Source organism: Diadema antillarum, unplaced genomic scaffold (assembly GCF_040938485.1).
Source record: "Diadema antillarum isolate AM-2024a unplaced genomic scaffold, OU_Dant_1.0 seq00000467_RagTag, whole genome shotgun sequence".
In the NCBI taxonomy this organism is placed as follows: domain Eukaryota; kingdom Metazoa; phylum Echinodermata; class Echinoidea; order Diadematoida; family Diadematidae; genus Diadema; species Diadema antillarum.
In genome coordinates, this window is record NW_027271437.1 from 954,924 (window position 1) to 1,027,012 (window position 72,089).

At 39.6% G+C, this 72,089-nt stretch overlaps 3 protein-coding genes across 6 annotated transcripts in view; 1 reads left to right on the forward strand and 2 right to left on the reverse strand.

The window, feature by feature from the left end:
* The first annotated feature begins 1,555 nt into the window (after positions 1–1,555).
* LOC139733298 (zinc finger CCHC domain-containing protein 18-like) lies at positions 1,556–2,667 on the forward strand. The gene is given in 2 exon segments (XM_071644134.1): positions 1,556–2,414; positions 2,417–2,667. Coding segments are annotated over 2 exon segments (1,110 nt in total).
* Positions 2,668–26,772: 24,105 nt separating this feature from the next.
* On the reverse strand, positions 26,773–44,811 carry LOC139733288 (uncharacterized). 4 transcript variants are annotated; one of them, XM_071644122.1, is made up of 6 exons: positions 43,529–44,811; positions 40,754–40,885; positions 39,599–39,736; positions 36,910–37,041; positions 35,442–35,579; positions 26,773–29,524 (listed from the first exon to the last, which is right to left on the reverse strand). In XM_071644122.1, exons 1-6 carry the CDS (start codon positions 44,406–44,408, stop codon positions 28,956–28,958), a joined length of 1,989 nt encoding a protein of 662 aa, XP_071500223.1. In that variant the 5' UTR covers positions 44,409–44,811; the 3' UTR covers positions 26,773–28,955. The 4 variants fall into 4 exon arrangements, with proteins under 4 accessions (XP_071500223.1, XP_071500225.1, XP_071500224.1 ...); XM_071644124.1 differs by lacking the exon at positions 39,599–39,736; XM_071644123.1 differs by lacking the exon at positions 35,442–35,579.
* A 16,670-nt stretch (positions 44,812–61,481) lies between these two features.
* Positions 61,482–72,089, reverse strand: part of LOC139733299 (E3 ubiquitin-protein ligase TRIM50-like) — a 12,862-nt gene continuing 2,254 nt past the window's right edge. Inside the window, exon 2 of the mRNA XM_071644137.1 lies at positions 61,482–61,663. Within this exon, the coding sequence (XP_071500238.1) occupies positions 61,482–61,663 (182 nt within the window). The remainder of the gene's footprint in view (positions 61,664–72,089) is intronic.

The following is a 72,089-nucleotide window of genomic DNA, read 5'->3' on the forward strand; positions in this document are numbered from 1 at the left end:
GACTCAAGTTCATTACCAGACAGACAAAATTGGGAAGCTGACTTGGATGTTTGTTTGAATTCATGTATATTGAAATGCCCTGTAGACCCTTATACTCAGAGAAGGTGAGGCTATGCTAGTAAATATTGAGGTCAACAATGTGCAGCACCCCCCCCCCCCCCTCGTCTGGACTGACAGATTTATGTCCACTGACCGTTCGCTGTGAGTAGCAGAGGTTACCGCACTATTGAAACGTGGAATGTTAACTCTAGTGGGGAGGGCTAGCCACTAGATGTGAAGAACCTTGCAAGGAATTATGTGAGGAATAGTTGTGCGATTGTGAATATATGAAAGTTATTATATTCATGCTCTTTATAATGTATACATGTTAACTGTACATGCGTGGTAAAGTCTACAACTACTTAGTGCGATTATTGCGTGCGTGGAGCATTATTTCCACTCAAACTATGAGACTTTTGAATGAGAGTCACGAATATTTGGAGACCCCAAATGAAGCAATTATACGACCAGATCGATCAGATAGATCTACAAGCTTGGTTTTTTAGCAGTCCCCTCCATTTCCGACCTTTTCTTTGTTATGATTCAGTCACATTTTCCATGTATTTCTTCAACTAGTATGTTTATTGATTCATGTAAACAAATGAAGTGTATCTAAATTTCATTTGAAAATATAAAAGTTACATTGTATTTAATTTGTTTATATGAAATTATATGAAATGGCAGTGTTGCATATAATTAAGATAATTAAGAACGCTTAAAATGTTAAACTGAAGTTTGAGAAGCTAAACTGACCGTATAAGCACTTGTATAGAGTACGTCAAAAGGAATTTACAAACATTTGATGATTGGAGTTTGTATCTGTATTGTCTAATGCGCTCATTTAGGTTTATGAAGCAAGTATATGTAAAGACCATGTACCAGATCAGATTTTGGAGTGGACTTCCGTACTCCTGAAGAAATATCATTGATCAGAAAGACACTATATTAGGAAGGTCCTGTGTCTTGTAAACTCTTTTGACTAGATACATATTTGGACGAGAGCTTTGGCCAGCCTTTGCTTGGTTCGGCGTGACTGACGGCTACTGAGCATTGCATCAGCTACCGTGTACGACTGGTTTGGGACTGCTCTGGAATCGTCGACAGGATAGCCGGCGAGAGGGAAAGAGACAGCAACGAGTCGAATAATCGTCTTACACGGAGAAATATTTAATTGTATATGTAACAAATGTTACAGTTGAGTCTGTGAACGAATTGAAATGAATGTTGTACTTTGTTGAACGACAAACAAGCTTATAAAGTTTGTCATTGGATTATTTTGTCAAAACTTTTTAATCCCAGGTGTGATATTCTTTATGTAAGAACTCGGGAGTGTAACATTCGGGTTACATAAATTGGGGGCTTGTCCGCGAAGCTATTTTTTCTTAATTGTATAATTGCATTTGTTTGGTAACGTTTATTCCCGAAACTGAGTCTTGATTATCATTGTTACCGTTACATTCACCATTTTTGTTCTATTGTATCAAAGAGCCAACACACGTGTGCAGGAACCAAAGCGATGGCAGGTAAAAGTTTGAAGCAGATTGGACAGGAATGGTGCAAGACTGAGGAGATTAGGGTAGGGAATGCCCTCCTACTTGCAACAGGTGTAAAGACAGTGCCAACAGAAGTGTGTGTACTGGCACTGTCAGAGTTACATGTATATCCCACATTACTTGAGGAGTTAAGACGGAATGATCCCAATACAGGGGAAACATTGCACCTGTGTGAATTTGAAGATGCAGTTGCTATGTTACGAATACAGGCACAGATTGTCATCCCAGTAGATGGGGAAACTATGTGCAGAGTAGTGCGGTTGGACAGTTTAGAACCAGTCAGAAGGAATAGGGTCAATGTCAAGAACCTGACCTGAAGAAGAGAGGTTTTATTAGGGAATATGGAGAAAGCAGGACGTAGAGCTCAGGAAGTCCAGTCTCAAGACATCCCTACTACTTATAACCTTCCACCCCCTTCCCCTGGTAGCAGTGAACGATTCATTTCCTTCTCTGATAGAGACATTCCAATTTTAATAGCTTCATTAGCACGGTGTGGGCTTACCATAGGGTATCGGAAACTTCGACGCTTCTCCGGTGCAAAGACAGCAGCGCGTGATGAGGATAGCTACTCCATCTGGATAGAGCATGTTGAGGGCCAGATGGAGGAGTGGCAGACTCTGGATGATGCTGAGCGGCGCAAGCGCATTCGTGAGTCATTGCGTCCACCTGCCTCAAGTATCATTACAGACCTTAGGCGCGAGAACCCCCAGGCCTGCTCTGCAGGTTACCTCAGGGCTCTGGATCTGGCTTTTGGTGATACCGACACTGATGATGAACTGTTTGTCAGATTTCATCAGACAGTCCAGGCTGAAGGTGAGTCTCCGCTGAGTATATCTCTCGCTTACAGGAAGTTATGCGCCGTGTAGTTAGGCGAGGAGTCGTCAAACAACATGACGTCAACAAGGTGAGACTCCGACATTTCCTCAGGGGCATTCTCTACCACGAAATGCTTCTAGTGAACCTACAGCTCAGCTCGATGAGGAAGCAGGAAGAAGAGGAGAGGGTGAAGAAATCGCTGTCTGCCTGGATCACCACCCCATGTCAGCACCAAACCAAAGCAGGCTGCCCACCGTAAGGTAGAACCCTCTATTCTGCCACCCGAAACAGCCTCTCAACCCCATGTCCTTCCCCAACCAGTACCTCCACCAGTACCCAAACCCACCAAAAATGCCCCCAAATCTCAGTCGTTCCAGCAGAGTAATACTGGTGTTGTTTGCTTCAAGTGTGGAGAGGAGGGCCACATCAGTAGAAACTGTCTAAGTTCTGTCCCCTGACATACTGAGCAAAAGACTAGTCAACTACATCCTTGGCAAACAGGGAAACAAAAAAGGGCGCCTGGGAAGGGGAAACCAGGGGCCCCAAAATTAGATTCTCCCCCACTTGTTTCTAAAGTTGAGGTTTCCAATAATGATGTTCCTGATGGCTTGGTAGGAGAAGCTATCAACCCAAAATGTTGGATAGATGGAAAGGAGAAAAAATGCCTACTTGATAGTGGGTTTCAAGGTTCTCTTATACACAAGAGCCTTTTTGACACACTAGATAGGGAATTCCATGAACTGAGTGGCCTAGTCCTGTACCATGGAGGAGATGGGACTATGCCCTATCTGGGTTGGGCTTACGTCAACATGGGTTTTGAACGGTCGTTTGCCGGCACAGGGACTGAGTTTAGTACGCTGGCTCTTGTAGTACCAGACCCCCAGCGTCCCTGTGACCATAGAGTCATTATTGGCACAAATTCAGGACTTTTCAGGCACTGTTTTGAATCTCGTAGGAGGATGGCTAGAACACGCTTCTCCCAGTCGTTGCCGATTAGTGCTAAGTGCAGGGATATCTATGCCAGCACATCGAATCAAGAGAAGGTGTCCCCAGATGGAAAATTGGGCACTGCTAGGACTAAGAAAGGACATAACACGCAAATATTTCCCCACTCCAAATTGGTAATGACCGTCCAAATAAGGAACCCCCTGAAAGAAGAAACGACTGTTTTCGTAGAGTCTAATCCCCACAGCAAACTTCAAAGTGGGTTACGCCTAGCCCTGGGAGTACAGAAATTGTCAGATGAGCCATTGGAAAGGTAAGGGTGCTGGTGATCAATAGTAGCCCTGAGCCTATCACTGTCCCTGGAAACTGCCCCATAGTAGACGCCTATGTCCCCGACAAGTGTTTCCCTACCCCTAGTAGTTTCCCTACCCCTCCTCACAGCTACACGGAGGTAACCCACTCCCAAGTAAATGCAAATGTAGGTGACAACACCCCTTCCCATCAAGCTGATGTTAGTGAGTTGCCCATCAATTGGGGCCCGATTTCCCCGGAGTGAAAAAAAAAAAAGGCTGCTCAATCAGTGCAGGCAGAGGAGTGATGTGTTTTCCAGGCATGAATTTGAGTTAGGTAGTACAGCCTATGCAGAGCATCAGATTCGTGTCAGCGATGACACACCATTCCGTGAGAGGTCTCGGAGGGTGCCTCCCCCTGATCTTAGGGACTTGCAGCAACATCTCCAACAGCTGTTGGCGAACAACATCATTAAGGAGTCTAAGAGTCCCTATGTCTCCCCAATCGTGCTGGTTCGGAAAAAGAATGGTACTTTGAGAATGTGCGTTGACTACCGCACACTAAATTCTCGTACCATTCTCGACCAGTACACAGTGCCCTTGATACTGGAGGCCATTGATTCCCTGAGTGGCAGTAAATGGTTTTCTGTCATCGATTTAACTCTTTATTTGCCGTGTCAGTCGACGGCGTGCCAACTTCGCATATTCCGCTCAAATGCACTAATCCGCTTAAACTGATCGATAAATCGCCTAATCCCGCGGTACAATGAAAGCTTTTCACGCGCTTTTGTTCCTTTTACATACAGCTTGCATGCTATGTGGTGATTGACTATCAAGCTGTGTTTCCAACTTAATTTGCTAGTAAATTCAAAGTTTCTCTCACTGTTTCATGTGCAAAAGTCATGCCTTTACAGTAATGTAGCAACTGATCATTGAAAAAATAAATAAAAATAGATTTGTCATACAATCTGTATCAGAGCAAAGCTTGGCATTCCTATTCAACTTTCCTCACTATTATGTCCAGCTTAACAGAAAATTGTAAAAGTTGTATACATTGGAAAAACAAGATTCTTTCTCAAGGCATGACTACCTTCGTGTCTCAAAATAACGTAACACACAGGGGGTTTCCACCATGGCAAATAAAGAGTTAAAGTCGGGATTCTACCAAATCCCGATGCGTGAATCGGACAAGGAAAAGACTGCCTTCACTTGCCCTTTGGGGTGTTACCAGTTTGAGCGTATACCCCAAGGGCTGAAGGGAGCACCAGCAACCTTCCAAAGGCTGATAGAGAGGTGCATGTCAGGTCTGAACATGTTAGGGGTGTTGGTGTACATGGATGACCTGATAATCTTCTCCAAGACGCTGGAGGAAATGGAGGAGCGCCTGGCTAGGGTGCTGGATAGGCTGCAGCAATTTGACTTGAAGTTGTCCCCAGAAAAATACAAATTCTGTTGTCAGTCGGTTAGGCACCTTGGTCATGTATAAGTCTCCGTGGCTGGAGTACAGACAGATCCAGACAAAGTGGCCGATGTAAGAACCTGGCCAAGGCCACAGACAGTGAGGCATGTTAAGTCTTTCCTGGGATTCGCTAGCTATTACCGACGATTCATAAAAGACTACGCCAAAATTTCCCGCCCACTGAATGCACTTACAAGTGCGTGCGTTTACCCCAGGAAGCGAGGCCGTCCACCTCCAAAGAAGGTTCCAAACCCGGATGCCCGAAAGGCGAGCGACCCCCTTGGTGATGCTTTTACTGAGGAGTGTGAGAGGGCTTTTCAGGCTTTGAAACATTGTCTTGTCACAGCCCCAGTCTTGGCATTCGCAGACCTGTCAAAGCCTTTTGTACTTCATGTTGATGCCAGCCGTGATGGACTTGGTGGAGTCCTATATCAAGATCATGGAGGTAAGCTCCGTCCAGTGGCATATGGAAGTCGGGGACTGCCTCACAGTGAGAAGAACTATCCAGCCCACAAACTGGAATTTCTTGCTCTGAAGTGGGCAGTGACCGATAAATTCAGGGATTACCTGTATGCAGCAAAAGGTACACGGGTAATGACCGACAACAACCCACTAACATAATTATGTCCTAACATCGGCAAAACTCGATGCTACAGGGCATAGATGGCTCGCTGCACTTTCCTGCTTTGATTTCTCCATCCATTACAAGCCAGGAAAGGCTAACATCGAAGCAGATGCACTATCACGGAAACCACATCCTCCCAGCCTCGATAAGGAGTTTGAGGATCGCCAGCAGTGCAAGATTGGTGACCTGGAGGAAAGGCTGCATGAGACGTCAGACTCATGTGAGAAAGTGTCCACACCCTCGGCCTTCTGTCAGACGCGTTATGTTTCAGTCAACTCTCCGCGTACAAGTCAGCCATATGTCGAAACCCTGTGTGCCAGTGCGGAGTCTATCCCAGGTCTGTATGCAAAGGGCTTAGACCTGAATGTAGTAGACTGGGCACAGGCTCAAAAGGCAGACCCCATCTGAAACTTGTCAGGGATTTTGTTGAACATGGTGAGAGGCCGCAGTCCTATACCGGCCTTCCGAGAGAGGCTGCCCTAATACTACGTGAGTATGACAGGATAGTTCTGTGCAAAGGAGTGCTCTACAGAACATTCACTGCCTCCTTAGCGAACCGCCATCACCAGTTAGTATTCCCTGCCCAGCGCCGTGTCGAGGCAATGAGGGGCATACATGACGGTGTTGGCCACCTTGGGATCGAGAAGTCCATAGCGTTGGCTAGAGACAGATTCTACTGGCCAAAGATGAGTGCTGACATCACGGAATGGGTCAAGCATTGCCCTCGCTGTGTGGCAAGAAAGACTCCTCCACAGCCAGCAGCCCCATCGGTGAGTATCCACACAACCAGCCCCCTGGAGCTGGTCTTCATGGACTTTCTCTCCCTCGAACCAGACCGCTCGAATAAGAAGTCTATCTTGATAGTGACGGATCACTACACACGATACGCACAAGCCTTCCCCACGAAGGACCAGACTGCTGCCACTGTCGCCAAGGTCCTGTGGGAAAACTTCTTTGTGCATTGTGGTCTGCCCCAGCGCCTTCATTCTGACCAAGGTAGGGACTTTGATAGCAAGGTGACCCATGAGCTGTCAAGGCTCCTTGGCATTAAGAAGTCAAGGAGACCCTCAGCCTGAGCGTTTATGCTGGGGACCCTGGAGGAGGAGAAGAAGGCAAACTGGAGCAAATGTAAGTGCACTTGTACACGCTTACAGTTGTTCGACGAATGACAGCACTGGTTTCTCGCCTTATTTCCTTATGTTCGGCAGGGAGGCTAGGCTGCCTGTTGATCTGCGATTTGGCACCAGCCCTGACAATTTCACTGGGACTGACCGTGTGAAGTATGTCAGTGGTTTGCGTGATCAGCTTACGCGGGCGTATAAACTTGCGTCAGCTGCATCAAACAAGTCTGCCAATGGTCTGAAGCCTGGCGATCGCGTCATAGTCAAGAATGTTGGACTGACAAGAATGTAGAAACTGGCTGATAGATGGTATGCAAACCCTTATGTCATCGCAAAGCAACTCAACCCGGATATGCCCGTTTACGAGGTTGCACCTGAAGACGGAGTTGGCAGGACACGTACCCTACACCGCAACCTTCTCCTACCCATAGAGTACTTGAACGAGGCCCCAGTCCATACGTCAGAGACCCAGAGACCAGGAAAGAAAAGGACTCCAGCTGATCGGACCCGTTCCAAAAAGTTCATTTCCCCTCCGAGTGAGGAAGAGTCTGATAGTTCAGACTCAAGTGATGAAGAAATTTCTCTGCTTTTTGATGTTCGCAAGCACATTAACCGCCCACATAGTTCAAGTTCAAGTTCAAGTTCAATCATAGTTTATTTCCATTCAACGAAAATCAAGAAACATAGTACAAATTTCCAATCAACAGAAATCAAAACATAGTACAAAGTATACATATCATGAAATGATATTTGCAAAAGATTCATGTAATATCCGAGATAAATTACATGTATATAACAACATATGTTTTTATATATATATATATATATACAATAATACAAATATACTTCGTGGACGTGCGAAAAATAAATTCGATTATGGAAAATAGTGATCCACTAAAAAGCAAAGCTTGTGGGACGTGGATCGCTAGATAAATAATGAGTAAATAATATATTATTTCAAGGGTTTTTATAGCTATTATATTTGATATAGATTATTTAAATCATTTGTAAAAAATATATGTGTAGTTATATTGAGATACGCAGGTCGGGAGAAAAGTGTATAAGATATCAATGTTAATGCCTGGACACTGTTCACTGAACCACGTGTACCGAGAAAATATGACAAGGACAACACACTCGTACGCACATTACTCACACACATATAAGACGCGAGACAGTACCGAGAGGAGAGAAGACGGTAACAATGCAAGTCTGCGAAGAACAAAAGACAGGAAAGGAAGAAGAGAGAAGAAAGAAGAGAGGTCCGCATGCAGAACACGCAAAGTGCTGCGACATCAGGACAGGTGAAAGCTCTCAAATATGAATTAAAACAATTTAAATTATCTAAAATTATAGGTAGAGAGTAAATATTTTCTGAATTTGTATTTAAATGTGACGAATTTAGGAGAATCTTTTAAACTATTGTCTAGATTATTCCAAAGTTTGGGTCCGGTATAAAGAAATGTACTTTGGGCATTCAGGACTTGAGGTAAATGCGCCAGAGTTTGGCCCCTCCCAACATCCCAGTGCCCCCTCTGAGACTGCCAGCGACACCCCTGAACAGGTCAACACATCTAATGAGGTGAGTAACACATGTATTTCCCGCAGTTCCGTTTTGTCCCCTGACCCCATAATACTGAGGAGACATCAAGCGATTCAGACTTAGAGAACCAGGCTGGCGATGACATCAGCACAGATGCCACAGTTACATCCAGTAGTTCTGGTAGAGCAACACCAGATGATGCAGTCCCCGATTTGAGAGGGAGAGCATGGAGGAAGAGAATAGACAAACCAGTCCTTTACCCCCAGAGGTAACACCCCTCGTACTCTAGCAGAACCTGAGACTGAGCAAGTGCAAAATACGAACCAAGCAATCAATTCAGAGCCTGCCCCGCAATCCATCAGGCTCTCGACTCGCTCTTCAAGGCCGCCGCTACGCATGCAGAACGATACCCTTGGTGAACCCTCTGGTGCTAGGCAAGCAACTTTATCAGGATTTTCCGCTGACCTTAAGCGTAAGATCTTTGGTTTTGATTAAATCTAAGGTTCAGAGGAGTGAACCATGGTTTGAAAAGGGGGGATGTAACCCACCAAAATCTGGGTTATTAAGATTTCACAAGAATGTCGTCAGACTAGATTCCTAATTCCTTGGAAGGCCCATGGTCAGTCAGTGTACTCGTAACCCCCACGATTAGTCTTAAGATTCCCCCCTCAAGCCTCTGACCCCAGTAGTCAATGTCCGATTGTAAGCCTATAAGTATTGAGACTGGTCAAGTCCTGTGAAATGCCCCTGCTGGTGTTAGACTATGTAGGTGTAATAAAAGTCAAGGAGAGAGCAAGGTCGCCAGTATAGGGTTATTGTTTTAAGCACCCCTCCCTTTTGTTGGTGTGTAGGCACATCAAGAGAAATGAAAGGACCATATCTCAGACGAGGAAGTTCATTCTCTCTGGGACAAAGCAGTAGTTGCTTTGGGATCTAGGGATACTGTCCTAACCATGGGCAAAGCCTATACAGAGTGGACTGGTTCTAACTGTAGACCCACATTTTCTGTGACAATGACGTAGAGTGCACGTCTACCCCAAATTATGTCCTCTTTATTCCTTTCCTCTCACATTTCTCTGACCCCCCCCCCCCAAGATCCAATGAATAGTTTAGGCTAGCTCTGCGTGTACCTTTGAGTAAGGTAACTCCATACATTACTAGATTTTTTTCTGCTTGTGTTACATTGCATTATTACAGATATCCTTGTGCTATATTTTATCAACAGTTGTAAGGGGTATAACTGTTTAAATAGCAGGATTATCATTTGATATGTTAGTGTTACATGTTCAGAAGAAAGTGTGATCTACACACTTCAGCATAAGAGATATGTATGTGCAGTGGTTATGTTTAATACATCATTTATGCAAATGAGATATAATTATGTCTCTACATTCTAATTGAGTTTTTTTTGCATGGCTTATGATATGTGATCTGTCTAGTCTGTTAAGTAAACCAGTGTTTGCATGAGTGTAAACAATGTGTTATGTAGCTATGCTGGTTAGGCAGCAACTCTAGTGACCAAGGTCACAGGACTGCAACTTTAAAGCCCTGAAGCCAGAAGGATTGAGAGTGACTGGAAAGTCTGTCGTTACTGCCCTTGGTCAATGTTAAGACTTTGTCTGGCCAAGTGGATGGTCAGTACGTCAGTCATGTTCCTGGAAGTCAAGGGGAATGAGTGACCTCTTGCCAATAAGGCAGACTTTGAATGATGTCGTAGAAACATGAACCAATGGAATTTCTGTTGGTCAGTTAACTTCCTGGTAGTTTCTGATTTTCTAGAGAAAGATTGTACTTTCAACATTCTACATAACGGTTAGAAAAGTATAAAAGCCCATAGCTTTGGAGCAAACAGGCATATCTGCTTCCTGCCAGCGCTTTGAGGCCTGCATCCACGTTGCTTGTTACATCGACTATGTGATCCAGAAAGTTTCTCACAGTTGAAGTTTATCTGCTGAGAGGTTACCACAAAATACTGGTAAACCCTTACAAGCATCAACTGTATTGTGATATGTGCCATTGATACAACTGGTTGTGGCACGTACAACTATTGACTGCCGTGTGGAGCAACCTGTAGTGAAAACGAGTGTTGGCTCTTTTGACTAGGTAAGTCATTGTATTTCTCATGTTGTGTGTTGCATGTTAATGCATTGGAGAGTGTTTGTAATTAAGAACTCCAACCATTACATTTGGAGATCGCATGTTTAGAGACTCTGATATCATGTACATAAATTCGGAAGTTACATGTTATGCCAAAAGTATTGGTGATCGATGATTGATGCTTGTGTATTATTTGAAGATGTAATACTACAATGCACTGCAATGTATTTGCGCCTTGAATGTTTGATAAATGGACATGATTATGCATAGACTCAAGTTCATTACCAGACAGACAAAATTGGGAAGCTGACTTGGAATTAGAAGTCAGATGTTTGTTTGAATTCAAGTATATTGAAATGCCCTGTAGACCCTCACACTCAGAAAAGATGAGGCTGTGCTCGTAAATATTGAGGTCTACAATGTGCAACACTCCCCTCTCCCCTCCTCGTCTGGACTGACAGATTTATGTCCACTGACCGTTCGCTGTGAGTAGCAGAGGTCACTGCACTATTGAAATGTGGAATGTTAACTCTAGTGCGGAGGATTAGCCACTAGATGTGAAGAACCTTGCAAAGAATGTGAGGAATAGTTGTGAGATTGTGAATATATGAAAGTTATACATTCATGCTCTTTATAATGTATACATGTTAACTGTACATGCGTGGTAAAGTGCACAACTACTCAGTGCGGTTATTGCGTGCGTGGAGCATTATTTCCACTCAAACTATGAGACTTTTGAATGAGAGTCACGAATATTTGGAGACCCCAAATGAAGCAATTATACTGCCAGGTCGATCAGATAGATCAACGATTTATTCGGGCAGCTGTGTTGCATATAATTAAGATAATTAAGAATGCTTAAAATATTAAACTAAAGTTTGAGAATCTAAACTGACTGTATACAAACACTTGTATAGAGTATGTCAAAATGAATTGACAAACATTTGATGATTGGAGTTTGTATCTGTATTGTCTAATGCGCTCATTTAGGTTTATGAGGCAAGTATATGTAAAGACCATGTACCAGATCAGATTTTGGAGTGGACTTCCGTACTCCTGAAGAAATATCATTGATCAGAAAGACACTATATTAGGAAGGTCCTGTGTCTTGTAAACTCTTTTGACTAGATACATATTTGGACGAGAGCTTTGGCCAGCCTTAGCTTGGTTCGGCGTGACTGACGGCTAACTGACCATTGCATCAGCTGCCGTGTACGACTGGTTTGCGACTGCTCTGGAATCGTTGACTGGATAGCCGGCGAGAGGGAAAGAGTCAGCAACGAGTTGAATTATCGTCTTACACGGGCAAATATCTAATTGTATACATAACAAATGTTACAGTTGAGTCTGTGAACGAATTGAAACGAATAATGTACTTTGTTGAACGACAAACAAGCTAATAAAATTTGTCATTGGATTATTTTGTCAAAACTTAATCCCAGGTGTGATGTTCTTTATTTATGAAATCGGGAGTGTAACATTCGGGTTACATTTGTTTGTTTGTTCGTGTTATTTTTTATTTGAGTCTTTTTCTTTTCTATTCATTCAGCACTACTTTTAGTGGTCACGCTTGTGGACCAAAGGATTGCTCCGATGAATCGATCTGCATTCGCACCCTAACCGGCATAAATTTAAAAAAAAATAATGACGCAAACCTGTTGAAGTAAAATCACCCGTTGTCATCGGATATTAGCGAGCTTTAGATCTGCGACGCTGACGCTACCGACGAGACAGCGTCCAAGGTTGGACAATTTAAGAAAGTATATCCTGCGCTTGTGCACAACATCATTTTTTTTACATGACGTCGTCATAGCGTTCGCGTCGTAGATCTAAAGCTCGCTATTATGTGCAACTCTCATTTCTTTAACTTAAATCGAGATTATTTGGGAGTGTCTTTACCATCATAGAAATCATTTATAAAGCTGTACACATTTAGTTATGGGGATTTCCCTATAATGTTCATGTTGGGTCAGCTTGGTCTCCCCCGAGTGGCTGATTTCTATAGTCCGCTGGTAATTTTCGCGTATTTGCAGGACATCTACGTAGTAGAAGCGTTCAGCGATTTACTAGATTCCCAAAAATGAATAAAAGCGGATCCTTCATTTGTAGGGGCTATTGATTGGATTCACATAATCCGCGAGTGATATTATTTATATTGGACACCAAATTCAAATAAAAAATTCAATTCAAATAAGTTTAAAGGACTCCATTATATGAAAATTGTGATATCATGACGTCAAATGATGTCAGGCGAAACGGACAGAAATAAAGAGCTATGACAAGGACAAGAACGAAAGCAAGGGCCGAACAGGCAGGAAAATAAACTAAAGATAGAGGTAACAAAGAAAGAAAGGAAAAAATTACAAGTGGTGTACAATAAGGTTTTTACCACAGGGCGCCAAGACATGAGTAGAAACTTGAAATTCAATGAAAATAATTTCTCAAATAATAAAACGCAGACTCTTGGAATTCTTAGACTTGGACATCGGCTCCTTCGGGTGGAGGTTGATCGGCCCAAATCCCCACTCTGACTTGTAATTGGGTGAAAACTTGAAGCTGTCATTGGACCAAAATCTTGAAGAGAATGAACGTATTTGTTCAGTTTTGCAGAACATTTGGTTTATCGTCTCGTTCGACAGAGAGTCCTTACGTTTTGAAAGCGTCCACTGCAAATATTTCAGCTCAGTCCCCTCGACCCCCGTCTCAGGTATGAATTTTCTGGCTGGGAGTTCCCTTAAATCAGAAACACTGTAAATGCACTCCCTTTTCTCAGGTGAACTTTCTTTCAACCCCTCTCCCCAGGCAGGCAACCCACCATACATTGTTAGACATTTTGCCAAATAAAGGAAGCCGTCTTTCTTATGACTGTAAAATGAATTGCCAGCATTCTGTCATTTCATTGATTGTGATATATTGCCTTTCAACACGTAAAGAATAATGTAAATATGGAATATTTTTATGTTATTAGAAAAAAAATCCATGACCTCAGATTCTGAAAATGGGTTTTGGTTTCTTACCATACCCCTTTCTGACGTTAGTCTCTCCTTAAATGACCATAATTTATTTACTCTGTTTACGTCTGACGAAGTTTCATCATTAATCATGTTTTACCAATAGAATTTCAACCAACTATGAATGATTGGATCACGTAACTAAACGCCTCGTATATGAAACTCCATGCTCTTACAAAAAAAAAAAAAAAAAAAATCAAATCTTTTAACGTGATCACGTGCATGAGCCCAATATGAGCTTAGATAAGAATGACGTTAAGTCAGAAGAGAGCGGAAGTAGTATCATCAAAATCTGACGTCACAATAAAGCTTTACGTATTTTCACAGCACATCTTCTCATGGTATCGTACTAGCCAAAACAAAGGCTAAACAGTGCACCAAGGTAACTATGAGATAATTAAGATTACTTCTTAGTAATGTATTCTCCCCACGTCCTTTTACATTTGAGGTACGTTTCAGAGGAAACATTTTCCGGAGGGCTTTTATTATTGAATCCTTTGCTGGCTGTCAGGCGAGGTGAAATGATGATTAAAATTGTAGTTACGTCGTCTTTGAAACTTCAGGCACAAGTAATGTATGTTACCTTGTTTTCCATCTTACCTGATAATATTTCTTCAATTTTTCTGAGGTGGTTAAGGCAATTGCGAGCTGTGTCTGCGACAGCTCTGCTCTCCTTGTCTATAATATCTGGTATCATCGACATTCGTGAGGCATTAGCCTTCATCTCATCTGACCACTGCTGGAAATTTGGGAAGATTTCTTCCTCATTCCCATGGGCCAAAATGTCCTTTCCTCGCTGGTAATAGACGATTTAGCAAGTTCCTCTGTCATCACCTTCTGCAATTTACACTTGAATTCCAGTTGTAGGTTCGTAAAAGAGCTAAACGACTCGTCGAATTTGGTCTTGCAGTCTATGATATATGATTCGAAGAGAGGAAGATCCTTCAGGCATCCCTCTTGCAGATCATGGATCGCCTGCTTGGTTTCATCACTGTCGGCGAGCATCTGTTCCATTGCCCTGGACAAGACAGCTGTCTTTGCGGGTGTAACACCTGCGTGATCGTAGTGATTTTCCATCGAACACTCGCTGCAGACAAGTTCTTGGCATTTTTCGCAAAAATACTTCATACGGTTGGGTCGATGCTTCCGGCAAACGGGTGGTGTCTCCTTTGTTCTTCTGTGATCAATGGTGGTATCCTTATTTTTCATTGCCTCAACCATTCTATTAGCCAAGATATTTAAGCGTGGATATCCCCAAATTTCTGTCGATAAACGTCTTTTGGCGACATTCTGGGCAAACAATAGATTCACCATCAGCAAACTTTTCTATGCAGTTTGAACAAAATGTGTGTCCACACGCCAGGTCTTTGGCTTTTGTAAAAGTTTCCATGCATACGGGACATTCAAGTTGCTGAGCTATTGAGTCCTGGTAAGCCGCCATGTCAAAAACTAATTATGATAGAGCAAAAATGTAATATTTTCAATACAGTGGCACAGCCAGCGTCAGACAGATGGTTGTTGTTGTTTTTTGCGTAATCAGAACACGAAGAGATGACTGCTATAAAACATCAAATGCACTCTTGGCAAGTGCTGCTGGAGAGTTTGAATATTTTGTAGCTGTGCTCTCTTCCTATCTCCGTAAACACAATGTCTGGTGTTTCTGTTTCATGCACACATGCACAGAGTAAACATTGAGCCATAATCCAATTTTGCAATCTCAAAAGTGTAAGAATGTATTTTCATTCCACATAAATAATAATAACAGAGTGTGGAAACAATGGTGGGATTCTCAACGGTTCCATATTGTGAAATGTCTAGGGAAGGTCAAAGTCCAGTGGCATGAATGTATCCATTATTTTCAATTTCAAATTCAATTGCGATTTATTTTCGTATTTCTGGATAAAGAACCCAGATATATCAGATAAAATAAAGTTTATGGACACACAATATCTGACTAGTATGCACAATGTATTAGTACAGACATATAGAACATGGAGGTCAAGTATTTTAAGTTTTACTCTGTGTATAAATACTCAAGAAATAGACCGCCATATTGGAAATGTGATATTTTCAGTACCGTGGCAACAGCCGCGTGGATTTTTGTAATCAGAACACGAAGAGATGACTGCTATAAAACAACAAATGTACTCTTGGCAAGTACTGATGAAGAGTTTCAATGTTTTGTAGCTGTGCTCTCTTCCTTTCTCCGTAAACACAATGTCTGGTGCTTTTGTTTCGTGCACACATGCACAGAATAAATATTAAACCACGATCCAATATTTGCAATCTCAAACGTTTAAGAATGCACAGGTTTTTTTTTTATTTCATTCCACATAAACAACAGTAACAGGTTGTGCAAATCATACTGGGATTCCCCAAAGATTCCATACTGTGATCGCAGCTCCTAGATGTCTGGGGAAGGTGGAAGACCAATTGCATAAATGTATCCATTATTTTCAATTTCAATTTCCATTCATTTTCATATTTCTCAATGAAAAGTACATTGTACAATAAAGTGACTGATACACGATATCTGGCTAAGATGCACAATAAATCATTGCAAACATGACGAACATAGCAGTCAATCTTTGTAAGTTTGGTTGTCTATTAAATGTATAAATGCTCAACAAATATGATGGAACCTATTATTGTTATTAACTCGGTGCAGAATGAAACTGCTGTTTGCACATCAGGGATTAAATGCTGCACTGTCCCGCATCGCTTCTTGGCTGTTATGTGTGTGGGTCGTGGTGTCGAGACAATCACAAAAAACGGTGCAACTTCTCACACAAAAGATGTCGAAGAAATCAACAACTTACAATAGTGCAAATCAATTTTGATCGTGCTGTCTCTCCCACCCCCTTAACAAACAAACAAAAATAAAGAATGTAAAATAAGAAGAAACATACAAAGGACAAGAATTCAAACCTTCAACCAACATAACGTGTTATGAAAATTCGAAAGTATTTTGAAGATTCACATGCTATAAATTAATGAAGCTATTTTCCACTTATGCTGATCAGAGATCTGTAGTAGACGATCTAGTTATACTGACCAAAAAAGAAAAAAACATTTCTCAAAAAGAGTTTCCAACTCTATAATAATCATAAATCAGCAGTGTGAAGCATTACAGCATTCGCCTGCTCGCTCACATTGATTTTCATAGGCAGGAATTTACTCAGGTATCGATGGGTAGGGCAAGCCTCCGGCAAGCTTTTGTGAACACGACATGGATAAAATCTGTATACATTACAGCATATCACTCCATATCAAAAAAGCTGAACATAACAGATGTGACCTAATCTGTGAAAATTTCTATGCCTATCAGCTTATGTTCATAAAAGGTTAAAGGACAAGTTCACCTTCATAAACATAAGGATTGAGAGAATGTAGCAATATTAGTAGAACACATCATTGAAAGTTTGAGGAAAATCAGACAATCCGTTCAAAAGTTATGAATTTTTGAAGTTTTTGTGCAGTAACCGCTGGATGAGAAGACTACTGCAGTGTATGAAAAACTTAGATGTCACATGCGTACAACAATATAAGGAAAATATAAAGAGAATTTCACAAAATGCCATCTTTTGAAAAAAGTACACATTCCCCTGACTCGTTACCGACAAATGTTATGGGTGATATTATTCCCCCTGCCTTAGAAAAGAGGCAAGTCAAGAGCTCTTTTATTATGCGAAAAAAGTGAAAATATGTTGAATTTTCTTTTACATTTTCTTTATACTGTTGTACGCATATGACTCACAAGCTGTAGTAGTCTCCTCATCCAGCGGTTCCAACACAAAAATTTTAAAAATTCATAACTTTTGCATCGATTGTCCAATTTTCCTCAAACTTTCACTGATATGTTCTACTAATATTGTTGCATTCTCTCAATCCTTATGTTTATGAAGGTGAACTTGTCCTTTAAAACAATCAAATTCCTTATTTCATGAGCAGAAAGTATTTCACACTCGTAATAACTTCTGTAACAAGTGTACTTGAAAAGATGTGTATAACACATATACTTGATATCAAGCTATACGAACCCTAGTGCTTCAGTTTTTTTCAGAAAGTCACTTGAGTGAAACCGAACAAAATATTACTAGAACAATTTTATATGAATTTCAAAATTAATTTAACTTATATCAGTATGGTTGCCTAAGAAATGGTGTTGATAATGTACCCTCCCTGATCAAAAGTATTAAAGACACAATTAGCATCCATTAAATATGGAGGTTGAATCAGAACATGAAAGGAAAAAAACATAGTTTTAAAGAGTGTCTGCTTCACGGTTTAAGACCTCAGTTTTTGTGTACCTTATGTACATTTTGATAGTTAATTGGGGTAAAGATCAATATATATATATATATATATATATATATATATATATATTAGATATATATTATAAATAGGATACCATTTTATGTTGTCTAATGTTCATAGGCTTCAGCTGAGTAGACTGAGGTAGTGCAATACTTTAAATCAAATGGATATTTATACAACAAGTAGTGAGGGAATATTTTTAGGTTGTGAATGATATCAAATTGATGGTTTCTGTCCTTGATTTCATAGATACTAACATTGCAAATATCATTCTGAAAGATGTATCCTAAAAGTGTAAGCTTAATATGATGCACAATATTACTTTGCATGAATTCGTATGCAAATTTATGAAAACTTTCAGCGACGTATTCTTGAAAGCTCTCTAGCAATGATTCCGTCTTAGCATTGCAAAAAATATTATGACCACAGACGACACAAGTGAATTATCTATAGATGAAATATACGGAGATATGGGTGAACACAGATTATGGGGAACATTCTGCATGTACATGTATATACAAATTTATGCAAATTATTAATATCAGACTGCTTGCAAGTAGGAACTTATATCCTTCTTGTATTTTGTATTCCTGCATCCCCAAAACAATGTCTTGTTTACAATGTAAAACTTTTTTATGTGTTTTTCCGCAAAAAAAAAAGAAAATCACTGATCTACCTCTCTGATTTGTTTATTTTCACACGAAGCATAACATTAAGATTGAATTTCCCTTTATGGTGTACTACACGGTAGTAACAATGCTAGGACTATAGTTATAAGCAAACTTATGCAAATTTGGGGTGACTTGTTCTTTAAAGTTAATGACTGAGCCTATGAGTATTGATTCTTAGCATTTAAAGCATGACCACAACGATCTGCAGCTATACAATATAACACATTGATATATCGTGCCATGAACAGGTCACTATTATGGCGGCAATTTTGCATTTAGTATATGGAAATGTAGCAAATTACACGTAGAGGAATCCTTGAAAATTACTACTGATGTCATAATTGTATTTCTTGACCTCAAAAGCATGGGCATGCACATCAGAATTTACTTTCTACCAGTTTTATGTTCCCAGATATGTGCATGAATAGATTTCATTTTGAATTTATGCATTTCTTCACCACTCGATTCTTAGGGAACTTTTACTATGTCGTTTTAGTGGCTCTTCCAAGTCAATTGCAAGTGGAATCGTTTCTGTCAAAATTTAACGTGGGTCAACGTACTTTTTTTCTTCGTATTTTGTCAAAGTGCATATTTTTAGTTAACAGTTCGGCATACCTGTTTATCTCTCCCCCAACCCCACCCCCCCCCCCCCCCCCAAAAAAAAAAAAATGTATGGATTATTGTTTGAGCGTATTTGTATAGCCTATTGTTGTATTTTTTTTCCGGGTTTTCTTTGACAGTGCTCACACACCCCCACGTCAACATTAGTTACGAGCACCAGGTGTGTCTTTTTTTAATACTAATCAAAAAGCAGGAATAGTGTCATATATCAAAACTTTATCGTATCGCAAAGTAGTAAGACCTATTTATATTTCCCACAATATCTCCACGCGCTGAGAAAGGACAGAATATAGGGGTCTACTATATGGATTTTCTCATTTCCGGATTGAATAATCTTTGAAATATTGAGCATCGCCCTAAAACGCAGGTAACCGATCAAAGTTTGTTGGGATTTTCTTTTAGAACATAAAATCCAAAATGCAGGAATAGTGTCGTGCTCAAGCATTTAAATCAGAATCTGTATCAACATTTAGAAGTTCGAAGCGTTCCATCTCATAGTTTTGTAAAGAACATTGTAGTAGGCCTTATTTCTTGATACATTGTCCACAGCATGGCCCATGCCTTTATTAAGGCTTTTGCTGATGAGGCCTTCCGTTGATTTACAAAAAAAAAAAATCATTTCGTTTATTTTCATTTTCAACAAAGAGTGTCGTTGTACAAAACATAGCATGAAAAAATATACGCTACATATTCTATACATATATCGAAGTATAACAGAAAATAATCTGATATAAAACCATATTATATGAAGCCGTGTAATATACCTAACCATGATATAAAACTATTAAAAAAAAACATAAATTGGTATACAAGTCTTAAAGGTACGATATGTCAACTGCAAGTAGTAGAGTACAAGCAATAACATACTATTTTGTTGAATACTAACTTAATAAGGCGAGTGTTAATTCTTAAGATTTCATGTTTTCACCAGTAGATGTACATGTACACAGCTCAAAACAAAATGTAGCCTTATCTTGGCAGCAACTGAATGATAATGATTATGTATCCATGGCACACCATACAAATATTAAAATGGCTTCCTACATTCTGGTATTATACTTCTACATTACAATAACGAAAGTTATAATGACATAACAACTAGAATTTATTCAAATACACGTGTACTCTCAATGTCATGCTATACAGGGCAATATAAACTGCGCTCGAATGTAAAAATCGAAACAATGTTATCATAAATAAGGCCAACTTGAGCTTCTTGTGTGGATTTATTCCAGAGTTCTTGCTTGTTTTCGTTAAGCGAAAGACCTTAATTGAGATTGACATAGACTATAGAATGCGCGTCAAAGGGTGGATTATCATTCCTCAGCTACATGTTTATAGCCTTTATATATATATATATATATATATATATATATATATATATGTATATATATATATATATATATATATATATATAATTATACAATTATATAATCATATAATTCCATAAGTTTTAATTTCGCATGAAACTTGGACAAATATATATTGGTCTATATACAATCATGTAACAACATTTTTCATTGCATGTTACCTTCTGCCGTTATGACAACTTATACATAGATCTACGCAAAGCTCTCGGGAGAGGCCATGACTGACATTCTAACAACAGTGCTCAGCAATATCTTAACAAGTTTGTCTTTGCCATCCTCATTCTCACCGTAATCGTCACAAGTTTGCTCTATGTCATCACCGTTAAAGAATCTCTATCACCATCACAGTCATAAATACAAGTTTATTACATAATCATGTTTCCTTACTTTGGATAATAATAATTCCCTTTACCGCTTACTGAGCGTAACATATATATATTTTTTTCTTGCATAAGATATGACAGATGAAATGAAAAGAGAAAATAGAAAACATGAAGACACTTCAGCTATTTACACGAAAACAAAGATTGTTGTAAACAAAAAGGATACTTTGCTTAACTTATTGAATACGATTTTTTGACATATTACTGCTTTCTCTAATAAGCCATTTGTAAATAGATTTATATGAGAAGATCAAACACAAGAGAGGACCTATTCCCGAGCATAATGTGCTTGTTAAAAACACAGTCAACTGTGACGAATTTACGATACACGACTTTATAAGCTGAACACTAACTTGTACTCTCTTGTACTCAACGTTAAATCTCTGGCTTATACTACTGATGAAATACTCATGCGAACAACACCACAAAGATATGATGACTCAAGACGAGATAAAATTGATTTTACAGGATATCGAAACAGCTAAAGCTTGATCCACATTTTTAAAGAACACGTGGGGGATGAAATTTAGCGAAAGCATAATCTTAGGATGAGTCGAAAAAATGAAAACTTTTAACAAAAATTATGACACTCTCATGACATTATTTTCAGATATTAAAAAAAAAGAATACTTTTTTTGATGTACCGGCACTACGTTGTGTGAAAATCTATTCTACAGTGGGCGGCTGGTGGTTAAACATTGAATTCATCAACGTTTTTTTTTTTTTTTTTAATCTCTCGACGTATTGCGTGGTATGCTCATTGATGTTTATGTGTTTTTCTCCGCACTTCATTTTTAAATGTCTTTTATAAAGACAGCTATGTTTTCATTCTTCCAAAGTGTTCAAAGGGCATTGAGAGGTGCCGACCCGTGCGTGGAGATCACTGGAAGTTGCACAAAAAAAAAGGAAATCCTCATAGAAAAGTTGGATTTTTTTATTTACTTTTGTTTTAATTATCACGAAAAGATACAAGAAAGCTTAAACTAAGGCTACTCTCAAAAAACTTTTTATTATTTATCTAAAGTGTCACTATGTATAGTCAGGTGCAAAATAGCTGAATATAAACCTGAATCGTACATGTATAGATTATTTTATTCATAATCTCAGCGTCTAACAACTCATATCAAATATGTAGGTGCGCCTCTAATCATATATAATACAAATATTGTATGGCTGCATGCAAGGTTTGTACACTGAAATACATTTTTCATGCAATAACTTTCTTTTCTTTTCTTTACATGATAATGCCGTTCCTTCACCAGAGTATAATTTTTCTACCCCCCCCCCTCCATAAAGGCACATACATTTTCTTCCTATATGAATACACTTGCATAAGTATTTCGACATGAACAAAATATAAAATCCTTCACCGTTTCTTGAATAAATTCTTTCAGCTGCTCTTGCACCATGTTCCCGACGGCAACGGAAACCCCGCCATGCGCCGTGGGTAGATGCACCGCATTCTAGTCTTAGTCGTTCCAGTCCTCGCCCCGGTGAACATGTAGCTATTAGACGCTGTTCTCACGGCGTCTGACCAGGCTAGACTATCAATATTTTCCGTCGTGTCCCATTATGGACCATCTCCAAGTTTTGTTACGGTCTACTATGTGACGTCGCGTTTCGTTACGTTCACCCCGATTTATCACGGCATACAAAATGGATGCATGTCACGAGAACGACACACATGAGTCATATACAGCCTAAAAGTCATACAGCTCACAAGTCATACAGCCCACGAGTCATACAGCTCACAATTCATACAGCCCACTAGTTATACAGCCCACGAGTTCGACACTGAGTAAATAAAGCCCACGAGTTCGACATCAAGAAAAATAAACCCACGAGTTATACAGCCCATGAGTTCAACACTACACACAAAAGGCTCACGAGACCTACACTACGCAAACAAAGCCCACGAGACCGACACTACGCTCAAAAGGCTCACGAGACCGACACTAGGCAAACAAAGCTCACGAGACCGACATTAGGCATAAGAAGGCCCACGAGACCGACAGGATGAACACCGCCACCTATAGAACAATTGATTGTATAGGGTGTCCGGATAATGGCATAAGGAAGATAGAGATGGAAAAGGAGAGTTGCTAGGGGATTACCCCTTCAATTGCCCTCCCTCACCTCTGAACTGTTCAAGATTTTTAATTGTGTTTGCGTGTTTGACTATTTGTGAAAAAATGAACCAAATTCAGTAAAAGTGCATGAGATGTTTCAACATTAATTTCAAAAATGCCAAAACACCCTGGTTTCTCTTTCCGCAAAAATGTTAAACGGGTATACACTTGCTTAGAAATAAAATGAAATAAAATGATGTGGACATTCACATCAACTATACAGAATAATACCCAGGTGTGAAATGAAGTTTACAAGAAAATATTTCACAAAATGGGTAATGTTGCAGCGCATATCTGCTTTACATGATATGGAAGGGGAGTAGTCATATGCAAAGCTGCTGATTTTCTAGTATAAATACGCAGAAATAAAATGTAGTCGTCTATAATATCAAGGTATCGTTAAAGCTTCCGAAAACGAACATACATCCATGAAAATAGCCTTTCTATTTCATAAAAAATAAACCGTTTTGAGGAGAATGATTTTACAAATACAAGCCACAAATCGAGGTGAATCGCTGCGATATAAAACGTTTTCATCCTTTGAAATGTCATATAATATACATTATGGTTACAGAAAAAACAAACAAACTGATCTTTAAGCAGGCGGATATAAGCAGGACGATACATTATCTAATAAGGAATACCTAACTAGAGAAGTGAGAAAGAAAAGGGCGAAAAAAAACACGTACAGCCTGTCTATCGTCTTTCTATAAATTGGGAAGGCCTATCAAAAATAGCACGATGGCATCTAAAATTGAACCATACATCGTTCTTGTCCTCTATTATGTTTTCATACTTTTTTTTTTGGGGGGGGGGTCCGGTGAAGAAGACAATTTTATCTTTAAAAAGAGATAAATTGGTAACAATTTTGCTCCCTGTAGCGTGACAGAACTGCCCTCTAAAAGCCACACGTGTAGAAAAAGAAACTTGATGTCGTTGATATGTAGATGGTGCTGTTCAATTAGTTACAGTCTCTCGCTCGATAGCGTGACGAAATTGCACCCGCCCGTATGTAATTTTCCCTTTAATGGAACACCCTGTACAGGTAATTGACATGTAGATTGCGCTGTTCATCCTGGCGGTCTCGTGAGCCTTCTTCGCCTAGTGTCGGTCTCATGGGCTTTCTTTGCCTAGTGTCGGTCTCGTGAACCTTCTTTGCCTAGTGCCGGTCTCGTGAGCGTCTTTTGCGTACTGTCGGTCTCGTGAGCCGTTATTGTGTAGTGTCGGTCTCGTGGGCTTTCTTTGCTTAATAGTGTCGGTCTCGTGAGTCTTTTGTGCATAGTGTCGAACTCATGGGCTGTAAAACTCGTGAGCCGTATAACTCATGGGCTGTATGACTCATGGACCTATTTTTGATGTCGCTCTCGTGGACCGTATGACTCGTGGGTGTCGGTCTTGTGGGATGACCCCGTTTAATCTCCGGTAGCACTAAGCTTTTTCTGTTCCTTCCTCATATTTGTATGATTGCTTTTTAGATTATCCAGATACCTAATTCATTGGGGACCAAGAAACAATTCATTTTACGGAAAATGAATAACCGTTTATGAACAACTTTCCTGGATCTTGATACTGTATAATACAGATATTTATTCAAATTCATGAAATTCTTCCGTCGAGATGTTTTCATTGCAGCTGATTGACAAATTGCATTACATCGACGAAAATAAGCACTGAATTGATCAGTGTTCTAGTAGTAGCCATGATAAAGGAAATTATGGGCTTACATACTCTAGCAGGATTCGATCCTACAACCTCCTGGCGTCATCTCCAGTAGACCACCGAGCTTCCGCCCGACAGCAAGTGTTGGTTCTATTATAATCCTTATAGCACGCAACGGGTACTGCGTAATTATTCATTTCATTTTATTTCATTTTATTTCATTCCATTTCAAACAACGCAAAACATGTTCATACACAAATAACACAATATTAATACAATTAACAAGTACAAGTAACAAAGAAAAATATGTGAAATTAACAATACAACTGCGCATCACATAAGCAGATAAAACTGAATTACAACTAAAGTTCGGGAAATGGAGGAGATGTGCTAAAAAGCCAAGTTTGTATTTTGCAGCCTCCTCGTGGACAAAATCTAGATAACATCAAAGAAGCAAATTGCTTAGATATATAATAAAGTGCTCACACATACAGACTTATACAAACAAACAGACAGACAGACAAACAAACACAAGTAAACTCTCTTGTTTTTAAAAGGGAGAGAGAAACAACAGAGTGAAGGAAGAGAAGGAGATTATCTTGGAAGGAAAAAACAGAAAGAGACATGAGGACAGGAAAAGACAGGCAAAAGGCGAGAAGGGGGAAGAGATGATGAGTCTATACTAGCACACGCAAGGCACAAGATGCGATTGATCACCGGGATAAATATTTAAAAAAAAAAGGAATAGTAAAAAAAAAATGAGTATGGTGAATAAGCGATAAGAAAGAGAACTCAAAGTTAAGTCTGACTAGAATGTAACTCATTCCGCTTTATAAGAATGTATGAACAACTTCTTCAATTTGAATGTGAATGTGTTTAAACTTAAAGCTTCTTTCATACTACTATCGAGAGAATTCACATTCAAATTCAAATGCATGAAATTCTTCGGTTGAGATGTTTCATTGCAACTGATTGACAAATTGCCCTTCATCGACCCGTAATTACAAACACCGATCAATTCAGGTCATTACCATTTTAATTTGCTTTAAGATATGATTTGCCTTAAATGTAAGTAAAAAATGTGATTATGTATACCGGTAATAATTTTCTTCAACTAGTACACGCTATATCCTTCGTACCCGGTTGACTCTCTGGACTTAAGGGTTTCATATTCAAATTCAACTCAAAATGATGTTATTTCCGTGTAAAGTAATACAAAGTAATATACATAACGCTACATGAGTACAGAATATTTAAAGGAACTTTGAATCCCCGTAGTTTCAACAAAACATGAATACAATTATTATAATGTTATCAACTCTGGTTTGGATAAATAAACATGTAAGCAATACAATCTTAAATCATAACTCTTCATGGAAAAGAGGAATTCGCAAGAAAAGCAAAGCTTGTAAAATTTGTGAATTACTCTAGAAGGTGAGGGCATCTCAAGATCCGTCAAGGATTCCATGTGTGAAAATTTTGATATCCTGATGTCGAGCGAAATAATCAGAAAATTGACAAGGACAAGAACGAAAGCAGGGACAGAACAGACAGAAAATGAAATTAAAGATAGGCATGACAAAGAAAGGGAGAAAAACAAAACAAGACGTCTACATTCAATCATCTGGAAAGGTCACCAAGGCATGAGGAAGAACTTAAAATTCTATACAAATTTGACTTAAAATACAAACTCTTAATAATTCCAAAAAAACCCTTATAATTAATCAATTTTAACAATCTGAAATATTTTGTCTCCATGTTAAAAAAAAAAGTTATCATCATGAATTTTACATTAAAATACTAGATTTTTGAAAAAATGTGAAAATAAATTTACACCAAAGTAACACCAGCTGGTGTGGTCTCTTATTGAAGCTGGACAGGTGTTAAACCATTGATATTAACACCAACAAATATCAAATCAACACCATGTGGTGTCATTTTTGAATTAACACCAGTACAGTGTCAAAACAACACCAGGTACAGTGTCAAATTAACACCACGAAGTGTCAGGTGAGCACTTTTCAACACCATCACAGTGCATTTTCAACACCTGTGGGTGTGGTCCTTTATTGAAGTTTGATAGGTGTTAGATTTAACACCCGTGATGTTAAATCTAACACCGATGTTTTTAAAGTGTAGGAAATATATCAACGCTACTGTTAATACAAGCAACCTTGAAATATGTTGGGACTTTTCTTTCCTGACGTATATAGGAGCGGTAGCATTGATTACTGTCCGTTATAAAGGAGATCAACAAAGAGAGAAGCGAAGAACACGAAGAATCACATAATGTTGCTGCATGGTATGACTATGAACAAATACCGGAAAATAGGAAAGTTTTTGCAATGTATTCAGGCATCATGAAGTGTAACCATGCGTTGTTCATAACAAAACACGAATACATATAATGAAGCTGGTCCATTGAGTGGCAAACACCAGCTGTAATATGGTTCCTTGACATTTGCTCCTGCGAGACTTTGCTCCATGAAATGCATATATCTGCACGCTAAGCCAAGCATACATTCTTCCATCACAAAACATAATCATAACCCTAATCCTAGTTCTCACATCAAACTAAACAAAATTCCCCTATCACAACCCTAACCATAACCTTTTTATTCCTTGAAGAGAATAGGACCGGAACATTTGTCGCAGGAGCAAATGTGGTGTCACCATTTATAACACATAAGGGGCGGGCCCAGGTGAAGATAAAAGGATCAAACACCAGAAGCCTGACACCAACGAGTCAGTGATGTTGAGCTCGTGTGCCTTGTTCACTTGGCGACTAGCTCGTGGGATGTATGACTCGTGGGTGTGGCAATCGTGACGTGCATCCATGATCCATCGCATGTGTGAAAAGCACCTCTAATAGATACAGAAAAACATTCGCGGCATCATTCCAACCAAAAGGCTGTGCGGCATCATTCCAACCAAAAGGCTGTCCAGCCACACAACATGGCGCCTAATGATGTATCAAACTGAATGTATTAATTCGTAAACCTAAGGAACGGACTCACTGAGCTTTCTATGATTCTGTTTTTACGATTGTTTTCGAAAAGGAAAAAAGGTGTTGGGTTTGACTATAGAAATTCCTCGTATTATAATAGAACAACTCGCCACATTGAAAAAGCATGGTGTAGGCTTATGAGCATTACACTTAAGGTTGTTTGTCAGAAAAATACAAAATGTGAAAGTATATGCGCAATCACTGCCGTATGCGAAGACTACTACAGTATATAATGTCACATGCGTAGAACGATAATAAGGATAATAAAAAAAATTCACAAACTTTACTTTTTGAATAAAGTGCACATTTCTCCGACTTGTTACTGACGTATGTTAATGGTAATATTATTACCCTTGCCCTCTGAAAGAGAGAAGACGAGTGTTCTTTTGCTATGCGAGAAAAGTGAAAAATGTTGAATTTCTTTAAACATTCTTTAAATCGCTGTACACATGTGACATCACAATATATAGTAGTCTTCTCATCCAGCCGTGACTGAGCAGAAACTTCTAAAGTTCATAATTTTTTAAAGGACTGTCCGATTTTCCTCAAACTCTCACTAATGTGTTCTACTAATATTGTTCCATTCACTCACCCACATGTCTATGAAGGTGGACTTGTGCTTTAACTGATATCAAACAAACAAGACTTGGAGTATTGATTACTGGTCATTTATGGTAGAGAAGATCAACAAAGAAAGGAACAAAGAGGTGAGCCATGTAGATGCTTAGTATGACGACGGAACAATTATCGGAATCGCAAAGTTTCACAATTACATGCAAACTTCAGGCAATCATTGTATCCATTGCTACAACAAAACTTGGTTACGTTTTGATACTGGTCCACCATTAGTAACAAACACACGTTCCATAATCCAGTGGGGGTCATAAATGATAAGGGATGCCCAGAACACCTCCAAGGGATAGGCAAATTACACTCACAGCGTTAGATTCCTCCGGAGAGTTTGAATAGATCACAGTTGAAAATTCACATAATCCATATCTGGTCACTGAGATTGCATAATTGCGACACTCACATAGACAAAAAACTCGTGTCTTTCTACACATCTTACTCACTACCAACGGTTATTCGCTAGCCAAATTGACAACGTCATTTGGATATGTTCCCAGAAAGGGACTCTTCGTAAATTTGTTACTTGTAAGGTTGTGATGATATATGAAGAGTATACTTTTCAAAAGTATCGAATAAGTTTGTTATACGGTAGTGGCCACTTCTCTCCAAAATCTACCCTTTTCGCTACAAGCGACAGTCCGATCGTGGATTGAATAGTTGGTGACGTTCTTACTTGTCGGTCTGCTTCCTGGCTGAATCAAAATGTTCAGGGAACATGACTTTACTTCTTGGACGAGTGTCTGATGATGGTGACGTTTTCTGTAAGGGTGTTGATACTGGGGTAGTGACCATGTATGGTGTGATGGAGTTGGGAGATTTCACTTTCATTCCTGACTCATCTTTGTCGCTTACATTAGAAAAGATGGGACAGTCCCTTTTATCTAAATAGGGCTGTTTAAAAAAAGAGAAAAAGTCCGGGAGTGGTGTTTTATGGTTACTAGACGAGTCGGATTTAGGTACCTGGAGAGAAGTCTGTGTTCGATATGTTTGGAAAGGATTGAGCTTTTGGTAACGGTTAGCAGAAGTTGTAGATCGGATCAAAGCAGAGTTTGCAGTTGACTGGAGTCCACGCTGCTCATCGCCCGAGTAACCACTCCTAATTGCTACTGGTTTAACTGGCCTGCTCATGGATGCAACTTTCAAAGGAGCTGTGGCATAAAAGCGGGGCTGCTCTCCACTTTGCAGTGACATCCGTTGCCTCGATGAAACGAACATACCTGCACCCGTCGTAATAGGTCCTGTAAGAAAGTACACAAAATAATATCTCCAGTGCCAAACAGTTTAAATTTTCATTGCTATTACATGACAAAATGTTTTATCTACGATTTTCTTGACTTGGGGTACTTAGATACATGGCCGGTAGTAAAGACGGGAGCCCCTAGAAAAGAACGCGCAAACTTAAAGGACACTTCATGTCAAAATTAACATGCCGATTCAGTGAAAGCAGAAATGTTAGTAGTACTTATTTGTGAATGTTAAGTAAAAATTGTTATCCCTTTACTATTTTGTTTTTGAACTTTCATAGCTTTGGGGAAATCAATGTCCCGTCGGGATGTGAGAGTATGGCAATAATCATAATATAACAAAATATAAAGAAAGTTACATGACATTTCATTTACCTGGAAAATGCACAGTCATTAGGTATGTTACTAATATGCTAAAGGTAATATTCAACCTGCCGTCTGGAAGATGTTAGTCATTTTAGAATAGAACTTTTTCATTATTCTGTTGAAAACAAGAACGAACAAACAAAAGGCCCTCATATATACTGTCTTAGATTCCTAGAACTTCATAAATGTGTACTTCAGCTTCTGCATTCGCTGACTCTACATGCTCTATACTTTGGGTAAACTCAGGCAGGATTCAACACAGGACGTCTTTTTGGGAAAGTCTATGACGTTATCCATTTTACCACAGCGCTTCCCAAATAATGACTGTAAAATCTTTGAGCTGACTATTACCTTGTAGTGTGCTCTTTGTTATTTTTTGTAGGTTTTAGGGATTTTTTTTGTTCAAGTTTGTATCTCCTATCTTTTATTGATTTTCAATTGATAATATTGAAAGTGACATACATTAAGAAGCACTAGAACCGAATTTTGGGGAAAAGTTTGCACGGGTATTCAACTTTCATCTGAAAAATATATTTTCACATGCTATTGCCGTTGTGACGACGTATTTTCAAAGTCAGATTTTGTGTTATGATTATTTTGAATAGACCACGTGTAGTTTGCCCCCGAACAAATTGAAAATTCAAATAGCCTCGGAGTCCAGTTGGCAAAGGGTCTGAAAACCAGACTACTTACACTATAAGCGTAAAAGATATGCCATGCGAGCAGCAAGGGAAAAATCTGAACGAGTCAAAGACGACTGTTTGAATTTACTTTCGCTGTGTTACAGTCGGTGTCACGAGATGTTCACGAGGGACTATTTCCGGGCGTGTTGTTTTATGGTTATTTGACGAGTCGGATTCTGATCGCTGGATTTTGAAATAACTGACATTATATTGTTATGAAGGGCGGTGAGTTGGCTCAGTCGGTAGCGCGTCTGCCTCACGATCTTAAGGACCCGGGTTCGAACCCGAGTCTGGACTGAGCAATGTTGTGTGTAATCCTACCGTCCCCTCCAGCAAGAGGCAAAACACTCTGTCCCTCGGATAGGACATAAAATGGAGGTCCCGCGAATGAGAGAGTCACAACTCATGCACGCAAAAGATCCCGCTTCATTCATTCATTGCAAAGAACAGGATGTTTAACCCTGTGAAGTGGTAACGCCTCACATCCAACTGGACCCCATGGAAGACCAGCTTAGTGTAGCTGAATATGGGATATCCAGCCATCTTCTCAGATGAAAATGAAAAACAAACAAACATGTTATGGCGAGCGGGAAGTCTGGTTGGGATCGTATCGAATTTGCGCAGCTCAATAATCGAGTGGAGGCCGTGTCACACCTTTCCGGGCAAGCTACGCATGCTTGTTGCGAGTAGGGATTTTCCAGCACGCAGGAGAATTTTCTGCCGGAGGACAAGAATGTTTGCGAATTTTCCACTTGTGTCTTACCTTCTAGACGAGAGCTACTTACCTTCTACTTGCATGTATTCCGTGTGACCTGCGTGAGAGCGTTGAAACCGATCCGTTTTCTGTTACGAGCGACTTACGGGTACTGCGAAGTACCTGCGTTGGAGTTGCCTGCGAGGTGCTGCCGGTAAGGGTCTCTAACTGGTGTTCTGCGTCTACCTCTGCAAACGAACCCCCCCCCCCCCCCCCCCGACGCACTCGGAACAAGTTTTGAGCATGCCCATGGCCTTGTCATCCCGTATCTGAGGATGTTTTGCGGGTTGACTTGAGGGGAAACAAATTTGCTACCCGGAGCTCTCCGCAGTTGGTCCGCACCTGACAGTACCTAGCGCGTAGTCAAGTGTTGAGCATGACCAAAACTTTTTCCGGGTGAGTCGCGGGGATTGTCCGCAGAGGTCCACGCAGAACACCATTAGGAGGCCCTTAGCGGCAGCAACTCGCAGGCAAATCCCACGCAAGTACTTCGCAGTCCTCGTATGCTGCCAAGATAACGACATTCTGTGGGACTTCTGCCATTCCTTGAGAGGAATTCCTTCACTGAGTTGTCAACCCAAACGCGCCTGGCACACAGGTCACACAGCATACCCGCAAGTAGAACTTAGTTAGAACCCGTCCAGCAAGTAATACCCCGTTCCCCCTGTCTAGGAGGACCTCTGGAGGACATGCTAGATGAAAACTAGCTATTTTTTTTATACAAACTCAGTGGGTGTTAAGAGAGACCCCCGTTCAGAGTCCCCTTGTCGTCTAGAGTGAGGTCCGCATACATTTCTATGGAAATCAGTGGAAGGTTTTTTTTTTTTTTTTTTTTTTTTTTTCCATCACAAACAGTGCTGGTCTCTGGAAGTGTGTACTGTGTTTACGCTAGTCTGGTTTTCAGACCGTTTTCTCACGCTAATTTCCTTTTCAGAATATTTACTGCTTCTAGAAGTAGCAGGATAAGCTGATGGGCCTTATCCTTTGACAAAAACGGTGACTTCATGAAGGGCGGCAACAAAATCCGCGAGGGTGCATTTTGTAAAAGGAGTACACTTGGCAAAGGGTCTGAAAACCAGACTATGTTCACGCCGTGTTTGTGCCGAGACCGTTCAGAGTCCCCTCGTCTGGCGTGAACACAGCATAACCTCTAGAGGTTGTGCTAGACTCGTGTTAGGCTGTCTAGCACGACATTCACGCCAGACTTGTGCCAGACTCACTCCAGACTTATGCTAGATGCTTACGCCGTGACCGTTTAGAGTCCCCATCGTCTTGCGTGAACACAGCAAGATCTCTTAAGGTTGTGCTAGACAAAATGGGACTCTGAACGGGGTATAAGACGCATTTACTGACTCGCCCAAATCCTTGCTTGCCCTCAGAAATTGTCCGGTATGCTGGAAAATTCCCACACGCAACAAGCCCGCGTAGCTTGCCCGGAAAGGTGTGACAAGGTCTATACATGGTTGCAGGTAAAAAGATTTGCGTGCGCACCTTCGGGCGACTACAGGTGAGATACGTGCTATGTACTGTAATGTGCGGGTAATCTGCGGGGACCTCCGGGTAGTAAAAATTGTTCTTCGCGAGTCGCACGCAAGGCTTGCATGGGCGTCACCAGGGAAGGGGGGGGGGGGGAGTGCGTTGGGTGCGAACGCACTCCCCTTCAGACCCTTAAAAAAACCAAAAACAAAACAAAACAAAATTCAGTCTGCGAGCGACCTCAACGCCGGACCCTAAATGATTATTATTTTTTATCTATTTATATTTTTTTTTGAAATTTTGCATCGGGGACACACACACACACAAAAAAAAACCTCGTGGGCAAAAACAATTCGCACCCATGGTTCTGGCAGCACTGATTTTATAGATATCTACTTGTACAAGTGTTTTCTATACAGTGTTTACTATTTAGATAGATTTTGGACATCCTTCCCATGCTTGGTCACTTCGAAGCCACCTCGCTGGTCATACATCCCCCAGTCATGAACATAAACCGACACCCTTGACTACCAGTGGCGGATCCAGGGGGAGGGGCGCACCGGGCGTCCCCGCCCCCCTCTTAATTTCCAAAGCGAAAAAGTATAGCTACAAACGGCAGTTTTTGGACTGTAAAATGTCAAAATTTTCAAGCTCGCTCGCATCTAATCTTTATGCAATTCCCCTGATGTTACTGCCAGTAATTGTCTGCAGTTGCACCCGGTGCGCCCCCCCCCCCCTTAATTTCCAAAGCGGCAGTTTTTCTACTGTAAAATGTCAAAATTTTAAAGCTCGCTCTCTTCGCTCGCTTGCATTGAATCGTTATGCAATTCACCTGATGTTGCTGCCAGTAATTGCCAGCAATTGCGCCCGGTGGCATGCGCTCCACCCCCCCCCCCCCCTTAATTTCCAAAGCGAAAAAATATGGCTATATAAAGAACGGCAGTTTTTGGACAGTAAAATGTTAAATTGTCAAGCTCGCTCTCTTCACTCGCTCGCATTTAATCGTTATGCAATTCACCTGATGTTGCTGCCAGTAATTGCCAGCAGTTCCGCCCGGTGCGCCCCCCTCCCTTGATTTCCAAAGCGAAAAAATACGGCTAAGAACGGCAGCTTTTGGACTGTAAAATGTAAAATTTTCCAGCTCGCTCGCTCCGCCAGCTCGCATGTAATCGTTATGCTCTCCTGATATTGCTGCCAGTAATTGCTGGCAGTTAATTCGCCCGATGCGCCCCCACCCCCTTCAATTCCAAAGCGAAAAAAATAGCAACAAACGGCAGGTTTTTTTTGTTACTGTAAAATGTCAAAATATTCAAGCTCGCTCGCTCCGCTCGCTCGCATTTAATTGTTATGCCTTTCTCCTGGTGTTGCTGCCAGTAATTGCTGGCAGTCAATGCGCCCGATGCGCCCTCCCCCCCCCCCCCCCTTTACTTTCAGAGCGAAAAAATATAGCTCCAAATGGTAGTTTTTTTTTTTTACTGTAAAATGTCAAAATTTTCAAGCTCGCTCTCTTCGCTGCTTAATACTCGCATTTATTCGTTATGTCATTCACCTGATGTTGCTGCCAGTAATTGCCTGCAGTTGCGCCCGGTGCGACCCCCCCCCCCCCTTAATTTCCAAAGCAAAAAAAAAAAATGGCTACAAACGGCAGTTTTGGGACTGTAAAATGTCAAAATGTCATTCCATAATCCATTTATAGGGGACAACCCCCTCCCACAACCTCCCCCTTGCTCGTTCCGCTTGTTCGGGCTCGGTCGCGTTCATGACATCAGTGTAAGAATTATTACTAGAAGTTTATTTGAATTATACAATATTTATGGGCAAATTGTTCAATAACAATTTACTTCAAAATGTACTGATACCTTAAACAAGTGGGACTGTTTCAAGTCGATAAAACACGCAAAATACCTGCATCAAATTGCACCATTTACAACATCAAAATGCAAAAAGTGCTCACCATGGGAGGGGAACACTCCCTCCCACATCCTCCCCCTCGCTCACTCCCCTCGCTCTTGCTTGGCCGCGTTCATGATACTCAGTGTAAATATTAAAACATGAAGTTTATTTGGATGATACTATTTTATAGGCAAATTGTTCGATATTTATCTACATAATACTGCTTTACTTTAAACAAGTGGGACTGTTTCAAGTCGATAAAACAAGCAAAACATGCATCAAATCCCCCCTCGCTCTCTCCGCTTGCTCGGGCTCGGTCGCGTTCATGACATTAATGTAACTTCCACACCCTCCCTCCCCCCCCCCCCCTTGCTCGCTCCCTTGCATACTAACACCCCCCCCCCCCCCCCCCCCCAAGATGAAATCCTAGCTACACCGGTGCCTTTTCCCCGCTTGGTTTCCCTCAAAAACAGTAAAAGTCTAGGGATTGAGAGCTTCCTATATTCCAAATGTCTGTCAAAAAATATCTCGTTACATTAGGGTCAAAACGCACCCCCCTTGAAAAAAAGCTGGTGACGCCCCTGGCTTGCCCTGAAAGGTATGACACGACCTTAACTAACTCCTAATTGTTGCTTCCAGGAATTGCGTGTTGTACGGGATACGCCTTTCATAATAAGATGTGGCAGAAGTCACACACTTAGGAATGAGATCGATTGACTCAATAAAGCATGGGATTTACCTGCATCCCCCTTTCTTATAGCAGATCCTGCAATGTTTGGTGGCTGCGTCTTGCATGAAGATGAACGTGCCTTCTGCAAAACTTTTCCTGTGGCATTTTCTGCTGCCTGTGATGGGGAAGGGTCATTCACGTGCAATCCTGGGAAGAGGAAGGCATGCAAATTTGTTACAGTGTTAAATAGTGTATGTTTCCAGTGCTATTACAGTATGTGCATGATATAATGTTATATCTACGATTTGACATTTGAACCGTTCTAGTCAAATTTGATAGCTGATGTATAGGCCTACTGACTGGAACCTCTGGAATAGCAATACAAACATGGAAGTAGAAATAGTAGTCGTACACGGTGGTTGAGTCCGAGTAAAAATCGGACTATCCGTTCAATATTTATGAAATTTCATAGCTTTGGCGAGATCCAGGTCTCGTCATCGATGACTAGAAAGATTGTAACAATCCAGATAAGAAAAAGGGGCAATTATGGTGTAAAAAACAAGGTATAAAGAAAATGATGGTAGATTTCATTTCACAATCATTAGATTTGTTACGTATCTTAAAAGTAATATTCCACCTGCCATTTGAAAGAGGTAAGTCTTTCAGTACTCTTTATTCATTTTGTAAAACACAAAAGTATTGTCCGAGATTCCTCAGACTTGATAGAGAATTACTACTATTTCTGTATAATTGTTTACCGAATCCACTTTGGTAAAACGTCCTTATATTATATTTTACTGTTGTTGTTTTTTTTACAGTGCTCTTGTTCTTGGAATTATCTAGCCATTATTCAGTATTCCACTAGAATTTCAACACTACTGGGTCAAATGGATGTTTACGGATGTAAACAACCCGCAGGATTCGAACACAGGACCTCCCTTTGGAAAGTTAATATCCTTACAGACTTTAATAACCACAATATTCCTAAATATTGACCATAAAGTAAAACTCTTGAGTTGATTATAATCTTTTAGTGGAATCGGTGATAACTTCGCGATTTAATGTTTCGGGGTCAGTGATGGTGTGATGGAGTTGGCCGAACTGACCTTCTTTATACTGACTCATCTATGTCGCTTACACAATAGGAACGCTACGAGAGCAGCAAGGGAAAAATTCTGGACGAGTTACAAAAAAGACTCTTCACATATACACTTCTCGGTAAATAAAAGAGTCGGTGGCACAAAGTGTTTACATGGAACAATTTTCCGGCTTCTTGTTTTGTGGTAAGTGGACAAGGCAAATTTGGGTCACTGGATTTGTGAGAGAAATAGCATTTTTTGTAATGGCAAGCTGGATGTTTAGCTGGGATCGAAGCAAACTTGCTCAGCTCAATAACCGAGTTATAGCAACACCCAATTGTTGCTTATATGAAGTTCATGCTACGGGATACACCTTTCATAATGAGGTGTGGATGAAGACCGGGGCTGCTCCATACTTAGGAGTGACATCGATTGACTCAATAAAGCTTGGGAGTTACCTGCATCCCTCTTTCTTGTGCCAGATCCTGTGATTATCTGGGGCTGCCTCTTGCATGAAGATGAACTTGCCTTCTGCAAGTCTTTTCCTGTAGCATTGTCTGCTGCTGGGGAAGTTTCATTCGCTTGCAATTCTGGGAGGAAGGTACATGTAAACATAATAACACTTACCAAGGTCTATATGTGACCATGATCACAAAACCACCAGAACATTACCAGACGAGGATTATTAATTAAGGGCAGGTTCTGAAAGAGCAGACTGCAAGTTCTAAAATTACTTGTACTTGAATATTACTGGACTTTTCAACCAATCTGAATAATAAAAAGAAGGTATACACATTCTGGTAAGTGTTTACTGAGAAAAGAGGCACGGGAGCTAATGGTATATTCAAGTGTTTAATTCTCACTATGCTGTGCTCTTTTGGCGCCTTTGAATGGTTCTACAGATAAATGGTGCTACATAAATGCTATTTCATCATCATCATCATCATCATCTCTTTTCCATTAGAATGGGACAAAAAGAGGATGTAATACTCTGTATCAACCACAGTAGACTCTAAGACATTTGTAATACCTGAAATTGTATGCGTCTATTAAGGAGATTCATTTCATGGCTGATAGCAACTTTAAGTGCAGCAGCGCCATTGTTTCACAATTTATCACAATTGAAAGTGAGGAGTGTCTAAATTGTTTCTAAAAACTGAGAAGTGGTCTCTAAAACATATTAGACCATATTATTCATTTAAAGAAAAACTGATCAAGAAAAACAGCTAAAATTAGAATTAAAAATCCAGATTGTTTTAAGATCATAAATTTTACCAAAATGTAAAGAATGAATGCTCTTTCAGACAATATAAAAGATCTGAATATTGATTATGCTGACATATTTCTCGTAAAATCAGGGCGCGCGACTTTGTGTTGGTTTTGTGTTGCACAGTGGCAATTGTTTATGCTTTCATTGCTATTACGTGACAAAACGTTTTATTTACGATTTCCCTTTTGATTCGGGCTACACTTAGATTATCTAATGGCTGGTAGTACTGGCAGGAACCTGTGGAATAGCAGAACACACACTTAAAGGGAAATAGCAGAACACACACTTAAAGGGGAATAGCAGAACACACACTTAAAGGGGAATAGCAGAACACACACTTAAAGGGGAATAGCAGAACACACACTTAAAGGGGATTTTACCACAAAACGTACATGCAGATTCAGTTGATTTATAGATATTAATCATACACGTTAGCTGAGTTCGTGGAAAATCGGATTATCCGTTCAAAATTTAATTCAAAGTTTTGGGTACAGAATATAACAACAATTTGGAGTGTCACAGAACAGCAACGATGGCGAGCTAGAATCTCAAGATAATACCAAACCATTATATTTTTCGCATTTAATTGTTATGCCTTTCTCCTGATGTTGCTGCCAGTAAGTGCTGGCAGTTGCGCCCGGTGCGCCCTCTCCCCCCCCCCCCCCCCCCTCCCTTTATTTCCAGAGCGAAAAAATATAGCTCCAAATGGTAGTTTTTTTTTCTGTAAAATGTCAAAATTTTCAAGCTCGCTCTCTTCGCTGCTTAATACTCGCATTTAATCGTTATGTCATTCACCTGATGTTGCTGCCAGTAATTGCCTGCAGTTGCGCCCGGTGCGCCCCCCCCCCCCCCCTTAATTTCCAAAGCAAAAAAAAATATGGCTACAAACGGCAGTTTGGGGACTGTAAAATGTCAAAATGTCATTCCATAATCCATTTATAGGGGGACAACCCCCTCCCACAACCCCCCCCCCCCCTTGCTCGTTCCGCTTGTTTGGGCTTGGTCGCGTTCATGACATCAGTGTAAGAATTATTACTAGAAGTTTATTTGAATTATACCATTTATGGGCAAATTGTTCAATAACAATTTACTTCAAAATGTACTGATACCTTAAACAAGTGGGACTGTTTCAAGTCGACAAACACGCAAAATACCTGCATCAAATTGCACATTTACAACATCAAAATGCAAAAAGTGCTCACCATGGGAGGGGGACACTCCCTCCCACATCCTCCCCCTCGCTCACTCCACTCGCTCTTGCTTGGCCGCGTTCATGATACTCCGTGTAAATATTACGACATGAAGTTTATTTGGATGATACTATTTTATAGGCAAATTGTTCGATATTAATCTACATCAAAATATACTGCTTTACTTTAGACAAGTAGGACTGTTTCAAGTCGATAAAACAAGCAAAACATGCAACAAATCCCCCCTCGCTCTCTCCGCTTGCTCGGGCTCGGTCGCGTTCATGACATCAGTGTAACTTCCACACCCTCCCTTCCCCCTTGCTCGCTCCCTCGCATACTAACACCCCCCCCCCCCCCCCCCCCAAGATGAAATCCTAGCTACGCCGGTGCCTTTTCCCCGCTTGGTTTCCCTCAAAAACAGTAAAAGTCTAGGGATTGAGAGCTTCCTATATTCCAAATGTCTGTCAAAAAATATCTCGTTACATTAGGGTCAAAACGCACCCCCCTTGAAAAAAAGCTGGTGACGCCCCTGGCTTGCCCTGAAAGGTATGACACGACCTTAACTAACTCCTAATTGTTGCTTCCATGAATCGCGTGTTGTACGGGATACGCCTTTCATAATAAGATGTGGCAGAAGTCACACACTTAGGAATGAGATCGATTGACTCAATAAAGCATGGGATTTACCTGCACCCCCCTTTCTTATAGCAGATCCTGCAATGTTTGGTGGCTGCGTCTTGCATGAAGATGAACGTGCCTTCTGCAAAACTTTTCCTGTGGCATTTTCTGCTGCCTGTGATGGGGAAGGGTCATTCACGTGCAATCCTGGGAAGAGGAAGGCATGCAAATTTGTTACAGTGTTAAATAGTGTATGTTTCCAGTGCTATTACAGTATGTGCATGATATAATGTTATATCTACGATTTGACATTTGAACCGTTCTAGTCAAATTTAATTTAATTCTTTCAGTATACTCTTTATTCATTTTGTAAAACACAAAAGTATTGTCGGAGATTCATCAGACTTGATTGAGAATTACTACTATTTCTGTATAATTGTTTACCGAATCCACATTGGTAAAACGTCCTTATATTATATTTTACTGTTGTTGTTGTTTTTTTTTACAGTGCTCTTGTTCTTGGAATTATCTAGCCATTATTCAGTATTCCACTAGAATTTCAACACTACTGGGTCAAATGGATGTTTACGGATGTAAACAACCCGCAGGATTCGAACACAGGACCTCCCTTTGGAAAGTTAATATCCTTACAGACTTTAATAACCACAATATTCCTAAATATTGACCATAAAGTAAAACTCTTGAGTTGATTATAATCTTTTAGTGGAATCGGTGATAACTTCGCGATTTAATGTTTCGGGGTCAGTTATGGTGTGATGGAGTTGGCCGAACTGACCTTCTTTATACTGATTCATCTATGTCGCTTACACAATAGGAACGCTACGAGAGCAGCAAGGGAAAAATTCTGGACGAGTTAAAAAAAAGACTCTTCACATATACTCTTCTCGGTAAATAAAAGAGTCGGTGGCACAAAGTGTTTACATGGAACAATTTTCCGGCTTCTTGTTTTGTGGTAAGTGGACAAGGCAAATTTGGGTCACTGGATTTGTGAGGGAAATAGCATTTTTTGTAATGGCAAGCTGGATGTTTAGCTGGGATCGAAGCAAACTTGCTCAGCTCAATAAACGAGTAGCAGCACCCAATTGTTGCTTATATGAATTTCGTGCTACGGAATACACCTTTCATAACGAGGTGTGGATGAAGACCGGGGCTGCTCCATACTTAGGAGTGACATCGATTGACTCAATAAAGCTTGGGATTTACCTGCATCCCTCTTTCTTGTGCCAGATCCTGTGATTATCTGGGGCTGCCTCTTGCATGAAGATGAACTTGCCTTCTGCAAGCCTTTTCCTGTAGCATTGTCTGCTGCTGGGGAAGTGTCATTCGCTTGCAATTCTGGGAGGAAGGTACATGTAAACACAAGGAAAAGTAGAAATTACGCGGTGCGTAATATATGTCCCCGCCGGAAGTAGCATTTTGTAGCAAAATGTGCAATATAGGTAAAAAATCAAGGTCAAAGGTCAAAGAAGTCAAAGGTCAAAATTCTGTGTAAAAGTTTTGGAGCCCTCACCTAGTGCCATCACATAAAGCAAACGGAATCGAAATCGGGTTAGAAATGGCGAAGGAGTAGCATTTTGTAGCCAATGTACAATATAGGTCAAAAATCAAGGTCAAAGGTCAAAGAAGGCAAAGGTCAAAATTCTGTGTAGAAGTTTTGAAGCCCTCACCTAGTGCCATCACATAAAGCAAACGGAATCGAAATCGGGTTAGAAATGGCGAAGGAGTAGCATTTTGTAGCCAATGTACAATATAGGTCAAAAATCAAGGTCAAAGGTCAAAGAAGTCAAAGGTCAAAATTCTGTGTAGAAGTTTTGAAGCCCTCACCTAGTGCCATCACATAAAGCAAACGGAATCGAAATCGGGTTAGAAATGGCGAAGGAGTAGCATTTTGTAGCAAAATGTACAATATAGGTCAAAAATCAAGGTCAAAGGTCAAAGAAGTCAAAGGTCAAAATTCTGTGTAGAAGTTTTGAAGCCCTCACCTAGTGCCATCATATAAAGCAAACGGAATCGAAATCGGGTTAGAAATGGCGAAGGAGTAGCATTTTGTAGCAAAATGTACAATATAGGTCAAAGGTCAAGGTCAAAGGTCACGACTGAAATTCTGTGTAGAAGTTTCAAAGCTCCCATGTAGTGCTATCATATAAAGCAAACAGAATCAAAATTGGCTCATAAATGACAGAGAAGTAGCAAATTGAAGATTTTGATCACACACGGACGCACACACGGACACACGGACGGACGGACGCACACACGGACATACGGACGGACGGACACACGGACGGACGGACGGACACACGGACACACACACGTACGGAGCCCGTTTCATAGTCCCCTGCTCGAACTCGTTCGGCGGGGACAATAATAACACTTACCAAGGTCTATATGTGACCATGATCACAAAACCACCAGAACGTTACCAGACGAGAATTACTAATTAAGGGCAGGTTCTGAAAGAGCAGACTGCAAGTTCTAAAATGACTTGTACTTGAATATTACTGGACTTTTCAACCAATCTGAATAATAAAAAGAAGGTATACACATTCTGGTAAGTGTTTACTGAGAAAAGAGGCACGGGAGCTAATGGTATATTCAAGTGTTTAATTCTCACTATGCTGTGCTCTTTTTGGCGTCTTTGAATGGTTCTACAGATAAATGGTGCTATATAAATGCTGTTTCATCATCATCATCATCTCTTTTCCATTAGAATGGGACAAAAAGAGGATGTAATACTCTGTATCAACCACAGTAGACTCTAAGACTTTTGTAATACCTGAAATTGTATGCGTCTATTAAGGAGATTCATTTCATGGCTGATAGCAACTTCAAGTGCAGCAGCGCCATTGTTTCACAATTTATCACAATTGAAAGTGAGGAGTGTCTAAATTGTTTCTAAAAACTGAGAAGTGGTCTCTACAACATATTAGTCCATATTATTCATTTAAAGAAAAACTGATCCAGAAAAACAGCTAAAATTAGAATTAAAAATCCAGATTGTTTTAAGATCATAAATTTTACCAAAATGTAAAGAATGAATGCTCTTTCAGACAATATAAAAGATCTGAATATTGATTATGCTGACATATTTCTCGTAAAATCAGGGCGCGCGACTTTGTGTTGGTTTTGTGTTGCACAGTGGCAATTGTTTATGCTTTCATTGCTATTACGTGACAAAACGTTTTATTTACGATTTCCCTTTTGATTCGGGCTACACTTAGATTATCTAATGGCTGGTAGTACTGGCAGGAACCTGTGGAATAGCAGAACACACACTTAAAGGGGAATAGCAGAACACACACTTAAAGGGGAATAGCAGAACACACACTTAAAGGGGAATAGCAGAACACACACTTAAAGGGGATTTTACCACAAAACGTACATGCAGATTCAGTTGATTTATAGATATTAATCATACACGTTAGCTGAGTTCATGGAAAATCGGACTATCCGTTCAAAAATTTAATTCAAAGTTTTGGGTACAGAATATAACAACAATTTGGAGTGTCACAGAACAGCAACGATGGCGAACTAGAATCTCAAGATAATACCAAACCATTATTTTTTTTCAGAAAAAATACAGTGATTAGACTTGGCACTGTCATTTTTTGAAGAGAAATGTTCCGCTGACGTCTGAAAGAGGTACGTCGTTTAGTGATCTTTCATTATTTTGGAAAACACATTATTATAATAAATTGTCCGAGCCCGGATGTCCGAGATTCCTCAAACTTTCATAGATGCATGTGTTTTACTACTTCTGCATCCACGTACCAATTTGGGCTAAATTGTAATTATGTCTTACAAATACGTATGGGTCTCCGACCACTTGACGAGACTCTGACCAGTCTCTGATGTCTTTATGTGCAGTCAGCTTTCAGGGTAGAGAAGTGTGAGGTATGTGAAACTACAGATGACAAATTTGAGTGAAGTCCTCCTCACAGTTTAGCATTCCAAGCGTGTTACTTAAATCCTCGATCTTACCTGACAATACTGCTGCAAGTCCCAAAACATGAGTGAGGCAAGTGTGAGCCGTTTCCCGAATCATGTTCTCCTCCTCGCCTATAATGGGGATGGTCAATTCTCGTTGGCCATCAGCTTTCATCGCATCTAACCACGGCTCAAAGGTTGTGAGGATATCTTCCTCATTACCACCGGCCAGCAGATCTCTCCCTAGCTCACAAGCAACAGAAGTTTCAGCAAGGTCCTCTTTCTGGACCTCTATCATATCCTGCAATTTCTCGTCAAATTCGCTCTTTAAAATAGTAAGTGACTTGAACAACTCGTCGAACTTGCTCTTGCTGGCCATGATAGACAATCCTAAAAGAGCATGTCCCCGATTGTATTTCTCTTGGAGAATACGGATGATATTTTCCCTTTGCCTGTGCTTTGTCTCACTGTCGTCAAGAATCTGCTGCATTGCCTGGGTCCTCGCCATAACGACTGTCTTCGCGAGACTAACTCTAGTCGCATGGTTTGCATGATTCTCCATCGAACACTCGCTGCAGATGAGTTCTTGGCATTTGTCGCAGAAATACTTCTTGCGGATTGGCCGATGTTTCTTGCAGACTGGTTCTTTCTCCTTCGTACCCTTGTGATTATGGTTTGCATTCTTATTCTCCAGTGTCTCCACCATCCTGTTAGCCAAGATATTCGGCTTAAGCATGGATGTCCCGGAATCCTCGTCGATAAACGTCTCTTGGCGACACTCTGGACAAGTAATCTTATAGTCATCATCGGCAAAATCTTCTATGCACTTTGCGCAAAAGGTGTGAAGACATGCCAGGTATCTAGCTTCTTTAAAAGTTTCCATACATACGGGACATTCAAGTTGCTGTGCTATCGCGTCCTCGCAAGCCGCCATATTGCAATAATTATTAGATTTCCGGTGTCACGCGAGACGTCAGGCCAATGGATTGTTATCACAAGAACACGTAGTGATGGCTACTAAGTTATCATCTAACACTTTGAACGCTCTGAAGATTATGAAAGAAGGAGAAAACCCGTTGCCACAAACACACTCTAGGCTTCCATCCAACAGCTATGTGTCTTTGAGTCGTAGTTGTGCCCTCGCCCTTACTCAGTGAACATGCAAAATGGTGCGATGCTTTTGCATGCAACACATACCATGCTGTAGACCACATTTCCCGATAGGGTGGAATGTGAGATGTATTGCAATGTTGGGATTCCCCACCGATTGAGCACTGTATTGATTGTTTACAGCATCCATTATCTGGGAAAGGTCAAAGTTCTAAAGGATATGATTAAGCTTGGTGATTTTCGTACAAGTAGAAATAGCCAGGGTAAATGAAAAAGTACATATAATATGTATATATATATATACCGTATTTTAATCTAGTGTAGATACATACAGTTTGCCTATACCATCTTGGCATAAACATATTGCTATGTACACACATATTGACAGTACGTATACCTTTCCTGTCTAATCTGGGTGTTCGATTTTTGTAAAATTTTGTTTGTGCCCAAAACCAATACGCACACAACGTAAGTAAAATGACCGACGTTGTATAATGACAAAAGTGCTCGGGAACACGTTTTTTGGCGTAGAATATTACATCACATCGTTGGGATGCTCCCCCTCTCATCGGGGAGGTGGTATTAAAGTGGCTGCTGTTCATATTTTGTCATATGTGTTCATGTGTTATGCATCTCATTTGCATGTTATGTTCACTGTACTATGACTTGATTGCGAAGTAAACTGACATGTGTTTGTCATTATCCGGCTCCACCGAGCGAGCTTGAAAGTTTTGACATTTTACAGTCCCCAAACTGCCGTTTGTAGCCAAAACTTTTTTTCGCTTTGGAAATTAAGGGGAGGGGGGGGGGGCAACGGGCACAATTAACTGCTGGCAACTACTGGCAGCAATATCAGGAGAATAGCATAACGATTAAATGCGAGCGAGGCGAGCTTGAAAATTTTGAGATCTTACAGTCCAAAAACTGCCGTTTGTAGCTACATGTATATTTGAAGAGTTTGTTTGCAAAAAACGATAAGTCCATATTTGCCAAATGGAGATATTTGCGATTAAAGTTCAAGAAAAATATAGAAAATGAAAAGAAAATTTTTGTTTCTTTTGACCATAACTTCAAAAATGTACCTTTATATGTAGTGACCAATGTATCATTTTAAAGGTATCATTTTGTACTTTATGACTGAGATCGTACTTCAAAATCTTCAAAAATGGACTTATCGGTTTTTGCAAACAAACTCTTCATTTTTTCGCTTTGGAAATTAAGGGGGGCGGTGAACCAACCCCCCCCCCCCCCCCCCCGGTTCCGCCACTGGTAGTCAAGGATGTCGCTTTATGTTCATGACTGGGGGAGGTATGACCAGCGAGGGGGCGTCGAAGTGACCAAGCGGGGGAAAGAACTCCAAAATCTGCACTTTAGAGCATCCCCAATTGTTTGTATTTGTGTGTGTGTGTGTTTTATATACATGGAAAAGTTAGGAAATAACCCAGTTCAAGTCTTATTATTGGCAATGCAAGGCATTTTAATATAGACTAGTATGTAAAGCAACACTGCAAAATCAATGATCTAGCTGTGATATAACGAAGCGTAAGGTACAAAGGTGTACATTCATACATCGCATTGGGCAACATTGCAGCGACTCTTTTTGCCGTTCCGATATTCTGAGTACACTGCGCACATCCTGCTTATATTCAGAATGCCAACCAGGAGACATGCTGAATCACACTCTTTTGTTGGTTTCGGGCTTTTTGAACAATATTTCACACTTCGTACCTCTTTAATTATGGTTAAAAGAAAACTTAGAAAAATATCTTACTTCTTGATCACCCTTTCATGTTAATTTCAAAAAGCAGTTTACTAACCCTTGAATTACCATTTTTTTTACCAGCAGATGGGGGGTGGGGGGGGGACGGCCCCCCCCCCCATGCCCCCCCCCCCCCCCCGTATTTACGCCACTGCTTGTCACATATACCTTATAATATGATCTAAGCTCTAGAGGGAGTGGGAGAAGTTGGTGTAGTGCGGTCTAGCACTCACCCTGGACCCGCCAACGATAGGCCCCACTTCGTGAGCGTGACAGAGTTGGTAACAACATTAGGTGTACCAATATAACTACATTGACATGTGATGCTTTGGGGTGACACAATCTATGTGACGTTGCTGATGATGAACTGGGTATGAGTACCGCTTGTGTCGATGAGCTGCTTCTGATACTACACGATACGACAGATTACGTCGTAGTGCACAAAGAATAGTTTAGCGAAAAGGATCGTTGTAAACTGCAACAAAACGAACTCCGCCTACGGCCATCCTGACACAGCTCGCGGAGGCATTTGTACACACATAGTCAAATACTCTCACATCACAAACACGAGTTCGCCCTAATATGATATATATATGATAAAAGGAATGAAACGATAGAGAAATGCATCAATTGCTAATTGGTATAGAAGATTCCACATTTTCGGGGGCAATGCTGAGTCATTCTTTCTTCTACTATAACTGCCAGTACGCGGATCAAATGATATGTATATATATATATATATATATATATATATATATATATATACATATATATATATATATACATATATATATATATATATATATATATATATATATATATATCTCATATATATATATAGATATTACACAGGAAATGTCCTTACCACCACTTGTCAAACTTGAACAATTTCATTACTGTCCTTGCTGTCCAAAGTTTAAAACAAGTAATTCAGAAGATTATTATGATCCTTCCTGAAATTGCACCAATCTATAGTTTTGAAAATTCTCAGTTTGACTTTTCAATGTACTCCAATTGTTAATTTATTTCTATCAAGAAAAGAATACACGATATAAAGTGGTACATGTGTCAATTCGACTTTCATCCAGTTTGCAAAGCACGGTACTATTCCTGCATTGCTCCACTTTGTTGACAATGTTGCTCATGCAATAGGTAATCATTCCGATTTGATATACTTCCAGTCATAAATCACTACATTATAAGCGGTCTTACCTGCTTACTGGAATTACGTTTGAGGGCTTTTGAGTGGTTCAGGAGCAACTTGACTGATGAAAAACAATTTGCTTCTATTACAGGTAATAATACAGATGTAAACGAAGTCATTTATGTCGTTCTACATATACAAAGAGGTCTTTTTGTGCCTGTGCTCGTCGCTTATATCAATAATTTTTGTTTGGTGTTCATGAAACACTTTGTCTCATACTCTTTGCTGACGATATTTATGTATTTTTGTGTTGTTTTATATTCTTGTTCGTATACATTAATACCATATTGGAAAAAGTGCCTGAGCTGGTCAGAGTAAATAAGTTACCATATTGAATGTTGTAAAAACAGAATATTATGTTTCGAGCAATAGTAACAATGACAATGATAGCTGAAATCATGGCGAATAGCAAATAGCTTATAACAAACTCTTTGCGCTTTACATTTTTTATATCTTATACACACAAAAAATCAAATCAAATTATATTCAAGGTGACAATACAAATAAACATTATTAAACATGAAACACAGCAGTGCACTTCATGGTTTTAATTCGGAAATTGCTTTAAATGATTCCCTTTAGAAAGTACATCATATTTCACATTTCTTGGAATTATTACAGAAGATGAACTCTTGGAAATTACATACTTTTTCATTTGCAAAACTATCTTATCGCATAACATGGATAGCAATTGATTAATCTTTATATCTCTCAATAATCATTACTTTTGATATACGCTTAATCATGGAATTTCAGCATAAGCAATACTTATCAAATTCTCCAGGATGAAGTGTTGTTATTGCAAAAGAAAACTTTCCATGCCATCAACGTTCCCTTTAGTTCACATAAGAACACACTTAGGACACACATTAGGACACTATTTCACTTGTTTGCTTCCAATTAGCCTTCAATAATTTAGAATACGTTATATTCACTTTGGGATAATTCATGATGAGTATAGGCAATAATGCACTCCCGTCTAAGCTGTATGTATGTTCCCCCAAGCTCAGTCATTTACAGAGATATCCCAATCGCTGTTCTAATGAGTTCCATTATCTCTCATGCGAACAATACTAACTTAGAGCTCATTTATCAATGCTGACCACACGTTTTGGAACTCTATGATATTCAGAATTGCTCCTGTCATAATCATGACATTTGATACGAAGTCTTCCTAACTTATATTAATACCACAGAATCAGATTAGCCTTTGGACTTTTTATCATTCACTTGCAAAATCTCCCCAAACTCCATCTATTCTAAAGTTGATATTACCCGAGTGCAGCACTTATCACAGCTTTGCAACCTGTCTTCAGACAAGCATAAACATTGGCTATCAAGGCATACATCTTAAAGTCAGTATAAACGCCTTTGAAGAATGATCTCTAAAAAGTATGAAACCTGTGATGGTTCGCCGTCAGGTTGTACGTCCATTCCAATATCTACCATCAGTAACTTATTACGGCGACGTCTCCAGGGGTGAGATAGGCCCTTTACCAATAATATAAGTTGACTAATATTAATTCCCACTTACCTCAGAACTATCAAGCCTAATATTCTAGTTTTTTGGGCGTTCACGAAGTTGTGAATTCTAAGTAAAACTTGAGCTATCATCTAAAGTACTGGAGTGCACCATCGGAGTAGTAGAGGTGACATCCTTTTCCTTCTCTGTTGCATCAAAGGGGAAGGAAAGAGAAAAGAATATTGAGCAAATCCAAGCAATAAACTCTTCATTAACAACGCGTCGCATTATACCAAATATCAATACTACCACATGAAGGACGGGCTCGGTCATTGCAAAAATGCACATTGTAGCCCTCTTTGATTTCTTTTGACAGGCCTAGTACCTGTCAAACAAGAATGACTTTTTCCAACTAAAAAAGAAAATTGCACACCGACACACACACACACACACACACACACACACACACAAACACACACACTTTCCAATTTCAAGCGGCATTTATGATTCATACAGCCCTCTTGTACTTCACTATTGCATAACGTAGTCCATTCCTTTACGACTTGTTTAGCGCAAAAGTGACGCGTTTAACCTTCCACGAACTCGAACAATTTTCTTCATGAATAAAAAAAACCAAACAAACACAACGGTTTAAAAAGCTGCTCGCCCTTATATTCCTTCACATGTAAATCAAAAGCGTTTTTATTGAACGCATATCTTTTAGACACTGAATTTGTTTGCCCGGTCTTATGTGATAATATTTTTTGATATTATTTTCCTGTTATCCATACCCTGTCAACACGATGAAGATCGTGTAGATCGCAATCTCGCCCTTGCCATCACTCTCCCAATCCATCATTGGCAATTCCGCGGCTTATTTCCTTTCTTTCTTTCTTTCTTTCACTTTTTTTCTCTCTCTCTCTCCCTTTCTCTCTCATTCTCTTTCTACTGAGAGCTAGACGGCAAGCTCCTGATGGCCCAATTGTAGATGGCACTTTCTAGTGTTCATGCTGAATACTTATAGTTATGTCTTCTGCATACCAAATTCTATGGTACAAATGTGTTCCAGTCATCTTATATTTTGAAAAATAATGATAATTTGGTCAAAAATTAATTATGGTTCACATTTAGATCAGTTTTTGTCATATATCAAAAGCACATATGCATTTGATTTGGGTATTACTAATTATTGATTTGGTCTGAACTTCTTATCCGCTCTCCTTTCCTCATTAACAAAAACTGATTATTCGGGGCTCACAGCCAAACAAGCCTGCTCGAATTATTTTTATCCCGTCATACTTATCTTGCGACAACAGAAACCGTAATGTCGATTTCGACCAGATATCCTATACTAGTACCGTGTATTCTTTGTACTGTGATATGTACTTTTATACTGTGTTAGTGTTTTCTTTTATTTATCATTGACAAGGTACAAGAATTTGTGCTTTACTTTTGATGTAATTTAGCATGAGAAGTATGAACTAGATTGAAACGTGAAAGTTTGCAGGAAAAACCCGTCCTTGGCATTTAAAAACGTGACTCACATAACACGTGTTGCGAACAGACCTTTAATGTCATCTGTTGTGTTATCACTCGCCTTATTCATGATGACGTTGAACAAAAGTATGGCAGAGTAATTGCGTTTTTCCGGTGAAGGCGTTTTCTGTAATAATTGCACGACTGCAATTTCTCTCGGCGGGAAATAATATTATGACGAAGACCCTAGCCAGTGACTTCACTAGCATTTTTATTGTCTTTGGTTAAACCCTTAGATCATGCAAACCCAAAATAGTCAGAACTCAGATAACTTCTATCGCTTAATTACATCCAATATGATTCAATAATACCAAGAACAGAATTATCATCAGTATTTTGATCAAATATAAATGTTATACATGTAGGACCTATGCACCTCGTAGGTGTGTCAGTGCTCATGTATCATTCTTTGTGTGGCTTACAAGCAGTGTCTAAATTTATCAGTGAATTTTAGCGCAACAAACCTTCGGAATAATGAATCTTATTTCATTTTCGGATTAACGAATGTTCGGAGTTAAGAACCATATTTCATTTTCTGATTAACGAACCTTCGAAATGACTCATCAAATGTTCGAATTACAAACCCTGGCCAGTTTTCGAATGAACAAACACTATATAATATAAGGTATGGGGAATATGTGTCTCTCGGAATAACGAGCCTTACCTAATTTGCAGATTAACGAATCTTTGGAAACGAACACCATCCTCAATGTTGGCCGATTATCCAAAGGGTTGAAGTTTTGTTAAACTTTTTTTTTTTTGCATGGGCAGTACTTTATTTTGGAAATATATGGGGATTGTTCGCATGTGTTTGTATAGCCGATTGTTGCCTTTTTATGGGTTATGTGGAGGGTGCGCATATGCTCCCACGTCCACACAACTTACAAAGATTGTTGGGGTTTTTTTTCAGAATTTATAATCCAAAATGCAGGAATAGTGTCATGCCCAAGCATTAAAGGGATCATACATTTCTGGTTGAGACCTAATTTCAGGTTTCTAACATTTTTGGTGAGATAATGAGAAACCTCTTATGAAATATGAAAAAGCCTGTAATTCTATGAGGAATTCAACGTTTATATGATGAAAATTTGTTTTGATATAGCCGAGATATCCAAAAAAGAGCAATTTTGATACAGTGTGGGACCCACACTTTATAATGATCGCTTTGTTTTAATTTGTTTTTGGATGTTTCAGTTATTCCAAACCCGATTTTCATCAAATAAACTTTGAATTCCTCTTTAAATGGTATGCTCTGTACTATATCATAAGTGTTTTCTTGGTATCTCGCAAAAAGTTAAAAGCCCAATTCTCATCTCCACCAAGACTGTATCATCCCTTTAAAATCAGAATCTACTCGTATATCAAAAACTGTAGAAGTGAGTGATCCTCCTCATCCCATAGCATTGTAAAGAACATTGTAGTAAGCCTTAATTTATGTACTTATTGTTTTCGCAATATCGAAAAACGACAGAACATAATAGTTATGGGGGCCCAGTACGGATTTTCGTGCCATGCTTATTTCTGTCTTTATTCTTTCTCGTTGTCATTCTTACTCAAGACAGTTCTGACTATTTCCTGGCATATCACCGAGATTTGAGAGGTGCGGTCCCCGGGTGCTGTCACAGCAACTCGACAGCATTAAAAAAGAAACTAGGAATGTCACTCATCGATAGATCATGATTCATGAGCCCTTTTACGCGGCTGTTTCAGTGGAAGTTTTCCAGTATTCAAGTTATGCCTAAACTAAAGTCTCCGTGTCATTGGAAGACATGCACTGCTCAATTTTGTTGAAAGAGAGGCTTCTCACCTGTAAATTATTTTATTTTTTGTCTCCATTTATTTTTTTTTCACATGCACTAAATGCATGAGCATTAGATATCTTGTCCCCCCTCCCCCCCCCCAAAAAAAATACACTCTGCAATAAAGAATTTATGAATTTTTCTTAAGGGTTAGTCAAAATGTGGAGATAACCAAAACTGTAGTTATGCTTTGTATATAGATATAGTATAAGTATATGTATACACAGTGAATATATATATATATATATATATATATATACATATATATGTATTTATTTTATTTAAATAAGCAGATATGGTTATACTTTGTGTAGGTAAATAAAAAAATGAGTTGTGAGACGGACGGTGCTCTCAATTTTTGTTTACTTCATTCGTTCTGTTTTGCCCAGAACAGTGTAAGGCCTTTATCTCGATGTACCAACAAAACATAGTTGGTATTCTAAATGGTATGATGTGCGATAATGCAAGTGTAAATGTAAAAACATTAAGTTTTGTTTTTAAAAAAATGAACATTATAATGTGGTTTTTAATTCTTACGATGTACGCTTCCCGGCATTAGTTCAATACAGAGACAAAAATTTAATTTAATGTTATGTCGGAAGACGTTATCTTGGCAGCAAGTTGATGATAGTTCAGTTTACTTCCATTCAGTTTATTTCTGCATTCCGTATAGTGTCAAGTCCATAAAAATTAAATTTAATTCATGCATTCTGGTATTATAATTCCACATTACAATCGGTGACAACGAACATAATACATTATGGCATTACAACTAGGATTTATACAATAATATGTACATGTATTCTGCCGATGTGTATTGTATAGAGGGCTACGTAATCTATATTACACACGAATGCTGAAAAAAAGAAACTACACATACATAACTTCAAATCGAATCATGCATAATATAAAGGAAACTTATGTTCCTGATGTGGTTCTATTCAAAGACATCAAACATTGGTAATATTTTACAAGATTGTAAATACAGTTTAAGCCAGCCCAAGTTATTACAATTTCCGACCTCACGGAAAAGATGTGTGCAACATAAAACGAGGAGAATGTCATTCTCCTTTCCATTTCGAAAACCTACCGAAACTCGCCGAACACACTTTATATTAATACCATACCACTGCAAAGTGAATCTACCTCTTTTCCTTGTCGTTTGCATGATCTGCTTAATAACATCGAAAGTAACGACAATCTTTCAAATAGAAGGTAAAACACAATCCCTCATACACTTGCAGTTGGCAAAAGTCACTGTCAGCATTCGCTTGGCCTTGCTGCTGTTAGTGTTATGCATTCAGCCGCACTGCCGCTCCAAGTGGTTTGCAGTTCATTCACTTCATAACGGGCTTCTCAAACTAAGAAATACGATGGCCCTTGCATTCTAAAATCTTAAATATGACTGTCTAATGATAGTTTGCTGCAATGATAGGATTCTGTGCCATCTTTTCTTCCGAAGAATATCACAATTTAGCGTATTTCAAAGTAATGTAACCTCTTCTTCAGTGACAATGAATGCACTTATGATTTGTGTTTTAGCTGTAACACGTCGAATGCTACTGTTAGATTGATCCATTTATGACGGCTGTGCTGTACTTTTTATTTTTTTTTTGATGCCGCGAATAACATCATTTATGACTGAAAGTGGTTACAGAATCGAAAATTGAATTGTTTTGAAATTTTGTTTTATATGAAAACGTTTAAAAATGTTTGGTTATAATCATTTGTTGTTTATTTTCCATATGAAGCTTATCAGCATGTTTTTCAACTCACCTTTATTGTCTGTATTTATAATTTTCATCTTTATAAGCAAGTTTTATTTGTGTGTGTGTGTGAGACTGTGTATAGAAGAGTTGAATGGCTGCCAGAGATGAGTATACAATACATCTTCTGCATTTTCTAAACTTCACATTTTTTGGGGGTTTTATCACCGTATCATTTCTTTATCATAAATATAATTTCATATTTTGTAATGTTGTCACATACTTGTACCTATGTTTTATGTGAAAAAAAAAAGTATTAACAAGTTATGTTGGAGATGGAAAAATAAATGAACGAATGAATGAATTAATCAATATGTAAATATTACCGGTATTGATTGTCAGTGTTGAAATGTTCATACAACGCTGTGCAATGTACGTTGTTTGATATGATTGATTTGTTCGTCAATGTGATGCATTATGATTTAGCCTTCAGCATGACTGCTACTTTGCATGTTTGTTTCAATAAACCGTTATCAAATCAAATCAAATCAAATCAAAGTTTGCCGTATTTTCCCGAATTCACCCAGAGTGCTTGCATTACCACAGACTTAGTATAAATTTTCTTTTTGCTCATGTTGCGTTTCCCGTTGTGGAATGATCAAAAGTCTTGCATTTTTTTCACTTCCAAGATTCTAACATAAACACAGGATATAAGTTTGTGCCAATGGTTGTTTTCTTTGAATTTCTACTTTAAAGGGGAATACTAAAGAAATAGAATTATATATGAAGTGAAAGAGTGAGATACATAGAACAATTTGTCGTTTACATCGTTTAAAATGGCCTTTTTGAAGTGGAGTTAGAGGATTTTGAAAATTAACACCTGTCGCCCCCCTGAAATCTAGGTCACAGCGTAATTTCGAGGCTTTGCCGATGACGTCATGGGATGAAAGGAATCGCGCAAGGTCTCGAGCGCCGCAGGCCCCCGCGCGCATAATGCATGCATTGTATCATACAAAGTTTAAAAGTTTGTTTTTCGATTAAATGCACGATATCGTACGTTAAGGCCATGCAGTGATGATCAGGATGATTTCTTGGTGGAATTTGAATGTGGGAGCGATGATGAACTGAGTGATACAGTACACACTAGTGATGATAACGATGATGAAACTAGTGATGATGACCCTGGTGAAGTTGGAGAGATAGATGTTGCTGACGAGCCGCACGGCGGGGCGCGGGAGGGAGACGCTACGGGCGAGCTAGTGGGGAAGGCCCAGGGCGGTCCGGTTGAAGCGGACGGACTTAGTGGAGATTGGCAGTACGAGCCCGTGCCACACGGCAGGCCAGGGGACAATGTTGGTGACGCAAGACCAATGCCAGGTAGACTTCAAAATTTAGATGGGTAAGAGTTTTTTTTTAAAAATTCTGAACTGAAAATGAACCGAGCTTAGTGCTGACTTGATCTCGTACTTCAGAGCAGCAGTAGGCCTGTAAACTGAACACAGCCCAGTCGCTGTAAGTAGCGCAGCGTCTAGCTGGTCGGGCTATACGTATTATCAATCACATCACACTCACTTCTTACTATACACAACCCAGTCGCTGTACGTACGTAGGTACGTCGCGACAGGTATTCGCACAGCGTACTTACAGCGTCTGGTCGGGCTAACTCACTCCGTACTCCCGTTCACAGCTCATCAGCATTCTATCTACCAAGAGCTAGGTACTGCACGATCCATTCGTTACTTCACCGAGTCCATCAAAGTTTTATCACTATCGATGAAAATCGCAGTGATCTGTAGCGTTTATTTTATCACCAGATAGGCCGGCCGGCCTAGTCAAGACTTCGACTTAGCCGATGCCCGCGCATTGATTGCGTGGTATCTAGCATTAGCGATCCACGTACGCCGACTATTTCGCGAGGTTTTTTTTTTATTATTATTTTCGCCAATTTCGCGAACCTGGTGCTTTTTGCGAGTTTAAGAACACGAGAAAATATTAACTCTCTTTCCGTATATATTTCCCCCTTCCGTGGTGTACTCCACAACCACGAATTTAAGCACTCGCTAAATTATTGGTCCGGATTCGCGAAAAAATAGACTCGCTAAATACATCTATCTATATGGCGTACACAGCTGTAGTACTACCGAGGAACTGCCGATATAATACATTGTACGTACCAAAGAGGTACGAAGCTCAGGCTTCTCCGTGATCCGCTCTTTGATACACGGAGTCTACTAAGTACTGCACTGCGACATACGCGGCCGGTGATGGGCGCATGCATGTGACTGATCGACTACGAAGCACCATCGTACAGGCACTAGGCCTGACAGCTTCTGTATTCGTGGCCTAAATAACGCGTAAGAGATTCTATTTAAACGAGGACATGTGTGATTTCACAGGAAATTTGAAGTAGAAAACAATTTAATTTCATTTTTTGTGACATTCTGATAAAAAATGTCTTGGGATTTCGGGGTATGAGCCTCGACATCACGCTCTCATCGAGAGCATACATAGGTAAGCTTAGGCTGTTGTGTGATACTTCCGGGTTTGCCTTTCATCCCATGACACGCCCCCAAAATAACCACGGATCTTCCGATTGAGCATGATTCAGGATACAATTTTTCTAAGCAGCCGTTCTCCAAAACGCAATTTTCTAAATGGATGAATTAAAGGCCGCTGTGTTTAACATGCTCTACGCTTGAAATGGGGGAATAATCCAACAAAATATGCGTTTCCTTTAGTATTCTGCTTTAAGCGAGGCCGTAGTAGACTGCTTCTGTAAAGTATTCAGACTGCATGCGTGCTTTGTTCACAGAAGTTGCCCTTAACAACCACAAAGCTTGCCGAAGACTTGCCCGACCTACCAACAACCGGGCGAATTCCTGCCTATGAAGCTTAATGAAAGGGAGCAGCATGCTGGTAGTAAAAACATCCATAAATTGTGATAAATTACAGAAATTATATATTGAGATATCGATAGCAAGATGCGTCTCAACGGATAGATTTTCATTTCTCAATTGTTTGTATATAGTTAGTTTCATAGGATCTCATTTTATCTCCCTGCAGTAAAAACTACGGATACATATATCTACGCAAAGGTCTCGGGAGAGGGCATGACATTCAAACAATAGTGATATCTTTGCAAGTTTTGTTTCATTAAAAGTCCCTCAGGAAGGAATATTCAAAAGCACTGTCGCTCTTTACAATGTCATTACCATCCTTCACACCGCAATCGTCGCAAATTGCCTCTTTGTGTCATTCTATATAATGTAGTTTCCTTTACTGGTTATACTGCAATGTACAACTCCATGCACTTTCTCGAACAATGTGATAGAAAGAATGAAAAAGTAAACAAACAATTTCAACAACAAACAGACCCTAATTTCAATATTTCATAATAGTGTCTGACAGGTTGTTTTTTTTTTTCTTGCTTTCTTTACAAAACCATGTGCGAACCCATCTAACAAGCTTGTTTTTTACGGAGGTCCCTCTTTTCCATTAACGCAGTTATTTTTAACAATTAGCTCCACAATAGCTGCACATTCTTTTGATGTAATACATTGAACTTTTTTTTTAATCTGTAACAATAGCAAACATGCGTTATTGGAAATACCACTTCAGTGGAATTTGAAAATTTACAAATTTGAATACAGTGAGAAGGGGAAATGGAATAGAGGGCCAATTCCCGCACACAAAGTGCTTGATTTAACATTCTTTACGTGTAATGCTTTTCTACATTTGTGCAGGTTTCTTCAGAATGTGGGCGTTTGAGCGTGGCATCAGACCCGATGATGGCCCATAACGGGCAGAGTAGCGGCCACATAAAGAATTTCTTAATTCACTTTCGGCTTTTTGTTTTGATTCCACGTTAATGGATGAACTGGATTCGGGCTTCTCGCAAGCCCCTGGGAGCCGGGGGTGCTGGGGGTGCTGCAGCACCCCTGACTTTTTGAGCAGGGGGGCATAGCACCCCTGTAAAAAATAAAAGTTGGGGGTGCTTCCCCCAACTTATATCTTTTTACAGGGAAAATTGCTTGTTTTTTCTATAGAAAATTGTCCAAATATCCCACCCAAAGTGTTTGATTGCTGAATTTCACTTCTGAAAATGCGAAATTTTAATCTCCATAGCGTGTGAGGGGTATCCCCCTCCCACGCAAAACAGGCTTATAAGTGCAGACAGCACTATTAAAGCATTTTCATTGTCCCTGGATATTTTGCTTTTCCTACTTTTCTATTGTGTGTGTTTTTTTTAAATAACGCTACCTGAAGGGCTCACTTGATTGCTGAATTTCAAATCTAAAAATGCAGAAGTTCCCTTATTTAGGGGAAGGATCCCTTCAGGAAAGCGTCGATGGAGGGGGCAGCATATCATTTTGCCCCCCTCCCCAGTAATTTCCAAGATGTGGATTTTTTTTTATTCGACACTGTCCCAATCTTCACACAAAGTGTGCAGCAGTCAATTCTGATGCGAAATCTCCCTCGTATTAAAGGGAAATACCCCCTCCCACGATATTTTCCTTTCTATTCTAGAATAATGCAAAAGCTTCCTCGGCAGGGGTGCGGGGCAGTTGCCATGATATTACCCCCCTCCCAATGATTTTCGGGATGTCGGAGATTTTCTTGCTTTTTGTGATGGAAACTGTCCAAATATTTTACCGAAACTGTGCAAGGCATTGTTGCAGTTCAATTCTGAAAATATAATGGATTTATACCCCCTTCCACATCCTCCACCTTTGGTCCTTTCCCATAAGATTGACATATCTCCGGATGATTCTTTCATCAATAGATCTGTCATTTCTGTTCAAAAAATGCAAAAGTTTCCTCGTGTGGGAATATAATATCCTCCTTTCATTTAGGCCCTAACCATTTCCCCGCTTAGTTCCCCTCCATACGTTCCATAGACGCAGTAGTATAACAGTACACTTTGTGGATTGATAATTTCCCTAATTCCACCAAAATGTGTTTGGGAGATAATGTCAATTGGATTCTAAAAGTGCCACAGTTTCCTCGTATTAAATAGCACCAATCCTGGAATAAAAATATTGGGTGGGAGCTATGCAAACACATCACTTTGACCCCCTCCCCATCCCAATCCCCCCCCCCCCCCACGATGCGGAATCCCCACGATGCGGAAAATTTTCTTGCTTTTTTAAATAGAAACTGTCCAGATATTTCACCAAAAGTACACAAGATCGTTTAATTTCAATTCTGAAAATGGAAAATGCCCCTAGTGTGGGAGTGATACCCCGTCCCACACCCTTCCCCGTTAGGCCAACTTCCATCCACATAGACTTTTGAGATCGACACTTTCTAAATATTTCATCAAAAAGTGCTCACCAGATCTGTCACTTTGATTTAAACAAATCCAAACGTGCCAAAATGTGGGAAGAGGATATTCTCTTTCAGTTTACCTTTATTCCCCTACTACATTTAGTATGCTTATGCTTCTTTGACAGTTTTTCAAATACTCCATCATAAATGACTATATTGTGTAGAACCAACATGTTTTCTTTTCAATCCTTAAAATACAAAGGCTCTCTCAAATGGGAGGGGTTAGAGGACACCCCCTTCTAAAACCCTCCCCCTTGCTGTATTAGCCTCCACCCCTTGTATTGATTACGGCTACATTACATAACATATTAAGTCAAAAGTGTGCGCCAGAAATTCCACAACTTTGAATCACAATCATAAAGATGCGAAAGCTTTCTCATGTAGGAAGGGGATACATCCTCCCACATCCTTCCCCCGCTTGGTCGCCCTCCATAGATGACTTACTACACTTGTCTGAAACAAATTCCAGGATATTCCACCTAGATTTTGCATCAGATCATTGTACATTGTATTTCAATTCTAAAAAATGCAAAAGCTCCGTCGTGTGAGAGGGGTCTACCCCTCCCAACCCCGCCTCCTCAACTTCCATACATTTATTACACAGTGATGCTGCACATGCAGAACAAGAGCTGATTATACCCCGATTTAATGGTCATTCACATTTCTGTGAATATCTATTTTTAATACTTTTTTTTTAAATTTCACCAAAAGTGTGCACCAGATCGCTGAATTTGAGGTCTGAAATCTCAAAATCTCCTTCGTGTGGGAGGGGGGATACCCCCTCCCACACCCTCCCCCTTTATGTACCCTTCCATGAACTTATACAAAGTGAAGATCCACACACACGAACGCTGATACAACTTTCGAAATATTCCACCAAGAATGTGCATCAGATCATTGTATTTCAATTCTAAAAATGCAAAAGTTCAATCGTGTTGAAGGGGCCTGGCTACCCCTCCCATCCTCGCCTCATCAACTTCCATACAGTTATTACATAGTGATGACGCACATCCAGAATAAGAGCTGATCATACCCTGATTTAATGGACATTCACATTTCTGTGAATATTTACCTTTCATACTTTTTTTTTTTAAATTTCACCAAAAGTGTGCACCAGATCGCGGAATTTCAGGTCTGAAAATCCAAAATCTCCCTTGTGTGGGAGGGTATATGCCCTCCCACACCCTTCCCCCCTTAGGTCCCCTTCCATGGACTTATACAAAGTAAAGACCAACAAACGATTCTCTGATACAAATATGGGGATAGTCCACCAAGATTGTGCATCATATCGTTGTAATTAAATTCTACAAATGCAAAATCTCCGTTGCATGGTAGCCACCTCCCATCCCCGCCTTATCAACTTCCATACAGTTATTTCACAGTGATGACGCACACACGGAACAAGAGTTGATTGTAACCCAATGTATTGGTCATTCACATTTCTGTGAATATTTTATTTTCATACTTTTAAAAAAATTCACCGAAAGTGTGTGCCAGATCACTGAATTTCAGGAATGAAAATTCAAAATTTCACTGGGGTGGGAGGGGATACCTAATCACAGTGATGACGCACACACGGAACAAGAGTTGATTGTAATCCGATTTAATGGTCATTCACATTTCTGTTAATGTTTTATTTTACTTGTTAAGAAATTTCATCAAAAGTGTGCACCAGATCGCTGAATTTCATGTGTGAAAATTCAAAACGTCTCCAGTGTGGGAGGGGGATACCCCCTCTCACACCCTCCCCCGTAGGTCCCCTTCCATGGACTTATACAAAGTGAAGACACACACGCATGAATCAAGAGATAACAGATACCTCATTCAACAATTCATCCATGAACATAGTCCACGAGTATTCACTTTTTTTTTTGATTGAAGAATTTCAAAATTTACCACATAAAGTGTGTTGAATTTCACTAAGAGTGGAAAAGTTCCTTGTGTGGTGGAGGGCTTTCTCACCTCGTTTCGATGGCCCCATCCCGTCCCTTCACCTCCCCCTGCCCCCCCCCCCCCCCCCCCCCCCCCCCCCCCCCCCCCCCCCCCCCCCCCCATTTACTGAAACGCTACTCATGATCCGGCAACCGACGATGGGTCAGGGGTTCAGCACCCCTGTGAAAAAAGTTGCTCCCAGGGGCCTGGCTTCTCGGGATCTTTGGTGGGTCTGTTTAATGGTCTTTTGGCCCCAGGACCATGGTTGGGTAACTTTGGCCTTATGGACTCCCTACTCCTGATAGAAGGTTGGGGTTGGTCCCAGGTATCGATGTTTCTCCTTTTGCAAAGTTCTGTTGAATACACAATAATATGAGAAGAATGAATTGTATGCCACAATAATACAGTAACAGTATCATTTTGTTATGCTATATATATATATATATATATATATATATATATATATATATATTTACATTTACGATCACTTTTATTGCAGAAGTGATGAGTAAAACTGATAACCTCCAAATTAAAAATAAAGTCGAAATGTTTATAACATATCTGTTAAGCTTCTTAATGCGTATAAATGACCTGATTGATTATCTGGATATTTACAGTCAGTCACTTCAAGAAAACGTCAAAAAGGTCAAAAAGTCAGTAATGTTTGGAGATAGCAAACATCACAGCTTCAAAAGAAAAGGTAAAGTTTACCAGCTTATATAACTTCTGGCGGATGTCTTTATTACTTATACAGTATAGATTTTCCCGGTCATTTTAATTTCTTAAAAGTTCAATTTAATATATTTGTAGTTCAATTTCGGCACAAGAAATCTGGAATGTGCCGATCCTAGTTCCAAATTCGTCCCTTTTTTATCATTTTGAACAAAGTGTATTCATTCACGTTGTCACACATTCTGGTTATTTACAATTCAGATTCGTCCGACATATTCGCTCCATACATAACATATACAGTAATTTCGTCTTTCAGCGATCATTTTCGTCAAATTTTACTCGAAATTCATCTCATACATTTCTGTTGTGGTTTCCTGGTAATTTAAATTTTCCTGCAAAAGGTCACATTTCACCATTTAGGAGTAACAATATGATTCTTTTATTATGGAGTTTCAATTACAAATTTGAAAATGCTATAGAGAAATAGGATGCAACCTACTTAAATCCAAGCTTGTTAAGCACAGTTGCGAATAGAAGCATATTGTGAAGAACAGGTTAAGGGGCGCGCATACAACTTGGAACGACAATAAGGAAAAAGGGACATTTAATGATCGGGGGTATAGAAAATATTTTTCAAACATAATCATAGGACAGCAAATAAAACACAAGCTGCGCAAAAATCAGTGGTCCGAGATCTAACTGAAAGAGGGATAGAGGCTCATATCACCTTGTCTGAGCCTCTGAGGAAAGGTGCCTAATTCAGTGCGTACCCAAAACCTCTTTATTACCCCCTGCACTATTCATACGTTCATAGTATAGGTTTTCCCATTCATTTTCATACTTTTTTTTCACTCAAATTAATCGTAGTTCAATTATGGCCTGAGAAACTTGGCACATGCCAATCCTAGGTTCAAAATCGTCTTTTGCCGATTTTTTTCGAAGAAAGTCTATTCAATTTAGCCTTTGCCACACATTCTCGTTATATTCAAATTCATACGTCATACTCGCTGCACACATAACAGCAAAAGCAGTTTCATTTTTTAGCGATCATTTTCCTCAAATTCTTAATCAATTTCATCTGATATCTTTCCTGTTGTGGTTTCTTGGTTATTTAATTTTTTCCTGCAACCGTCACTTTTTTGGACATTTAGGGGCAACATACACACACGAATACCCCATCCCACCTAAAATGATCGCTAAATTGATTGCGAAATTGCTTTTGCTGTTATGTTTGCATCGAGTGTGACAGACGAATTTGACTTGTAAATGACGAGAATGTGTGACAAATGACTCAATTTAATAGACTTTGTTCAGAAATGATCGACAAAAGACGAATTTGAAACGAGCATTGGCAAATTCAAGATTTCTTGGGATGAAATCGAACGAAAAAAATATTAAACGGAATCATTAAACGGAAGTTTGGAAAAGAAAGAAAAACCTATATATTATTATGCATATTTGAACTAACTCACATTGTCCGATTGTGTCGTTCTAATTTCTTTGGAAGGTTTAACCAAACTGAAAGAAAGATATTATTCAGAAGGGTGAAGGTTCAGGTGTGAGTTTCTTCAGTTTGTCTCCCTCTATAATCAAATTTGTTAAGATCGCAACTGCATGCTTTGGTTCCTTTTTTCCGACATGTATGTTGATTTACAGATCAGCGGTTGCGATCTTAACAAATTTAATTTGTAGAGAGAGACGAACTGAAGAAACTCACACCTATAATCAAACTACTTGGAAATGAATACGTCATGAAGTGCCTTATGCAGTATCAAAGGGATGTTACAGTTTTGATTGAGGTAGGGCATCAGGTTTTCAACTTTTTTTGTGTGAGTTATGAGAACCTCTATTGGCTGCTGAAAGAATACATACCTCCAAGAGAAAATTATAATTAGTTTGAAGAAAGTTGGTAGTGAAATGCCTGAGATATCAAAAATACAGCTATCCTGATAAAAAGTTGGTCCCTTGTTTTTTAATATCTCAGTTAAATGCACATCAATCATCAGAGTCCAGATGGTATATCATTTCATTTCATTTCATTTCATTTCGTTTATCTCCAAATTCTCATTAAAATACATGTAACAAAGAACAAGGTGAAGATAATAATATTACATCCGGTAACAATATACATGTACAAGAAAGACAAGCACAATGGAGAGGGAAAAAAAAAAAAGATTGTGAAAAAAGGAAATTGTAAGAGAGAAAATGGAGGAGTCAGCAGAGGTCATTGGGCTTGCTACGGCTGGACTCCCACTTAAGATTTTACCGTATGAACATCATAAGATACGCTTAAAAGAAGGAAAAGAAAGAGGATTAAAAAAAATAAAAACAGGCAAACTGTGAGTGAAAAATATGTAAAAATTACACATTACAGACATTACATGAACGTTTGATAAAATTTCTGAAGAAACTTCAATTATGATTATTCAACAAAAATCTTTTATATCTACGTTTAAAAGAGGCAAGGGAAGGACATAACTTCATTTCATCAGGCACATACATTTTATTTCCAAACTCGTATATTTCAACATATCGTCAAAGACAGAGGGGTCATAACTTACGAGTACACATATAAATGAGGCGGTTTGTAATTTACATATATCAAATACAGTAAGAAGCTGGAGCTTTTTAAGCAGAGGTTGGGAAGGTGTTGAAGCGTGAGAATTTGTTATTGCACGTAATGACCTTTTCTGAAATGTGAGCACACGAATTAAGAGAGATTTTGCACATTGACCCAAGATCATTGAACAATATGTTAAATGTGGCAATAAAGTTGTGTTATGAATATATGATAAAATCCTTCACGATAAAAGATGTCTTATCCTATAAATCACACCTGTTGCACAGGATATTTTATGCAAAACATCATCTATATGAGCGCCCAAATATGATGTTAATTTAACATAACACCAAGAAATGACGTACAAGAAACTCGCATACCTTTTGAATATTTATAACAATATCGGCTATATCATCTGCTATTCTCTAATTTTGCTGTTTAAATACTATGCAATTTGTTTTCTTCATATTACTCAACAACTTATTTGATAAAAATCATTGCTCAAGTTTGGGTATTTCAGTTGCTATGATAGATGTTACTTGGGTGGCGTTTCTACGAGATATAAATACATTTGTATCATCAGCAAAAATAACTGAACTCAAGTTACTACTAACAATTTGTATATCATTTATGTACAATAAAAATAATAAAGGGCCTGTTATAATAATTTAATTATAGTTATTTGGCAGAGGTAAAAATGGCAGAGGTGAAAATGTCAGAGGTAAACATAATTACCTCTGACATTTTTACCTCTGACATTATTACCTCTGACATTTTTACCTCTGCCAATCTTACCTCTGCCATTTTTACCTCTGCAATTTTGCCCCTTACATTTTTACCTCTGACATTTTTACCTCTGCCATGTTACCTCTTTCATTTCTACCTCTGTCATTTTTACCTCTGCCATTTCTACCCCTGACATTTTTACCTCTGCCATTTTTACCTCTGCCATTTTTACCCCTGCCATTTTTACCTCTGCCATTTTTACCTCTGCCATTTTTTCCTCTGCCATTTTTACCTGACATTTTTACCTCTGACATTCTTACCTCTTACATTTTTCCCTCTGACATTTTTACACCGAACCGATTATCCATTCCTGAATAAAGAGAAGTCTGCTTATGTACAGAATGAAAAAAACAATGGAGAAAATGTATGCTGTAAAACGTAGGAGTTTGCCTGCAAATAACAATCCGTACTAGCCTGTCACTGAATTGCACAATGGCGATTATATCAAAATACGCACGTGCCTTCATTGTAAGAAATACTGAGGGCAAGAGACACAGAGGATTAAAACAGGGCAGTTACACTGAAAACTAATAGAATAGAATACTAATCAAAGATTGTACAAGAGTTCAAAATTTGCTATAGAATGGGCATAAAAAGATACTTGCTAGGGACCTACATGTACGTCATGACCCTTACTGATACAATCTAAAATCAATACATATAAAAATATAGGAGTAATGACATGACGTAAGAGCACAAAATACACTATATACCAGGTCAACCTTTCAGGACATATCATACATTACAACTGTATACGATTACAGTCGCTGGCTGAGGAGATAATTGTTCTGGGCGATGGCTGACCCCATTGTGTCTTCAATTGTGTGAAGATTCTGCCATCAGATGTCCATGCACTTCTTGCTTGTGTAAACTTTCCTGTAGAGCTCTTGATTTTTGGCTGTCAGGTCCTCCTCGATCGAGATACCACTGCCCTTTAGCTTCCTTCGAGCAATGATTACCTTGTTCCGTGTTTTCTAGCTGCAGAATTTCACGAGGATACCGCGGTGCTTACCATCCTGTGTCTTGCTTACACGATGACATCTGTCGATGTCTGTCGCAGAGATCTCTAGACCTAGACGCTCGCGGAGTACACCAAGGGCTAGCTGTCCAGTTGATTCACTACGAGATTCCTTCAAGCCGAAGATTCGAAGTGAATTCCTTCTCGAATACTGCTGCAGGTCATGCATGAATAGTTGATGATCCGAAGAAGAGAGCCAGTACGTGTTCACCAGATGTCAACTGGGATGACAGGGAGTCGATCTCCTTTCTTTTCTCCTGTAGTTGTACTATAGGTCATGTATCTGGCCGGTGTTCTTTTCTATGTCGTCAGAGAATGATTTTGACGTCGCCTCAACAACCTCCTTGACTACTGTTTTGATGATCTCATGCATTTTGGCAAGAAATCCGTCATTTACTTCCCAGAAGTTCGTCTCCGATAGTAGCAATTGATAGATCAGCAGATTTCTTGGTTGAAGGCATGATGACGACTAATATATATGTCACAGGGAAAGCAAGGATACACAACGGTTCAGAGAAGTCGTATAGGTTCTAGAGGGCAAGTTGGCGGGCGTGCGCGGCGTGGTACAGTGTAGCAGGGATCTGCAGATTTCACCGCGGAACCACACATCAACTTCAATCACTGGGAGCAATGCATAACGACAATGAGGCAAGAGTTGGCAGAGTAGAATGACTCGGCATTAAAAATGGTGATGAGACAGCAGTTCCCACTTACGTTATATGGTAGTCAGTCCCTGGTAAGTGCATGACGTGTAGATAGTTGATATTTACATGATGAAAATAATGGACGGATAAAGAAAATCGAGAAAACTGCAGTCTATACGGCTCTGCCTAGTTCGTCACTCTAGATACCAAAATGCGAACAAGTACAAAAAACAAAACTGAAACTAAAAACATCCCCTCAACTAGGAACTAGGTTGCGCAAGTGTGGCTACACGTACAGTCCGTGGATAACATCTAGACAAATTGAAAATGAGATGCAAAAACGTAGAGGTCCGTGATACGCTCGCTATAGAGCGACCATCTAGCCCGACCAGACGCTGTTAGTACGCTGTGTGCGAATACAGCGTCTGACAGTCGAGGCATGCAGCTTCAAAGTGGGGAACCTCAACACAACTACAAAACTTTTGAAAATTTATACGTTTCTCCGAAAAACAGTATACGTTACTCACGTTAAATACATGCTTGTATTACAGCAACATTGTTCGCCACACCGGGTCCATAGAGAGCCCTCGCGATAAGTCCGTGGAACAATAACAACAACAAATTCTTTCTGGCGCAATTCCTGACCGTCGGGGTTCATCGTTGCACAATTCAAAATGACGCCTTGACCTCTGCGAATTATGCGCATGCGTACTGCCCAACGGAGCGGAGAGATCTTATGCGTGCGTGCGCTGCTTGAGTGTACCAGCACACGGTCGACAGCGCGACCTTTTGAAAGGGCATTCACATCACGTGACCTCCCGATATTAGAATTGGTCTGGCGTGAAAGATGATGTACCGTTAGGACATGCTGGATATAATCATCAATTTCGGTAAGTTGCATAACGTGAATTTGAATATTGATAGCATAGATATAGAGTCTCATTATTGAAGATTGTATTAGAAGAGTTTGAGGTCACAAAAATGATCTAGAGTATCAAAATTCAAAGCGATCGCAATGCGATCGTTGTGGTACTCTCTTCGTGGTGGGTGGTCCCGACTGTACAGCCCTGTCGCTACGTACCTACGTACAGCGACTGGGCTGTGTATAGTTAGCCATCACTGTGCTCCATGTACGTATGTGTACCGTATGTCCCAAAAAGAAATTACAGCGGTACCCTCCGCAATGTTAACTTTAAAATAGTGAATTATGTAATCAATCCAATTACAATTTCGGGGGTGGAAACTATCACTCATTGCCCACATCATACAGAAAACCCCATCTGATTTTCTTCAGAGGTCAAAGAGAAATAAGGATTTCTGTAGAGCATGCCAGGAATCCTTTCTCTCCAAGTTCTGACCATTAATTCTGTTCACACATTAATTAGGTGATCCGAGTATCCTCTCAATTTCAAAATTATACCATTACTTATACTAGGTGTTTCAAAAAACATTTCCCACTTTTGATTCTTAATAATTCAAAAACTATATATCAGATAACACTGTCATTGATATGAGTGATAGCTGAATAGTGTACAATTTGGTTGAAGGTGGTTTGAATATGAAAGCATAAATAAGTTTCATGAAATCCATGATTAATTTCACAGTTAGGTTCCAGACTTTGCTCTGTTTTCAACCCTCTGTACAAAATTTCACTTTGCACAGGGGTCAATGGGTGTGTATGGGAGTGTGTGGTTAACACCCTGACAATGGTCCTGAACAATGGCCAGGGTTTGAATGCTTCATTATTCATTCATGAGAAATCCCACTATCACAGCTAGTCTTTATTCAGCCTCTGGCAGTATCTGTGTAAAGTCAAACGCCTGTCGATACTGTCGTTGAGTCTCGTCAGTGCTCTCCCTACTTCTGAAAAACAAATTTACATTGTACAATGAATACCTTCTGTTCTATCGTAAACGTGGTGACAGGAAGTAAAGAAAATCAATTAGAGTATACACTTGTGTATATGGAGCCTTAAATAAATCTACTCTGAAACAAATCACCCCAATGATAAATGCTGCTGAACTCTTTACCAAAAATGATCTCTTTTTATCGAAAAAGCGAAAAATTTGTCAGACTATTTAAATAGTAGACAGTTGTATTAAAATGAGGAACTTTAGATCATTTATGCTTATTCATATCCCAAATTTAGTGATATGTCAGAAGCAAAATTTGAAAATGATTGCCAGCTAGAATGAAATGTGGTGTTTGCAAGCACTTTACCGTGCATGAATTCAGACTAGCAGTGCCCAGGGCAATCCACATGAATCATTGATTAAGCATTCATGTGCCAGGGAGCGCCAGACTGACACCTAGCCAACAGGTGGTTCAGGCATGTCCATTGTTCAGGGCCATTGTCAGCACACACTCACATACACATCATCGGTTCCTGTGCAAAGTTCAATTTTTGTACAGAGGGTTAAGATTTGACCAATATCTGAAACCTTACTTCAAAATCAATCTTAGATTTAATGAAACAGATTTATGCTTTCACGTGCAAATTACCTTCAACCAAATTGTACACTATCCAGCTATTACTCATATCAATGACAGTTTTATTGAATGAATAGTTTTTGAAATATTTATGATCAAAAGTGGGAAATGTTTTTTGAAACACCTAGTATGTATCATGTCCAAAAGACGACAGATCTAATAAAATCATTGTGATCAGTCGACCGTGACGTTACTATGACGTCATTATCTGAAATCACATTCTCATTCATATCTCATTAACTGAATGGAATTTCTCAATGAAATTTACGTCGTATAAGTGAAGTCAAGCTCTTTCTACTCATAGTCTCAAAAGTCATCTCTACACTATATACGCGTACGCGCTTGTTGAAATGTCGACATGGTTCAATCGAGCTCAATATTTTTCTGCACACGCTTCAGATCATTTGGAGCATTTTTCAAAAAAAAAAATGGACGGACGCGTACGCGCGCACGCATATACGCGAGCCCAGCTCGTATACAATAGCAATTTCCCGTTTTTTCACATGCATATCGGATGTCTGAAATGTCAAGAAATTATTCTACCAAGTTCCAAGTCAATCCGACTCCATATAAAGTCATACGGGTCCGTCAATGTTGAAATTCCGCGCGCGCGTCAGTGGCGAAATACAGTGCAACTATGCCAAAAAACCGCCAATTTTAAATATCATTTTACTCGTCAGGATGGACGGTGACCGTCCCCCCCCCCCTTCCCTACATATTCTGAAAGCTGATGAGTTGTACATGTCAATTGATTGTTTGGCGATGTTGGAAAAATGATTAAAAGATGTCAAATTTCTCAACAAAATAAAAAAAGTAAATTTTCAAAATGACGTCATCAAATTTCAAGTTTACTCGAGCGTATCTCACTTATCCTTCAACAATTTTCACCCAGATTTCAGCATGTTGTAGCTTATGAAATGCTTTTTCATTAGTGTGTGTAAAAATTTTGATCGGATGACGGCAACCTCTCGTAAAAACAGATTGAAAGTAACCTTGTCAAATTTGACCAGTTTACGTGTTATCTCTATGGGAGTGCAGTTTTTCTGGAAATGAAAATTGACAGGACTATCTTTTACGAGGCCTAGCTCACTTATCCTTCAGTGAATTTCTCCCAGATTTTAATATGTTGTAGTTGAGACTTTGGACTTTGGAGACTCTGGACCTTTTGTCATACAATGTTGGGATTACGTCGAAAAACTTGGTTAAAATTGACATTTGGCTTCGATGTAGCGTCATTTTGCTTAATACACAGAGCCTATGGGGATGAAATAGCTCAGTGGATAGCGCATCCGAGTTTTAATCTAAAGGTCCCAGGTTCGATGCTCACCCCTGCTTTTTGCTTTTTCTTAAACACTTTTTTTCTTCTTCTTTTTTTAGTTAGTCTTATTCTCCCTTCCTGACTTTATCTTTTTCTGATTTTTTTTTATGCTTCTCCTCCAAATTTCTATACAATAACTCAACTTTTTTTATTTTACTTTCTTTCTTTCACTTTCTGTGCAATAGATCAAAAGTAAACAATGGCTATCAACCCCATATTTTGCACATGTTTAGTTCATGTCACGAACATCATTTCATTACATAACACCTACTTTCTCCGACACCATCTTGGGTAGGTAAATTAGGGTCAAATGTCAAAAGTGTTTAATCCTGTATCTTGGTAAATACAAGTCATATCTTTCCCAAATTTTGCACTCATAAGGAACATGTTGCAAGAATCATTTCACAAATTAACAACTTTTTGCTCAGACGCCATCTTGGCTGAGTAACGTGGGTTCAAATGTCAAATATACTTCATTCTGTAATCTCATTAGTGTATATGGTATCACCGTCATATTTTGCACACACATGGACCTCAATAGATGGATCATTTTGTAAAATAACGACGCTCTGGTCGGACGCAATTTTGGCTGTGCAAATGAGGTATTATCTCTATGGGAGTACATTTTTTCTGGAAATGAAAAATGACATGACTGTTTTTATCGAGCACTAGCTAATTTATCCTTCAATGAATTTCTACCAGATTTTAATAATGTTGTAGATGAAACTTTTGGCTATCGTTCATGAGATCCATATTTTTGTTGAAAGTCGGGATGACGTCCAAAGACCTGCTTGAAATTGAAGCTTAACTTCAATGTCGGGAGATATGTCTGTCTTTCGGTGACTTTCTTTGCAATAGCTCAACAAAACACGCCCTTTCACCCCCACATTTTGCACATGCTTAGTCCATGTCATGCACATCATTTCATAAAATAACAATCGATTCATCAGACACCGTCTTTTGTAGGTACATTAGGGTCAAAGGTCATAAATGTTTCTTCGTCCTGTATCTTCGTAACTAATTGTCCTACCTTTGACATATTTTGCACATGTATAGACCATGTCGCACGAATCATTTTTTTCATAGATTAACAAACTTTTGCTCAGATGCAATCTTGGGGGTGCAAAGTGGGATCAAAGGTCAGAACATATGCTATTTCCATTTTAAATCTGTAGTCAGGTTTGATTCCCTTTTTCTTCGATGAGAATCTCACATCATTTATTTATCGGATCACCTAATTTGTCAGTCTTGACAAATTCCAAATCTAGTTTGCAGTTCCAAGAGCATCAGA

Coding starts and splice junctions, on each gene's coding strand:
- LOC139733288 (XM_071644122.1), bottom strand. CDS start 44,408: ATGGCGGCTTGCGAGGACGCGATAGCACAGCAACTTGAATGTCCCGTA. Junction 40,886..43,528: donor ACTTGCAGCAGTATTGTCAG/GTAAGATCGAGG, acceptor CCTTCCTCCCAG/AATTGCAAGCGAATGACACT. Junction 29,525..35,441: donor TATAAGAAAGGGGGATGCAG/GTAAATCCCATG, acceptor ACTTTCTTACAG/GACCTATTACGACGGGTGCA.